Raw genomic sequence first — 72089 nt, forward strand, 5'->3', positions numbered from 1 at the left:
ACAGAGAACATGAAGCTAAGCCTTGAAGAAAGGTTGTATGGGACTAAAGAAATCACACCCCTCCTCCTGCGATTCATGCAAGTAATACTAGGTTCAATGGGGACCCCTCCGGAGGGGAATCAATCCCACCCACAATAACTAAAGCACTGCCATTTGCATGTTAAAAAAAAAAAAGCCTCACAAGCTGATTGAACTAATAACCCATAAAACCCAAATCACACAGGCACAGGGCTTTACCAGCTCTGTGATTTATACCTCTGTAGATTGGTAAATAATGGGGACTCTTGCTGTTTTTTCTTTCCTATGTGAAAGCTCCCATTATCTGAGCTAGAATTGAAAATGCAAAATGAAACAGATGTTTGAATGCCCTGGTACTGTACCTTTCTGCTCCTGAAAGAAAAAGGTATTATTTCACGTTGAAGAAGTTGTCTAAGCAATGACTGCTACTAAAAGGGAATGTGTTAAAAGGTCACCATCCTTCAGTGGTACCAAGGTATAGAAGAAGCACCCCGTGCTCATCTCAGTGCCAGAAATGAATTAACAACCTCATCGTATTTTGGCCAAAATGACATTTTCCCAACTGGAACCCAAGGGACAGTACCATCCCCTGCCCAGCTCAGCCAGGCAAGCCCATGGACTAAGGAAGTACCAAGGCCACCCCTAGCAGACACAATGGAGGCAGCAAGGAGCAAAGATTGATGCAACACAACCACAGCCCTGCTCAAAGAAGGAGGCCAAGGGCCTGACTTTTAACACAGCCTCGGGGCCCAGACAAGGCCTGGGCTTGGAGTCTGTTTCTTGAATGGCACTACTTGACTCATCCCAATTTGTTACAGCTCCGTCAGATCCAAGTGAACAGAATGACTGAAACGCCCATAAAGCACAGCTGGGATCTGCAGCTGTGGCCTTTGTGGAGAAAAAATAAATATCACAACAGTGTTTTGTTGTGTTTTTTTATCTGAAGACTTTTTCATAAGTAACCAACCAAGAAGCACATAGAATGATAAAACTGAAGCAACAAAATATCCAGGAGACACGTTCATGTTTACGTTGTGTGCATTACAATATATAATAAGGCTTTATGAAACAGGCTGCATTTCTCCTCCAGACATTCCTGATGTGTAATAGGGCTCATTTGAATTGGAAAGCAGAGAAGTCTTGGAATTGCTCTAGACATAATCTTGGGGATTTTCCAGTAAATTCAGTTTATTTTGGACTTTGCATGTGGGCTTCACTGAGCCATGGAAGGTGCAGGAGAAATTCTGGAGCCCCCATGTTAGATTTTTAGCTCTGTTGCACAAATGGGAGCCTGAAACTGTTGTATTTATAGCGTGAGATTCACTTCAGCATGACATCTGGATGCATTAATCGAGATCACGCTCTGCTTCTGTCCCTAAATGTTTGATTTTGGATTGGTTTTTGTTTGTTTGTTTGTGGAGATGAGAGGGAATGATAGCATTGTGGTTCTTCATTTCCATTGAACCCCAGTGGCATTTATCTAAGGGAAGGGAAGGGAAAGAGGGAAGGGAAGGGAAGGGAAGGGAAGGGAAGGGAAGGGAAGGGAAGGGAAGGGAAGGGAAGGGAAGGGAAGGGAAAGGAAGGGAAGGGAAGGGAAGGGAAGGGAAGGGAAGGGAAGGGAAGGGAAGGGAAGGGAAGGGAAGGGAAGGGAAGGGAAGGGAAGGGAAGGGAAGGGAAGGGAAGGGAAGGGAAGGGAAGGGAAGGGAAGGGAAGGGAAGGGAAGGGAAGGGAAGGGAAGGGAAGGGAAGGGAAGGGAAGGGAATCAGTGAAATATTTTCCCCTCCTTTAACTTCCTGAAGCTTCTCATTTCAGTGACTTCAACTCCTGGACCACGTGAAGAAAGAAAGATGACTATCTTCCACTGTCCATTCAAACTCTGAACTGCAGGCAGATGCATTTTTCTACTTAATTTCTAGAAAAGGAGGATGCTTTCTCAGCTTCAAAACAGTGCCATTTCACTGTCATAGAACAGGGCTTTTTATTCAGTATTGTTAAATGTAAAGAGATAGATAGGCATGCGTGTGACTCCTGCGTAGAGGGAGCTCAGGGCCTGAAGGGCTTTATGAGATTGCCTTGTTTAGTTTCCTGCCCTGGAGCAGGACCAGTCCTCCCTGCATCAGCCCTGACAGGTCTCAGCCACATGCATCCTCAGCCGGTCTGCAGGGAACCACATGGAAATTCAATGAAGTACACCAGGATCCAACAACAAGCAGTTATTAGTTTGAAAGTGTAATTACTGTCAGGCAGGGCTACTACTTCAGAAATGGTCTTTCTTAAATGTGCTGCTGAGAGCAGGAGATCAAACTGTCCATTGCTCAGCCCAAGTGGGTAGAAGGGAGAAAGCTTGGAAGAATCATTGCATTCTGGTTTGCATGGGAAAGAAGTTGGGTATGAAAGTAGTAAGTGGCTGCTTCTGTTTTATATTATTTTATTTCTGATTTTTCTTTCACTCCTCCAAGTAGCTGCAGAGCTTCTTCTCCTCTTTGCTTAGACAAAGAACTTTGGCACTGAAAGCTCAACAAGCAGATCCATCACCACAAACTGAAAGACATGGCATCAACTCGCTCGTTAACGTTCATTTACTTTGCTGGACGTACTTTTCAATTATTCTTGACCACCCGAGGTTTACTTTGGCAACCAATTTGGGTGGATTCCCCCTTTGCCATGGTGAACCCAAAAATCTTTCTGCTGCCCCCACTCCTTGTTTGGAAGCATCTTTGAGCTCTTAACCAGTGCCTTGGCACAGATGTAGTTGCTTTTCCTGCAGGGCAGCAGTTAGAGAGCTGGATCTGACAGCCGGGTGTCTGAAGATCTGAATATATTGCCATGGTTAAAAACCAATGTAATTATGCAAAATGAGGCTCTGTGCAAGCCTGGCAGTGCAGGCGGGTGTGCAGATGCACTGAACGCAGCAGCTTCACCCAAAATGCAGCTGCTTTTTTTTTCTTTTAAAGATAGTGACAAATTTCTCCTGTCAAAGAAATGCTCACGGAGCACTACCGGAAGGTGGAATCTGAGCAGAAATCAAAGTTCAACCAGATTGCACAGATTGGATCCTCAGTTGGTTTAAATGGCTGCCTCCAGCAGGTCTGACAAACCATGGGGCTGGAGCACCTTCCCCATAGGCTGCTGTGGCTCAGAAGATGCTGGGACACCCCAGCCCCTCTTTTCCAGCTCAAAGTGATGCCAGACCAGACCCAGAAGACCATTCTGACTGCTTAATGCACACCTTTATTAGAAAACTTTCCAGGTTCAATAAGAATAAGACACTCAGAGGAAGGGATAAAGTCCCAGCCCCTCGAGGCTTTGTGGTATCTATGCATAGTGCTCAGGAGGACCAGGATTTTGAGCTGTATTTCATGAGGGTGAATTACTATCTCATTACGTCCACATCCAAACAACATAGCATAGAGTAACACACAGCAGCCAGAAAACGAATCTTAGGAGACAATGACCATAAACAAAAGTGAAATAAATACTTATTTTCCATTAGGTAGGCAGACAGTCCCTAAGCACGCAGTCAGTCGAGCCAGCACAAATGTCAATGAACTTACCATGGCCATTTATTGCCCCACTGCTCGCCCTCTATCTAAATGTCCCCAGCTCTCTGCCCACATGGGACTGTTCCTCCAGCCCCTTCTTGGACGTGAACATAGTAAATCTGAAATTCTCCTGCCACAGAATAACTGTACAGGAATTTCACTTTTTAATGTGAGCAGCTCCACAAAGCAAACCTGGCCCATCCTGATGCCTGCAAAAAGGGAACGAACCTGGGAGAGGCAGGGCTGCATCCTCATCATGCAAAAAATCCCTTTCTACCACTTGGGATCCAGGTCTGCACTGCTGTGCTCTACCTCTGCCAGCCCTTCTGCTGCTTTAGCATAGCACTTCGCTCTGCAAATGTGACTGCAGAGCTTCTAAAAGCACAAGCAAATATTTGTCCTCCTTTGTCTTTTTGTCCTCCTTTACTTGTTTAGTCTTTATTTGGAAAAGTGTTCAGCATTCAGAATGCCAAGGGTTATCAAACAACTCTATCCAGATTTAAATACAGGTGCTGCTGTGCATCATTTAGGGCAGGAAGCATCAACCCACCCTCTCACACTGAGGTCAGAGCAAGTTGGTGTCTAAAGCAAGACAGCACCAAATCCCAGTGCCAGACTCCAGAATGTATTTGATGGGTTGTGCATTAATGCAAAATTAATGGATATACATCACTGTGCGGCGACATTTAATTAAAAGTGCTATAGGAGCTAATAAATAACATGCAGCAATAAAAAGCACATGATTTTGATAGCCAAATGCTCCTCTAGGGTCAACAGTTTCTGCCAGTAGAGTATTTGGCTTTCCAACTCCAAATAAGCCCAATTAAGGAGACATATAATGAACTGACAGCTCATCTTCTGAGATTGGACTGTTCTCATCTAGATATGACCAAAACACAATCAATTTAGATATTAGGTACTTTCAGGACAAGCATAAGATAAGGAAAGGGAACACAAGTAGAAGAAGATAGGAGATATAACAGTAAATATAAGAACTAAGATCTTGATTTTCATGAATGCTTTATGTTAAATTTAAATATTCCCTTGTTTATGAAGTATTTTCAGCAATGAGCAGTGAAGGCCTGAGTTCTTACTCAAGAAAGCAGGTAAAGAGGTGTCCGCAGTCAGAAAATGACAGGCTCAGAATGAGAGAGCAGGATTCCCAGCCAGGAGGGGATACTGATGGAAAACCTGCACAGAACACCATCCCCAGCCACTGCCCTGCATGGAGCCACAGGTCATGGGATGCATAGAAAAGGAAGCTGGTAACTTATCATTTCATGCTGCCTGAGCATCAGCAAAGGCCCATAAGGGCAGGGGAGAGCTCTTTGCCCCGTGCCTGCATTTGCTTTCTGCAGGTCTGTGCTGTGGTCCTATGCTCCAACTCCAGCAGCACCTGAGCACGCCTGCTGCAAACAAAACCAGGAGGCAGCATTTACAGCAACACATCTCCATTACTCTGAATGCGTGGAGGGGACACATCTGGAGTAGATTCAAAACAGGAAAATCCTCAAAAGAAATTTCAGATCCCAGCCTTAAAGCAAGGTGGAGTCATTGAATCATAGAAAGGCCTGGGTTGAAAAGGACCACAGTACTCATCCAGTTTCAACCCCCTGCTATGTGCAGGGTCACCAACCAGCAGCCCAGGCTGCCCAGAGCCACATCCAGCCTGGCCTTGAATGCCTCTATGGATGGGGCATCCACAGCCTCCTTGGGCAACCTGTTCCAGTGCGTCACCACCCTCTGGATGAGAAACTTCCTCCTAATATCCAACCTAAACTTCCCCTGTCTCAGTTTAAATCCATTCCCTGACGTCCTATCATTATCCATCCTCATGGACCTTCTCAATAGACAGATTGTTTGGTTGTTTTCTGCTAGGATGAATAAAACAATTTCCCTTTGTGTTCTTCCTCTGAAGTTTTTTTCCTGACCAAAGCAGCTGCAGAGATTTTGTGCAGACATCCTCAAATCCTTACAGACTGGCAGCACTCTGAGCAGCTGATGGTGAGATGCAGCATGGAGCTCACTGACCTGCATGGGTCTGAAGGATGGCAGGAGAATGAAGGATGGGAGTACGTGTAAAGACTGCTGTTATTATTAATTGTAAGGGTTCCATAAAAGTGCCCTCAAAGGAGGGAGGTGACTAAGGCTAGCCTGGTAAACAAATTAATTCAGTATCAAGCTATTACATTAAACACACACACACTCACACACATACATACAAAACAATAATAGAAACAAATAGATTAAGTAACCTTCAGCTGAACCAGCGCTTTGTCAGTTTGTATTCCACTTACCAATAAATAACAAAATCCATCAGTAAAGCTTGTTCACACATTTCTACTCCAGATACCAATTTCAGCCCAAAGATCAACTCCTGACAGTTAATTAGGTGAATTGAGGTGAGAGATGTTTCTGCTGATTGAAAAGTTGCAGGGAGGGAAAATAACGCCATGATTTGCCAGTGCAGATGGAGGCTGTGCAACGTGTGGGAGGTGTAGGCAGCCCCAGAGTGCAGCACAGGGTGAAGGCACACATCTGGCAGCAGCTGGGAGCATCAGTGCTGCTGGGCATAGAGCCCAGTGGGGCTGCAGTGGGAAATGTAAAGGTTCTTGCTTTCAGGCAACAGAAATGGTGATTGTTGAACCTCAGCTCCACCTCAGTGCTGGAGTAGGATATTCTTCTTCCACACCAAGCTCTGCCCTGCTTTAAATACTGATGGCTAAATTAGGTAATTCAGGCTGTGTGTGTACAGCTCAAACTCTGGGGCACCGATGTTCAAAAAGCATTTAAACCATTAACTCCATTTGAAATCAGTAGGAGCATCAAAATATTCAGGATAGTTTCAGCACTGACCTCCAGCATTTAGCCAAATCATGCCAAACCAGAGTAAGCCAGCACAGCAGTAGAAAGGGAGAGGGAAGAAAGTCCCATGTGCTACCAGCACCAGTGTGCCCTGCTAGGACCTGAGTGCAAGTGGTTAAGCTGCACCCAGGCACTGTGTTAGGAGCTGGAGAGCCAACAACATCAACACAGCAGTTGCCACTGGTCACACCTCCCTGCACACAGCCTGGGGAGGAAGGGGGAGTACCATGTAATGGCACAGAGTCATCACCCCCAGGGCACAGGTGGGGAAATTAAAAGACATCATTCTACACCCAAGATGGCACAGAGGCAAACAGCAGCAGGAATAGAAACCGGCTGTTTGACAAAGCTCAGAAAGCAAACACTGCTTCTGAATATCCCGATGCTTGGGGATTTCATGCCAGCAAATGTCTATGAATATCTTTTTATTTTAATGAATAACGTCTCCTGTCTCATTTTGGTGAACAGTTCCAGCAGTGATTATCATGCATTTGTATTATCTATAGAAAACTAGTGAATATGGAGAAAACAGCAAGATTGCCATAAACCAAATTCCATTTTCCTACAAATACGGAAACTACCCAATGTCTGATTCAGAACACATAAGAATGATTGGGCCTCAGCTAGAAATACAGAAAATGGCCTTCTTTAGCTTGAGTCCACATCCTTACTCCTGGTTTCATACCTGCATGAGTGATAACTGTGACCTTCCTGAAGGAGGGATTTGGTCAGCACTTGGTTAAGAGGAACCTGGGAAAATCTGTGTTGAATCAAGAAGAAACACAGCTGTGTGGCAGATGGGGCTTCTCCATGTGGTTGGGATTCCACCTCAGCTCCAGTGTTCCCCCCTTAGCTCAAAGAAAGTCCTCAAGGACCGTCAGCAGTCAGCAGAGCCCCTTGAAAAACATTAAAGAGAAGGTCCAGTTTGCTGACATGACCTCAGTCAGAGAATATTTTGCATCCTGGTGTTATTGGCACCTCCTTTCTGGAGCTGATATCCCATGTTTCAGTCAATATCCGCCTGATCACAAAGGCAATCAGAGTCCAACTCCATCCCCGATTATTCAGTGGACTTCTCTGATGGCACAGCCATTTGTAAGCACAAATTATCTTGGCTCTGTACATGCTTTTCAGGTATAATTACAGGACTACCTTGCCAGAAAATCAGGCCCAGCAGTTCGGTCTGCAAAGTAGTTGCTGGTGGCTTGATGTGTGGGGAAAAAGATAAGCTAAAAGGTAGCTTAAATCACAGAAAAACAAACAAACAAGTGCCCATAAAATCCTGTAGACAAGAGTCCATTAAGTCCTAAAATCCCAAACTGACTTAAAGTGGAGGATCACATCCTAATCTCATATAATTAATGTCTGTCATCTTGCTGGAAACTGCCAGATTATCAGTAGTTCATCTTTTGTGTTTCCAGGAGAAACTCATTACTCGGTGAGTGAAACATTAGGAAATTATTTACAATTACGCTGCCGAGAGCAGTTGGCTAATTCCATCTACTAATTAGCACCACTTGCATAAGTATAGGTAGAGCACTATAAATAATAGCAGCAATGTGTGCCATGCTGGCACCAGCTCTCTGGGTCTTCGCTGCAGCAGAGGAAGCTGCCCCCTCTGGTGGCCTTTTAATGGGATTTTACTCAATCCATGGGAAAAGCTCCTATAAGTTGTTCCTTGCCTAGGGAGGAGGGAGCTACGGTGATGTGCAGAGTAGCTTCCTCTGGATCCATTCTGCAGAGGGAAACCTTGGCTTTAACACTTTGCTTTCCAGTTTGCTTTGACACTGCTGGAAGTACATCTGTATAAGGCCTTAGGGGAAGCAGAGCAAATAGGAGGGAGGAAAAAATTAGGTATGACCTGGAAGTTGTGTGGGTTCCAGGCAGGAGCTACAGATGTGCTGCTGGTTTGTTCCTCTGCTTGGCTGAAGTCTCCTTAACTCAGCCAACCTCTGAACCAGGACGGAGTGCACAGCTGCACTGCACATCCCCTTCGTGCTGTAGTCTCCAGCAGAGTCTGCATTGCACATTCAATAGTGAATTGGAAAAAAGCCACATCAAAAGAAGAAAACAAAAACCTAAACAAATCCCATACCTTAGGGAAGGAATCTGTTTCCCAACCAGCTGGATCAATTAACCAAGGGCAGGGGAATTTGTCTGGTTTGCACAACACCTGTGCACAGGTAGCCCTCATTTGGGTGAGACCTGAGCAAATCCATACCAGGATTTGCCCAGGCAGGGCCTCACCACCCTCTTAGCAAAGCATTTCCTCCTCACATCTAAACTAAATCTCCTCTCTTTTAGTCTAAAGCCGTTCCTCTTTTTCCTATTACCATCAGGCCAAAGAAGCCTGCAATGCCAAGATGTGCACTGACGAAATAAGTCTGGAGAGTAATTCTTCTTAAGGCTTTGTAATGTGCAGAAATGAACAGCCATCATCTTAATGCACTCTAAATATCAGTGGCATAATAAAACACTAATTTCTGTTGTTTCATATGCCTTTCAGTTTGTACACTTAGCCACAGCCAGAATTTCCTGACAAAGTACATGGAATTGGCCAACAAATTCGGCTAAACAGTCTCAGATGCTGGAGTCCTTATTACACTGTTCCCAGCATCAACTGCCTGGAACTGTTTAATAAGATGGAATTGCAGTTTGAATGATACATATAATCAAAATTCTCATTTGTTTTCAGAAGGAAAAAATCCATCTGATCTCCAGCAGAAGAGAATGGAAGCGCTTTTGAGGCAGGCGGACCATGCTGAAGTATCAATTTAGATGCAATTTGAAATATAGGATTTGCCTTAATGGATCATCGGGTCTTAATACAGAGGGAAAATGAAAGTATAAGAAGGGCTATTGAATGTGAAGGAAAGGCTATTATTAAAAAGCAACAAAAAATCAGGGAGGGAAAATAAAACACATTTCTGTGGCTGTAAGTAGAAACAATTACTGCATACAGAAGGATATTTCAGAACCCTTTGGTCACTTGCTATATCCAGAGCATTTTCCTGTTGCAGCAGGAATGTTCCCTGTAGCTCACGATCCAATTTCCCAAGCAGTTTTTCAATGACCCATGGAAGACATCAAAATACTCCCTACATGAATACTGCACTGCTCCAATCTGCAAGAGGAAATCATATAATTTGCATTACAGGGGAAAGCATCCATCCAAGGTACCTTGCTTGAAGAAGCAGCCAAAAGGAATCGTTTCTTTCTTCTGCAGCAATTTTAATACATATAACAATAATTGTTTCCCACTCAGTAACTTCTCTTTTCTTCCACCATATCATTCTCCATAGAAAGTTGGGTTTCTTCTTCCAGCACTGCAATCCCAGTGTTTGGGGTTATATTTATTTGCTGCCTGCTCATTCTCTCTCATGGTTTTCATCAAATAAGTTCTTTAGGCAAAACATGCACTGACAAAGCATTCGCCTCTCCCTCCCCACCTACTTATTTAGTTTACTTGCCTGTTAAACCGATGAGTTGTTCAACACAGACATGGATTTTCTTTCCCTCACACCCACAGAAGCTACAAGAAGAGCACAGCCAAGCACTCAGCGCCCTTCATTCCTCACTGCAACACTTGACCCAGAGTTCTTGAGCACCCAGTGGCTGACACTGCATCGACATTGCAGGGCCATGCATATGTTCTTGTGCTCACTGGCTTTGCTCATCTTATCTCCCTTTCTTGTGTTATCCAGCTCCCAGAAAGACTCCCCCATTCCATTCATTTTCTACAATTCATTTCTGACCATTCCTTACTGGGAAGGTGCCCAGAACCCCCAGACTCTTCAGGACTCATTTTGTGGAGCATTATCGTGATTTGGTATTAGAGCATGTTACCTGACAGCTCCCACTTCTTCAACCATCTCCAGCCCATATGTCCCACAGTCTAGCAGCTCACACAGCCATCAGGTCCTAGTATAGCTGTTGCAGGAATTGCCTTTTAGAGATAGCACTGACCAATTGTCTATACCCTGAACATTACGCATGTAGCAAACCACCCAAAGCCCTCAGGTCCCAGCACTGTCTGTGTGGCAGCCCAGAAGTTTCCAATGGAGGCAGCAAAGTTTTTGCTGAGAGCCCCCAGGCCCGATGCCCAACCAGTGGGAAGCAACTCCATGTGCATGCAGCCGTGCTCATGTTCTGCGTTGGTAAGTCAAAGGCAGAAACAACTGCAGTTTGATCCTACTCACAGCATTCCCTCTGTGTCAACAGATACCAAGATTTGCTTTGTTGAGCATCTGCGAAGAAAGCCTGGGCTCTGAAAGTTACCTTGATATACACGGCTACAGACACATGTACACTCAGTTGTTTGCTTTGCAAATTTTGAAGTCATCACAACACTTTTGCTATGTCAAATTCAAAGGGCAAAAGTTTTCTGCTGCTTTATTTTTATTCCCTCTTATTTGATTTCGTATTTCCAGCATGGCGCAAATGACAGGCTTACACCAGGATGTAAGGCACAAAAGCACTGCCTCATTACACACACAAATGTTTGGGATTAAAATTATAGGCTAGCAGCATACATAAGAGGCGGATTATAATTAGTATCTAGATGCATGAGTGATGAATCACAACAGAGCATTACATACCATTAGCCTTACACTACACAGAGGGTCAAACGCCAATGATCCCAGCAATGCCACTTAGCATAAGGGTTGCAGGACTGGATGCATGACCCAGAGCAAGCAGGTGTCCCTGCTGCTGGGCTTTCCCAGAGTGCTAAGGCAGTGTTTATGAGGGCTGCTCCAGAGCACAGAGGATACAAAGGTTTATCTCTGGCTGCTGAGTATCAGTATGGGTAAAGCAGAGAGAAAGCAAGGGGGGGAAGCGGAAAAGCAACAAGGAATGGATAGCTATTAGTATAGGGAAAATTTCAGATTCTTTCTAGGCAAATCACCATTTCTTGAGCTGAAATTTGAAGTTTGAAATTTGATCTGCATTGAAGGTTTCTACATGGAAATGTAAATTTCAGAGAAGATTTTTCTGGGAAAGAAAGAGCAAGAGATGGGAAGGTGGGCAGGGACACTTCCCAGCCTCCATGGGCCATGGGTGGCCTCCCCAAGGCCCCTCTCTTCACAAGCCCATTTCCAGAGCAAGTTGCTGAATTGAAGAAGTGGAATGTAAGTGGCTTGCACCATGTGATGACAGTGAGGAGATCAAGCTCCAAAAAACCTCCCTGCACAGGGTCTCCACATGATATTAGTGATTCTGTGACTCATGCCCATGTTGAGCCCGCTCTGCTGAGCACACGAGTGCAGCCCAGTGTCACCACAAGCCTTGCACACCACTGCTGCTTCTCAGTGTATTTCTCAGCTGACTGAATAGTTAAGAAGATGCAAATTCAGTTTCAATGCATAATTTCCTTTCTGAATGCATGCTGCCCCCAACACTTAGTCTGCATTTCAAAGCACAGCACACATGCCCATTTAGATACACATAGCCACGCATCCTCGTGAGACACACACACACATATGAGCGAACATTTCAATTACAAAACCACCCTGCATCTCATCTACAGTAATTCTGCCCTGCAGGAAGGCACATGGGCTGACAGTGAGACCATTGTGAAGATGATTGAGCTTTGAGACTTATTGTTGCTCTGCTCAATAGTGCTGATTGGCAGCGGTGATTAAATGACTCAAGCAAGGGGAAGTGGCATTCAGAGGCTGACCAAACGGATCAGGGATGCAATCAGTATCTGAGGATACGTGTGGGTTTCTTCATGCTGCTGTGGAAGCCAGGTGCCTGTACATAAGCCAGGTGCCTGTACATGGCTGGTGAGGTGAGAGTAGGAGGATCAGGTTGGCTATTTTCCCATGTTTTAAAGTTAATCCATCTGGTGACATCATGGGAAAACCCAGGTGCTCTGTCACTACCTCCTAAGCATCAAACTCAACCAACCTTGGAAGGCCAACAACTGACTTTGTTGTAATTCCCTTTACCGCTGCAGTGTGCAGGAGATGGACCTCAGGGCTCCTGCTGCTTTTTACCAGCTCACATTCTGGATTTTCATAGGTGTTCTCTGATGCACAGCAGTGCTGGAAGCACCCAATTGCTGGGGATAAAAGAAGGATATTGAAATGCCTTCTTCCTTGCAGCCTGGTTTTGTATTCACTCTGTTGAAGATCTCAGTACTCCATGTCTGGTGGCCATTTGCAACATTCCCCTACACCAGTAGCGTAGACAGATCCCTGTGGATCCTACCTTCTGCATCTCTACCCTCCAGATTCCAAAGCAACCCCACAAGGTCTCAAACAAGGCTTTTTCAAGCTCAGCTGGGTCTGGAGAGCACTTCAAGGGCTTCCACGGGCACAGATAAATCTGCTGGTTAGCTTGAAGCCTACAGACAGGCACAGATGGAACTCCCATTGGCAAGGGAGGCGAATGAGATGAAAAACTGAAGGAGGAATTATTTTTAAAAGTCTCATTATATGCAAAGATATACATGTTTGTATGCACCTGTGTGCATTCTTGATCACCCCTTCTAAAGTTATCAGTTCAAATATCTGTCCTTTTTGCTGTTACTGAGAGGAGGGTGAGATTGCCATCGTCAGTTAGAACAGGGAACAGTCAGTGCTTGAATGCATTTTCTTTTCTTTTTTTACCCCAATATTTCTTGAAAACAATAAAGATCTACTGATGGGGTCTCCACTAATTGCAAGCTATTGGAAAAAACACTGCACCGACATGAGACAGCACAAAGGAATCAAAACTAGAAGGGCATTTGGATGCCCATATCAACACGCTGTTGTAAAAGCCAATGGCGTGATCTCACCTGAGCACTGCATTGTTTTGATGATGTTATCTCAAAAGCTGTAGAGACAGAAATAGCAGGATCTGTGAGGAAAGAACAAATACAGAAATAATGGTTTTAGAAGAACCCTCACGTGTACAGAAAGCACAGGAACCAGGAGCTAACAACATCTAACAGATGGAATGTTGGAGAGGGACATAGGGGATCTGAGCTCCCTTCCCCATTGCCTTTCACAGACAATAGAGTTATTTTGCCTCTTCTCCTCAGTTTCCCCTTCAGTAAAACAAGGAATAAACGACACATTTAAAAGATATGCTCTGAAAGAACTGTGTAAGAAATCCTCTATGATGACAGTTCCTACATGTTATTTAACATCTGCATATTGGCATTGCCTTTCCCTCTGCCAGATCTCCCCCTGCCTTTCTCATGCCCCATCTCAAGGCTGCTGCAGTGGCAGAGATGGGATTCTGACCTGAGGAAACTCCTACCTACCAAGCTATAGAAATATCAGAACTAGAAGGGTGAAAACAGAGACAGTATTTATGCAGAATACAATACTCCAAGGAACAGCCTTCAAAACACACTTCTAATTTAGAGAAGACTGTCAAATGCCCAGTAGGGTTACTGTGTCATGCATCAGATTTCCTTTTTGCAGGTTTTAATTTGCGACTTCTCTCATAAAGCAGAAAACAGATGAATTATTTTAACAGTTGCTGACTGTAATTATATCATTGCAGCCTCAGCTCTTCCCTTGGGTATGACACAGCCACCAGAGCAAACTGCCCAGAGCAAAGGTGACACAGTCCTGGTCCCCAGAGGATGTGCTGCTTGTATCATCTCATAGCACAGTCAAGTCTTAACCCTCCTCATCCCATCATATGGTTGAGTACCGTCATTCAGAGTAGTGGCAGAGAAAGATGTTCCTCCCCTGAACCATGGGTACAGTGATCATCTGTGGCAGAGGTCTTCCTCAGGAGCTCACAGACTAACCTGGCTCTACACTTCTTAGCTTTGCTTCACTTCAGGGAGGTTTCAGTGCAATAAAGAAGGGCTTTTCTGGAGGGCAGCCAACCTGGTTTAAGTTAGGGAAGGATATGGAATTTCTGATGTGCAGCTGTCATTGATTTAGCATGGAGATTTCATCCTATGAAGGGCAGCAGTAGCACAGTGCTGCTCGCATGCCTGCCGTGCCTGTCATCCACATCCCACTGCTCAGGCACAGGCAGCACAGGCTGCCCAGGGAACTGGTGGAGTCACCATCCCCAGAGGTGTTCAAGGATAGATGTCATATTGAGTGACACGGTCTAGAGCTGATACATGGGCAACAGGCATGGGTTGATGGCTGGCCTAGATGATCTTAGGGGTGTTTCCAACCTCAATGATTTTATGATTCTGTGATTCTATACTGCTTGTCAGTACAAGCTGGGAGCAAGCAGAAGAGAAAGGACAAGGGGAGAAGTGGACGTCCACAGAGAACCACAGCCTTCCCTGCTCCCCAGGCACACTCATAGGGCTCTCAGGATTCATTACCACTGAATTCCTCTTCCTTTCTTTTCCCCGATTCACATTTCATAAACTGCAGAAGCCACGTCTTTCAGTATTAAAATGTAATTAATGATTTCACTGTAATGAAATTAATAATTAACTGGAAAGACATTTGAACCCTTTGTTGAACAAAACTCACTAATATTATGATGTATTAGGACCATCTGGGCTAGTCTGTCTCCGCAGCAGCGATCGTGCAGCTGGCAGGAAGCCAGGGGCTGCAGAAAACATATTTTCTTCCTGTCAGAACCTTTCTGATGGGCTTTTGCAGCACAGTAGCGGCCCCACTCACAGGCACAGTACGATCCTGCTTTCTGGATCCTATAAAATGCAGGAAAACAAAAGAAAAGGTGATACAAAGATGGGTGGTGAAAGGGTTCCAGCTGGCCAGCTGCCCGCCAACCTACTGCCATGCAAGCAAGAGCATTTTTAAAAGAATTTAGGAGGCATCAATATTTTGCCATCTCCTTCAGAGGATGATGTCTATTTGGTAGAGAAAAGGACCATCAGTCCCAGTGCAGGAACAAGGCCTCAGGACATGAACACCCTTTACAACAATGTCCTGTGACCTGAGCTTTGAAGTATCTTGAGAGCATGGTCTCCAGGGCACATCTCCTTCACATCCATCTGGTGTCATTGCCTTGGTGATAGCCAGTAACTGTTGGCTAATGAGTTCCTTGAGCTGATCCCACCAGCACTGATCACAGGGTTAAGGCTGGATATTAGGAAAAATTTCTTCTCTGAAAGAGTGTCGATGCAGTGACTCAGCTGCCCAGGAAGGTGGGGGAGTCACCATCCTTGGAGGTGTGGGATGGACTGGGGTTGGACTTGATGATCTCAGTGGTCTTTTCTGATCTTAATGATTCTGTAATTTTAACAGGTCTTTAGGTCTTTTAAAAATCTTCATCTGTTGGAAACACAAGAGCCACTGAGGCTTGAAGTCAGAAACTCTACATAAAGCCTTTAAGACCTAAGACTCAAAACAACCGATTAGTGACCTCTGCAATACCACCTTAGCTTCCAGCTGAGCAAGCTCTCTTCTTTGGCACTGAAGCATCTCAAACTAAGGTTTTAGCTTTCCCCTGAAGAAAACTGAATTAATCAATTCCTCCTCGGCATTGAAATAAAGCTCTCTTTCTGCTAGGTGGGTCAAAAATGCACAATCTATTTCAACTGTTCTGTTCCCATGAATTCTATTACAATACATTGCAAAAGGGAAGATTACAGAGAAGGCAGAGCCAGCGGCATGCCTTGCTTTATGAGGGGGAAAAAACACACACACAATTTATTTTTCATTGCTTTATGATGAATATGAATTCAATTACATGCAGAGGGGAACTGCGGTAGTCAGGCAGAATTATACTCAGCTAGTAACAAATATAATAGCTTTTAACAAGGAGAGCTTATCATCAAGGTTCAGACAAGCTTGAGCCCATGTTGCACTTCACGAACCTGCAGGAGGAGACAATGGCTATCAGAGCTGAGAATCAATCGCTCATCTCCTTGCCTTGAGGAGAGAGGGAAGGGAAGTGTTAGAGCAAGCCTCAGTCATGGCCAGTCCTCTAAGCACAATATCGGGCACCAGGGAGCAGCTGGACCATCCCTTGGGACATGAACACACAGAACAAAAGCAACTCAGAAACATGCTCATCTCCTTCCCTGTTGCTGTTGTTTAGGGCCCAGTTCTGCAGCAGCAGTGGTGCTGGTCTCAGATCCTAAAGGATGCTGATGGACTCAGCTTCCCACGAAAAGCTGGTTCTGCCGTATATAGGCAGTGCACACAAGGCTTTCTATGTTTCAAAAACAAAGTGTTATTTCTGGAGCAGCTGCCTGGGAAGGGATGCTAAAATCTTGCCTAATAGCAAAAACAAACATTTTCTTGCTATTTTCATCAAAACACTCTGTGGATATTTGTGGGTTAAGCCTCACGTCTTCAGTAGGGTCAGTGTTGCTACTCAGAGACAGGAGAAATGTGGTCATTGCATATGCTGGCCAAACTTATGAATCAAGACAGAACAAATCTCATACAAAATCCCAACATCTGTTCTCCTTCATTCCTATTTATCTGTTCTCAACATCTGTTCTCCTTCATCCCTATCTTTCTCATCAGCTGAGACACAGCATGGCAATACTGCGGCTGTGAAACAGCAACTGCTCACACACTGCTCGTAGAACACTGCCAACCTTTTTGCTTCCATCCTTTAAGGAGGAAGGTGCTTATCTCCATTCCTATCCAGGTGGAGCTGTACAGCCCCGGGCCCCCATCCCACCCAGAGCAGCAGGGTGAGCAGAGCTGGGCTCTGCCGTGAGTGCTGGAACCAGGCTGCGGCAGCAGACAAAACCCAGGGGTTGAATCCTGACATCTGCTCACCAGGCTTGATTGAAAGTAGAGGAATTATATTAAATTACCTGATTACGTGAAGGCTGAGAAATGATAGTAGGTATTACAGCCAAGGCTGAACAAGAGCTTGGCAGTTCCCATCTCTACAGGAGGAGTGGGAGTTTTGCCCTGGTAATAACAAGCTTTGCAAGTTCCTTCTCTTTAGAGAATTTTCTTTTTCTTTTTCTTTTTTTTTAACTGAAGATGGAGAAGAAAACATACAAATTGCTCATAATAAGTGGAACACAGAAAAAGAACCAGCTGTACTCGCAGATGTTACAATACAACCAAAGGTGCTTCTCTATTTTCTCTCTTCCTAGAATAGGCCATATATGTCTGATGAATAATGCAAGAGATTTCCTCTATAGAATTATTAGCAGGCAGCCCTTCCTGACCTGTCTTTAATCACACTCAGCAGGACTGGAAGGGAAGGGAAGGGAAGGGAAAGCAACACCATTCTTACCAAGCAATCCCAGTGGGTACCAGACACCCCAGTCCTTCTCAACTTTAACACTTCAATGTGAGGAAAATCCATGAGCAGCTCTATGAGCTTTGCTCCTCACCTGGGCCAAAGCTTGGATTAAAGTCAATGGATGTTTCGCATCTCAGTTGAATGTAATCAGCATTTACAAATCATGTTTATAAGGAGAAGCTTTTGCTTGATTACATAGACTTGTTCAACTGAACTCATAAAATCACAGAATCATGGAAAATCCAAAGTTGGAAGGGACCCATAAGGATCATTGAGTCCGTACTCCTGTTCAGGGATGGTGATGCTTCAGATTCATATTTGTGCACATTCATGGAGATCCAGAGGCCCTCACTCACTTGCAGAAGCCTAACAGTGGTAGATCTGAATTTATCAGCCTAACAGATACAGAGAATTTATTCTGACCGTCAGATATCAATCACTAGCAGTGCAGATGGTTGTGTTGCAAGCACCATGAACACTGCACAAACCTAATGATCAAGGATGGAACTCAAGAAACTAATGCAGATGAAGAGATTAAAAAAGAAGAGTTTGACTATGCTCAAAGGGATTCAATTTTTGCAAGTAAAAAAGGCAGATGGCCACTCCTAGTCCATCCAGTGCAGCTCAGTCCAGGAGGTGCAGCACCTCAGGAGCATTGTGCAAAGCAAAGGGAAATTAAATGTGAGTCATAGGCAAGTGTCAGAGAACATTGCAAACCCAAGATCCCATTCATCAGAAGATCTGATTACCTTAATGTGCCTTGTTTAGAAACATTTCTACACACATAAATCAAAAAGGTTCTGCTGTGCCTTGTTGAGCTGTTGCAGCAGCCCAGCAGCTCACCTCTCTTGCACAGGCATTCAGCCTGAACACCACCAGCCCACAGTCCGCTGCCATCCCTCTGCCCTCCCAGCCAGCCTCCAGGGCTGTCTGTGCCTCAAGGGTACAATAGCTCACACAGCACCCAGGCATTGAACGTCAGCTCCTGAGGCACTAGGCCAGCTCTGGCCAGTAGAGAAAAACCTTGAATTAACTGAAAATGACATGTTTTGATTTGGCTTAACATGCCGAGATAGTTTGATCTGAATCCGCCAGGCAGGAATGATGTGTTTCGTTTAAATCTTCTTGACAAAACAGAAACGTCTATGTGTTTCCTTTAAAATCAATTTTTTTCCATGGAAAAATTGATCTTTTTACAGAAAATGCATTTTCTGCATCCAGAAACAGTTGATTACCCCTAATTACCACAATGGTGAGTTTGATAACAAACTTCTTGTGAGCTCTAGTCTGAACTATAGTAAAGTCATTTTCAATCCCCTTACTCACAGCAACCCAGAGCCATAAAATGGTGTAAAATAAAGCTATGGAGAAGCATTCAGAGCCCCCACTCACTGCTGCCTACAAACTGGGATGGACAGACACAAGAACAGCCATACACAAATGATGCTCACAACTGACCCCAACCCCCCAACAAGAACCACGTGCAGCTCTGCTGCCAGCACCCCATTTGTTCTTCCTGTTCCCTTATTTCCCTCCCAGGCATCAGCAGAAAGTTCAGAAGAAAAAGACGTGCCCAGGTTGGAGGAAGGGGGGGAACTGATCTTAAGTATGTCTTGAAAAATATAAATAAACTTTCCTATTCCCATGATGGTTCATATATTTGTCAACTGGTCTTTATGGGAAAGCGGTAAAGAAGATTTCCAGTGCCTCGTAGTGACATATATTCCCAGTGAGGAACAAAGTTTGAACCAATTTTTGAGTTTTAAAATTATTGAGAGGAGGGATTATCATGGCCAAGAATAACTGTGTGCGGAAGGAAATTGATTTCTGGCCTGCTAATAATTTATTTTACATTCTTCATCATCATATTCCAAAAAGCACATATTCCACAGCAATAAATAGTTCCAAGGACTCTCCTCATTTACTCTCCCCACTGCATTCTTCGGACTTGCTTAATTTCATAGCCCAAGGTTGCTGTGGGATTTGGGTGAATATCACATTGTGCCTATTAGAGACAAGAAGCCATCTGAATGGCGCCAGCATGGGGCATCCTACCATGACAGCTCCCAGCTCACCCTATAGGAAACTTTCTCCTTAACAAGCATTTTAATTTGGTCTGTCTGTGTAGCATTCAGGTGTTTCTACATCCAGCCTGTACTTCCCTTCCATGCCAGCTTCTCCTTTCTGTTCCACTGCCATCCTTATCCCTCTGGGTAGAAAATCTCAGGACTGAAATCCTTGATGAACTCTAAGTGTTGTAAATTCACGTTCAATTTATTGTTAAATACATGCCTGATATGAAAATGAAATGGTATTTAAAGATGTTACTCAATTCTGAGCTTTCAAAGCAGCCCAGAGAAGAAATGTGGGACAAACACAAAACTTTCTGACTTCTAAGTGAGGTCACCAACCTGAGTGTTCCATCTTTGCTACGTTGTTTTCAGGTTTTCATTTAAACTATCTAACATTTCATCTAATAGATACAACAACAACAACAAAAAAAAGCACTGTATTTAGATAATTTACTTACCAGGTACCTCTGAGCCATGACTTTTAAACATCTCCATTGGTCATGACTTGAAAAGGCAAAGGATGCAGCAAATTAGGGGTTTCTTCCTCCGTATCAATTCATATGCAGCCACCTGCATTATCAAAAGCAAGAAGGCAATCATCAACAGGGTGAAAACTGCCCCCAAACAGCTCACTTCAGGGATGAGCTCAGATTTTCATGAAAGGAGGATGGATAGCTATAGGGAATAGGAAAAAACTCCCTTGAGTCATCTAGACCAGCACGCTGTGTCCTGAGCGTTGCCTCTACTGGCAGTCCATGCCAGAGAGCCCTCATTGTGCAGAAGGACCCAAGGACCTCCATCATAACCCTTTACCTGAGTTTTTGGGGACCTGAAACCAGATTGAGCACAGGGTGGGAGGCTGCATTCCCATGTACTTGAAGGCTGAAGTTGGTGGAGGTGACACGGACCCAGGATCTTAAACCCCATTGCCTTCTACCACAGCAGATGGGACCTGCAGTACAGCCTACCCAGGAGGGCAATGATGGATGTGCAGATTTGAGGCTGAGGATGCTGCAGTCTGTTGCTCCCAGGACAGCTGAGCCACAGAATGTGTTAACACAGCTCCTGCACTTCACTTTATGCTGTGAAATGAATGTTATTCTCAGGGGCTGCAATAAGGTTGTAACAAGCTTAAATACTTCATTAATGAGGGTTCTGTAAGTACCTCAGAGACAAACAAGATTTGAGAGGGGCAGAAGCCTTTGTGCTTTCCTCTTCTCCACTGGGGAGAATTTCAACTTGCTGTCCAATTTGCAATTGCTAACAGAAAATTTTGCACATGGAAATGGATTTGCTTGCGCAATTTGTGCCTCCATCTAATTGTTTTTAAGCTTTGCATCCTGGGAAGAATTAGCAATCGTGTTTTAGCAGAACTCTGTTCTTAATGTCTTTGAGTTTTGGGGGGGATTGTCTTCATATGATATCCCATATGGTCTGATTGTTTTCAGGGGAACACAGTCAAGGCATCTCCAACAAATACCTGTTAAATCACGGAGTGTATGGGAAATGGGTGATCACAGCCTGAACCTCTGATTAATCAGCTGAAGCAAGTGTCGGGTCAGCTGTGGGAGCACAGGTAAGGGTAATTCAGCTGTCCTCCAGGAAGGGATGAAGCTTGACTCCACCTCCTCTAGACCTCATTTAAGGGCTGACCACCACTCAAGCAGCATCTCTTTGAGATCACTCCTTGGTAGAGATTGCCTCAGTGTTTTTCGGCAGACTGAAGGCCTCTATTGAGTGAGTCCTTTAAATAACCTTTGAAATATCTATCACTGGCTCTCTTGTATCATCTTTGCATTGTTGTCACTATACATCACTGTACACAGAGAAAAATCAATCAATTGGACAAAGCATTTTCAGTCTGTTATAGAAGTTATGACATACCTTTTCCTAATGGGGAAAATGATGCCAGGAATTAATATGAGTCTTGCTAATGTAGTTGTTTTATTCTTCTAAACTATATGAGCAAACACATTATTTTCTTAAGGGGTTGTTTTCTTTCTTTTTTAATTTTAAAGTAAAGAGGAATGAGAAAGTGAGAACAGAAGGATGTATGAATATGACTGCCGAAGCTTAATGGTTCTATGGAGCCACTCCTTGCTAGCATGGGTTCAGTGCTGCTAGGAAAATAGAGCAACTTCTACCACTTTCCTCATTCCTCTCCTGCTATAACCTCATACTGCTTCCAGGCTGGACTGCTAGTGATAGCTAACCACAGCCAAATGGCACACTGCCATCCAGAATGTGTCCTTGTCCCCACCTGTGACACACCAATCCCATTGGCTTCTGCTTTGATGTCTCCCTGGGGACTGTAAGGGAAACTGTTGATCACAGCCTGAACCTCTGATTAACCACTTGAGGCAAGCGATTAGTCAGCTGCAGGAGCACAGATGAAGGTAATTCGGGTGTGATCTTCAGAGGGGTGGAGCTTGACTTCACCTCTCCTAGATCCCATTTAAGGGCTGACCACCACTAAGGCAGCATCTCTTTCTGGAAATTACTCCTTTGTGGAGTTTTTTGTGGTGAGACTCAATATTGGTGAGCATTCACCTTGATTGAAAACCTCAGCACTGGTGAGTCTTTTCTTAGGTAGCTTCTGGCTATCCATTTACTCTGTAATTACAACTATACAGGGACATTAAGAGTGAGATAAAGGGGATAGGTCTTTGAAACGTTTGGTATATGATGGCAATTAAAAAATCCTGAACTATTTAAACTGTTGTACTTAAAAATAATGTTAGCTCTGTTTTCTGAAGTTCTCTTAAATCCTCCTGTTTGGGAGAGAATAAAAATATCCCACCACACCTGGTTACCTCAACCATTTCCAACAGCCTCCTGAGAAGAGGCATTGTCTCCTTAACTGCTTTGTCCCAATGCTGCCCAGGCTGGATATTTTAGGATTTAGGTAATGTGCACCAAAACAAAGAGAAGGCTGAGAACTGGAGACACTTGTGTATAGTGGAAGTGCAGCTTGCCCCTCACTGCAGCACTGCAACATTCATCCCCTTGGTTTTGCTTCCACAAAAGCCGCCTAACTCATCTCCTTCAAGAGAAACAGTTTTCCTTTCCATGGCTCTATTGTAGGCTTGTAATCAAAAGCAGGCTCCTTAAAACTGAAGCCTGACCCTAACATCTGTGCCTTTCTCATATCAGCAAAAGAAGGGCATGAAGTGCTTTAAATCAGAGCTTCATTCCCTGGAATAAGGAGGATCGTCCCTCTCAGGTCAAAAGTCACAGATGGCAGATGTTCAGTTTTATCCCCTTTGGCCATTGGCAATGGCAGATTCAGAGCTGCAACAAAGCGCTAAGGCTCCGCACCAGCTCTTAGCTCTGGGAAATACTGGCTGTCTGCTCTCATTCATTCTCTTGAAGCAATCTTTAATCTTCTTAAAGTCTCCTTCAGGCTCTCTGTTCCAAGGCTGCCGCTAGAAGAATGGCTTTACACAAAATCCAGAGCACGGTGCAACCTCAAGGCACTGAGTGAAAAGTGAACACAACAAGTTTAATAACAGTAATCAAATAAAAAAGAGAACTACCACGAAATTGAAGTGGTTACCAAAATCCCCACCCATTGGAGCCATTTGTTCTACTCATTCCTCTGAACGCCAAAGCCCAAGTCCTGTAAGTCCTGTGCTTCCTCTCTTCATCTTTTTTCCTTCCTCAGTGAACTCTTCTTATTGCAAGAGAAGCACCAGCCTTGGACTCATCGAGCTGCTGGGTCTGCAGCAGGTCATGCACTGTATGGCAGCTGGAACTTCCCATCCATTCTGCCTACCTCCATCCTGCTGATAGCCAATCTGTGATGGAGTTTATGACCACAGTGCTCCAACCACCTTTGTCTGAAGCTTGGATTGCCACGAGTCAGGACTTTCTACCTACAGCAAAACGGAGCAGACCTGTGAGGTCCAGGAGCATGAATTACAGAAGGCTCTTGTACACACCTTGCACACTCTTCACACACTTGCATGAATAAGACCCTGTTGTGAATATTGCTACTGTCCTTAGATTTAAAAGCTAACTTGCTTTTCTTCCTTTTCTGGCAGACGCAATCAAGAGCTAAACAAAAGCAGAGAGCAAAGGTTTGAAGAAATCTGCAGATCTTGTCGAAGGACCAAAACAGACCCAAACTGCAACCAGACTCCTGGAGTCATCTGAGGTGAGACAGAATGAGCAGAGATGTCATTACTCACAGATCCCTCCTGATGCCTTGAATAATTCATACTAAACACAGGGACATGAGGACTAGAAGTCCCATTAGGAAACACGTGGCGTTGTTTTTGTTCATTAGGGTGAGTCACACAACACACGTTATTACATAAAGCAGGGTGTCTCATTAATTACATCTGTCTGGGGGCTATAGTGTACCAGTGCCTGGAAGAGCTCTGGAAGACTCAGTCCTTGTCCTCATTGTTTCATAAAGTCCTGCAGTGCCTCTCTACAAGTAGCCACCATCACTTCCACCCAGCTGGGTTCTGGCTCCCAGCACCCTCACCATGGCTCTGCCTGTGGGTGCCAGTGTGTATTCCCCAGTGAGGTCCCTTTTCTGCCTAACAAGATGTGGATCTCCTCTTGCTCACCCACAGCAAGGCACAAAGAAGGAAGACTCACCCTGAGCCAAACTCGTGTCACTGCCATCCACGCTGAGAAAACAACAGGCTGAAGGAGGAGCTGTGATAAAATGGTGTTTGGAATAGGAGGCAGTGCTCCACTGTGGCTTCCAGGGAGAGGGGAAGTGGAGCATTGCAATAGCAACTGCCAGCATCTGCCCATGCAGACAGGTGGTGGCTGTGCCTGCCAGCTGCAGCAGGGACCTCAGGATCCACTCTTCCTAACACATACATGAGCATCCAGGAGGGCCAGCCCTATCGGCACGGACAGCAGTGCAAAGGGGTGCAGTGTCATCCACTTCACTTCTGTCACCTGCAGGCCCCCAGATGGGCCGGAATCTTTGGTAAGTAAGAGAGGGTTGTCTCACAGCTCCCTCCCACCTGTTCAGCAAGGAAAGCTGTTATAGGAGGCATACGGCTGTTTGCCCCCTCCAGAAACTCAGATTTTGAACCCCCTGTGGTTCAGTTCTACAGGCTGGACTGAAACACCCCCAAATCCCTTACAGCCCCCTTTGTGTCTTCCTACAGCACTGCAGGTGGGGCTGTGCCTGGTGGAGGATACTTGTACCCTACAGTGATGTAAGACAGATCAGAGACAGGAAGGGGAATTCAATTTTGCTGTTTGGTACAAAAGAGGATCACAGAGATCCAACACTAATGTGATCTGCCTGAGAAGTACTCAGCCCTGTGCTTGATTGCATCCAGATCACCAGAACACTGCTGCCAGCAGACAGTACTTGTTGCCTCCACAGAGAAAAAAACAGGATTTATTGGTGGGGAGAAGGGAAAGGTCAGGGAACATCCTCGCATGTTTTGCTCTTTAACAGTTAGTCCTTGTGACTATATCAATATGCAGTAGCAATGACAGGAACAGATGATCTGGAACTCCCTGCATTATTCATTCATGGAGAAAGAGGAGGCAGCTATTGTGAGAAGTATCTGCTGGCATGTTTAATATACAAGGCTCTAAACCTCAATGCACTGCTGCAGATCATGCTGTAAGATGATGCTGTATTGAGATGCAGCTAACCTATTGAGAAGTCCCACACTGAATAGAACAGGGTATGCTTCTTAAGTTCAAACACTCCAACGTACTCTGGGATTGGAAATAGGACATTAAAAACAAGCTGGGGAAAAGGTGGTTTTGGGGAGAGGAAGAGGTGAATTTGAGAACTCTACCAGCTCCCAGTTGTCCCAGTTAGGGCTTCAGCCCTCATGAGACATCCTTGCCACCACACACACAAAGCACTGCAGCACATCTCACAAGTGGGAAGTGCTTCCTTACTCCCCCTTGAGCTCACAAGACACCACCCACTGGTGCCTGCTTTGCCCAAGATGAGCAGCTCACCCCAGCACTCCAAATGCCAGATTCTCATCCTGTCATTGCGTGAAACAAAGTCTATACATAGCTCCTATTTGCCTTCTGGAAGGGGCTTTCGTCCTCCACCTCGCACTCAGTCTCATGACTAGGAAAACAAACAGACTCCTCTACAGCAGCAGAACAGACTCCTCTACAGCAGCAGAAGAAAGAACAGTGAGATCTTCCTCCTCCATGTACGCCATGTACGAATAACCACAGTGCTCTGGATCACTGCATGGTCCAATGAAAGTATAAGTAATGTGGAGGCAGTACCCCAAGTTTTGTAGTAACCAAATCATAAGAAGACTTCATCCTGAACTCTTCAGCATCCAGTGACTAAGCAACATGTGTAAAAGCATGTCGTAATGCTCAGACACAAGGAGGCCAGAAAACACGAGTTTTGTCCTTCTGCTATAATAGTATTATATGGTCTTTAGTTTACCTTGCCATGCAGGCACATTAAGCATGGATTTCTCTAACGCTGGAACATCACAAGGTACCCGAACAACCTTGTCATTGTGATTTTGCACATTTTTATTCTTTTGTATATCCGTGAGCTCTGACTGCAGTAAAATTTCATCTCAGCCCACTGCCATCTGGAGCAAGGTTCAGTCTCAGACACAAACGTATTGGGAAAGGATATTTCTGGGGAGTGGTGGGAAGGTTAATCATGAGATTACTTAGAGCTGGTGAACTCTTTCAGTATCTCACTGTGATGCTTTGTATGATCTGGATCCATCAAGACAGATTAAATGGAAGGACAGAAAGAGCTTTGGGATCTGTCTGGTACTGGGGTCTACAAATCCTTGGTTGTCACAGCATAAGCATTGTCACTGCACAGGGCAGAGAACAGAGAGGAGAAGAGGAAGAGCGATGCTAATGATTTCTCAGACCCATGTCATGCAGCCTGTTTACTTCTGCTGGGCTTAGCCAGAGATGTTTGGATGCGTTTATACGACTTGACATCCACCCCTCAAATAACAGATCCTGCGTCCCCAAAAAGGCCAGACAGACATTATCTTCTGATGCTATTTCCAGCATTGTCCGGCAGACACCACTGGGGAAGAAGAGCAGCTGCAGCTGGGGTGGGTTTACAAGCTGTTACTGGCCTGCCCGTTCCAGGCGATGCCTGTCAGGTCTGCGTGAGCTGGGCTCCTGTAATCGGCCAAAGCTGTTGTTTGTTAGCCCCTCGCGGTCTCTTGACTTTTCATCTTGATTAAAGAGCACGCCAAACGGCAGGATTAGCAAGGCAGAAGTCCCAATCCTTTTGCTGCTCCTGAAATCCAGTCGCCTGCCTACCACACACGTGCTCATCCTCGGGGCTACCAATTAGTGGCACCAGCTGCTAGCCTGGATGCCAGGGCCAGGAGCTATTAGTGCACAGACCATTAGCTTTAAAAGGCATTTGGAACTTCTGAATGTATTAGGGTTCTTATGACTGACGGACAGTACAGCCATATGTGGCTCACTGTATTTTCTGTCAATATATTTCTCCAAAAACAGTGTTGTGTTATCGGAATGATTTGGGTGGAGTACTTGGGAAGACGTCTTACCAAGAGGACTTAGTATTGCATGCAGTTGAATAGTTATTACCTGCTTTAACTAAGTTCATTGGCACCCTTCCTCTGAGTTAGGAATGGCGATGGCTTGCTTGAATGGCTGGATACTGGGACTCTATTTTTAGCCCTGCCATTTGCCCACCTAATGATTCCAGGGAAGTCATTTCAATTCTTTATGCTTCAGCAATCCCATCTGTAAGATGGCAATGATGAGCCCATACCACAGGACTTGGAGATCTATGCCTGTAAAACAATACATTAAAACTTCAGATTACCATTATTGTCTGTAGCCAAGGTAGGGAGGAAGCCCCATGGGTCTCTGCATAGTTTGAAGCAGATAACTTCATGGAATCTTTATCTTTCCTTCCAACTTGCACGTCACTTGAAGCCAGTGACAAGAGACAGCTCCAGGCTGATTGCCCTGCACCTTGTGGCAGTGGTGTAGACACAAGGAGACCACTCAGCCCCCTGGCCATTACCCTCAACCCACAGAGATAAGCCAGGTTGCAGAGCAGAGCATTAACTCTAAACCAAGTTAAAAGCCAGACCACCTTACCAGCCTCAGCTCACTGCAATCCAACCACAGAGAGATGTTCCCATGACTTTCCCAGCTTTTTGTTTAAAACAGAGCTGTCATGGAATTTGGAATTCAAACACAAGATCTCTTCAAAAATCTTTAAACCAGATTTTATAATGTGATGTTCTGATGAAATTTCCAGGCCTTCCTGCTTCATACAGCTGGCAAATACCAGCAAAGTTCATTTTATCTTTTTTTTTTTTTTTTTTAAATGTTTGAATCTTATTTCCCATAGCTGGATTCTTGCAATGCACACATCATTAAATCAGCAACATGCAAACTGATCTTTTTTATCTCAGGTCTGCCAGATTTTCAGGCTCAAGACAGTTCTTCTGTCATGTGAAAGGGCTCTTCCCTTAGTTAGATACATGTGTCCCTCTATTTACCCAGATGGTTTCCTCCTCCAAGCTAGAATAATGTATTTAAATTTATCCAATGGCTTCCATGACTCAGATTTCCCATAGCTGGAAGGTTTCTAGCCATCCTCTGCTCCACCTGCTCAGATGTTGAATCAGCCCTCTCACTGGCTCACAACCTGCAGTGCTGAGCTTCATTGATGGAGTGTGACTGGTGTTGGGGCAGAGAGAGGCTTTTAGCTATTTTAGTCTACAATGAAACAGTTCTAGAGCAGCTTCATTTCCACATAACCCATAGTCTATAGCTGTCAACTATAGCTGACAGCTGTGCTGTCCACATAAACAGATAATTTTCTGGTTTGGACAACAGGACAGAAATGCAAACCTTTGCATACTGGTGTTTCATCATTTGCCTCCATTTAAGACAGCAGGCAACGACTTCAAATAGCACATCAATGACCAAGACACCCTTCTTTACTGATGTTCACTGGGACCTGAGATCCTATGCTACACAGACCATTTTGAAAATGCCACCTAGTGCCTTCCAACTCACAGGAGCCCTTCTGTAGACAATACACCTTTGGATAAAAGCATTCCAAATGATACTGATGTTCAAGAAATCCTTTGAAATTGGTGGCAGGCATGAGTGGTGGCTCATCATAGCCTGGAGCAGCTGAAAGCCAGACACAGGAGAAGCAGCTGAGGAAGGAAGTAGTGATATGATCAGGCTCAGAGAGGAGAGAAGCTAGAGAGGAACAAGGGCAAGAGGCTGGATAGGCTTCAAAGAGATTGGTTTTAAAAAACATATGTTGGAGTTTGAGAAGGGAGAAGAGTACTGAGCTACAGTGTTCTGTCCTGCCATCATCTTCCATTGGCTACCCCCGGCTATCACGGAAGTCCCAGGGCATTTGAAATCCCTGTTCTGGTTCAACCCAGACTCCACAGGGCACTGAATGCACAAAATTCAAGCAAGAACCTGGCTTGAGAGAAGAAAAAAAAAAACAATGACCAGCAAAGTCTATGCCTCAGTGGCCCAACAACATTAACAACATGGCACAGATCACTGCAACCAGGTAGACTGTATCAGCCACCTTCTGAAACATCAACAAGCGATGTGGTGTCTTGGAGCAGCAACACAAATGAAAGAGAAATGCACATGGAAAAACTAAGCCTCTTGTCATAAAAGACAACATAGGGAAGGAAGATTGGCAAGGGCAAACAGTCAAGCAGTTAATTACAGAGTAAATTATCTCTCCAACCATATACATAATCAGACAGGAAACATTATAAGCTTAAGCCAGCAGTTTCAGTAACAAGATTTTGACAAAATTCCCATTTATCATCCCTGGGTTTAGGCAGTGAAGTTCTGTTTGAATGTCTCAAAATGGAACTGTAGTCCCATACAACACTCACCAAAGCCCCCGTGCTTAACTGGGCTTTGAGGAATAGACACTGAGCCAAATACAGGAGGGCAACAACACCTTCCAAATCACTGCTAATTGTCAGAAGCATTTCACAGCAGGGCTCTGGGTCCTTCCTTCAGCACAGCAGGGGGTTGTTCTGGCCATGGATCAGGACTCTAATGGGAAGATGACCCTGATGCCATTTATAACAAAATCTTGAGATAAACAAGGACTTACCTTTTCCATGGTAAATTGTTTCACAATTTGAGATATCCAGAGCCAGATTTGTAGATGTGAACGTACCAAAGGCCGTGAAAATCAGCTCGAGAGATGAATGCTGTAAACAAATAAATAATCAGTCTCATCAATTTTCAAGTTCAGAAACAAGAAACCTCAGTGGAACTTTTTCACAGCTCTTCTGTGCCTCAGTTCTCTGACTGGAAAACAAGAGGATGGATGATGCTTCTGGGTCACTCTTAAATAAAATCAAATCCCGACTACAAAGCTCAGGCACCACAGAGAAGCACAGTTAGGAGCAGTGAATCTGAATCCCACACAGTGTCTGTGAAGGACCATACAGACATGGAATGAAGTGGAGGATGTGTAACACAGGTTGGGAGCAAAACCCAGAGCACCTGATCCCTGCTGGGTGTGTGGAGCTGGTACTGATGTGGGTCAGCATTATTCCTCTCTGGGGCTGGAGCTTCCATCTCCACCTGCAGCACACTGCGTGCCAGGTAACAAAGAGCTGCTTGATGGAGAAATGACAGTCAGCACATGGCACCAGGCTCAGAACCATAGCAAGGGGGTAGGGTGCACCCAGAAAAGCCCCAGAGGACAGGAGACACGTCTACAGCCCTCTGGTGCACTGTGAGTATGGGTTGTTTTTCCACAGCAGCAGCAGCAGCAGTGAAAGAACCAAATAAAATCATTTTTCATTAGTTGAGAGGAGCCCTGAGCAGCCTGAGGACAAGTGTGCAGTTTTTGTCAGCCTGCCTGAGGAACATTTAAGGCTTTCAATATCAATGTGTCATTTCCGAAAACAGCCCATCACAGAGGTGAGTCCTCCAAACAAGCCTTCATGGCTGTTATCAGTGTTTCGGTGCATTCCTCTGTCCCTTAAGCAGCTCCCCTAGCTACTGGCTCTGGCTGCAAGTGCTGGGACCACCTTAGCAATGGCAAACCCATGGCTGCTGCTAATACAGTAAATCTGCACACGCTGCCTCAAAAGCTGCCGGCCCACATAAACTTTCCTCACAGACATCAAAGCACAAAGCACAGCAGGCTGGGGATACCAGAACACAAAGCCCTGTGTCCCAAAAAGCTACAGTGGGTCAATGCCAAGAGACTGCTCTTAGGAATATGAAGCAGCAGCTTTGGGGCCTAGAATGGTATAGCTTGACACTACTAGCTGTTCCTTTTTTCAGCTGTTGTTGAAGCTTTTTATGTCTTATAAAGGAATTTTACCTGGATTCACTCTTAAGCTGCGGTCATGCACCTTCCTGAGAAATTGTAATTGGACTTTAACCAATTTGCCAAGGCCAAAATAGCATCCTGTATCTCAGATACAGACATTTCACCAAGTAATCCAAAGACAGCTCTATTTCTCTGTTGAGAGAAAAGGTTTTTATAACGCTATGGATTTTGCTGGCTTTTAATGATAACAGTGTAAGATCAGATTTGGCTCAGTCTCCCACACTTGTGCTCGGTGTTTTTCAAGAATCAGCAGGGATCAGCACACAAGGGCTGAGGATGTGGCCATGGGACATGCAGGGTTCAGGGCAGAACAGCCAGGGTGCCTTGTGCTCCCATCTAACCCCTGCTAGAGGCTGTTCTGTCCATCAAGCCACCACATAAGAGAACACAGTCCCTGGTGTCAGCTGTGCCAAGCAAACTAACCCCATCAAAAGCTCCACTTTCTCCTACCTGAACATGGCCTGGAATTATTCACAAATGAACTGACAGCTTTGTCTCAGAGGCCAGGGGCAGCATACTGGAACTTTGCAACTCCTCTGTAATGAGTTTGGCAAACAAGGTAATGGCATGCTTGTCCTGCAGGCTCCATTTGTCTGCGCCTTTCCCCAGCAGGCTGATCCGGCTCTGTCCTCCAAAGTGGCCGCACGCCAGCACCATCCATCTCTCACTGTCTTCTGGGCTGCACAGGCCAGGTTTCTAATAGATGTGGCCTGAACAGATCCCACAGGCAACTAGCAGAGAGAGAGATGCTGCTGAAGGATGAGTGAGCACTGCTTGTCCTTTAAATGCCAGTCTTTCTGAGGTCAAGGGATGGATGGGCATGAGATCACCATGGCAGGCACAGACACAGAGAGAGGAAAGAGATTTTCCATCTTTTAAAACAAGAACAGGAAAGGAAGTCCACACTGCACAGTAGACAAAACTTGGCAGGGTTCAGACTTGTCCATTGGCAGGATGCAGGAAGGCACGAGAGACAGAATGACAGAGGTGGCCAGGACACACAATTCTTCATTAAAACCCAGTGAATTAATGAGTTACCAGGGCCTTTCATATCGATCAGCCCGGAAATGCCATTTGGGTACGCTTTCAAAATGCTTGCATTTAAATTTCCTTTTTTACATTTGGGAGTTGTGATCAGAGTTTTGTTGTCATCATTAGATTCTACAGCTTTAAAATGGTTTGTTTGTTTTTTAATCTGCTCTTCTTTGCTTCTTCTACCAGGAAAACAGCATCCACACTAACCAAAGCCTTTCTGAAAATTGACACTTCGGGACCTTTTGCAAGGAGAGCAGAAAAAAATCAACAAGAAATCAACTTTAAAAGCAAAAATATAAATCAAATCAATAAAGCGGAAGATGAAAGAAACAATCCAAATGGCTGGAATTAAGTTTGATTTCACCTGAACTATCCCCAAGTAGAAAAATCTCCCTCAGAAGTCGAGCACGAAAAGCCTTATTTCACAATTTCCACAGTAACCTTCAGAGTTCAAAACACTCATCTGCTCACCCCCTCCACGTCCCCTCACAGCAGCGTTTGCAAATGACACAAACATTTGACTATGATCTGTGCTCTCCCTAACACAGCCCAGCCCGTGCCCGTGCCTGCTAACAATTTTCTCTGGAGCAAGTTCAAGCACAATTTGCTCATGCTGGTATCTATCTGTCATCGGATGTGTCAGCTGAATCGCTTTCTGCTCGGGTGGGGAGGAAAGAGACAAAAGGTCACCTTCTACATACGGTGTGTTCTCCAGGAGGCAAGGAAGAAAAGGAGAAAAAACAAGTTTCCATCTACCTGACAGGAATCAAATGCCTTTTTCCTTCTCCCCTTGTATTTCATTCCACGCTTGCAGCGTGGCTCACTGTCTTTGATAGCAGATGGAAACGTTCAGGAGAGATGAAAATCATTCCTGAGCCACTGAAGAGCCAGGAAGGTTAAAACATACAGCAGCCTGAAAGGTTGCAATGTGTTCTATCCATCTTTGAACCCTGACAGAACCTCAGCTCCCATGGCCAGTATTAGTACCACAGTTATGTTTGGTTCATGCAGCCACAATGCTTTCAGGAGCTGTTGGATCATCTGCCCCAGCTGAAGTCATGCCGTGCTGCCTGGACCTCATCCTCCTGTGGGAGATGCAAGTAAGACAACCTCAAGTGCAGCTCTGCACTGACAAGGGTTTAATGTGGAACAACACCTTCCTACTCCTTACAGGTGCACCCAACTGTGTCCCATCTTCCTGCTGCCTGCAAGCAAGAACACATGGATCTGTGAACCTGTCCCGTCATGCTGCAATCTGGCACTGCTTCCACCAAGTGTGCCAAGAGGGGATGTGCTCACTGGGGAGAGGGGATATCATGGCCAGACAATTCACTCAGGTATTGGCAGTAACCTGCAGCAACTCAACAGTGATGAACATATGCTCTCAAAAAGGGCTGTCTGGATTGTAAGGACAAGAGATGCCAAGGCATCTATAGCCTCTGTTGAAGAAAATATCCTATCTTTACTGTAGTTAGGAATGGAAGGATTTTTGCTTCCTTAAACCCCTGATTGCTATTTTTTTAATTAGCATTTCTGTATCTCACACAGTCAAAAGGGATTCTGGGGGAAAAAAATACATACATGGCACATTTATTTTTTTATGAAAGAAGCTGTTTGATCTCCAGCAGCAAGTCAGCAAGAGCAGGAAGGTAAGGAACAGAAGAGCCTAGAGATTTATTTCCCATTAGAGAGTGGCAGATGGAGAGGAAGGGGGCACAGCAAATAATCTGAGTTGGAGCCAAACTGAGGAAAGGCAAAAATCAAATCAAGACTGGATGGATGTTTTGCAGTGAAATATTCCCCTCCGCCCCCCACAAACAACCACCACTAAAATAAAGGAGTTTCCTATAAAATAGCTTGCTCAGGGACAGCCCCACTTTGCACAAAGTTGTTATTCTTTTTCAGTTAACACTGAGTAACCAACCCAAAAAGGATTAGCGCCACCAGAAAAAGGAGTCAGGTTGCGGCAGACTTATTTCCATAGAAGACGTGGGTGAAAGCAAAGCCTCATGTGCAATTCTTCCATCAATAAAATCTAATTTTCCAACCATTTTTAAGGCTGAAGTGGAAAAGAGATTGAAGGAAAAACATTCTCAGGAAAAGCAGGCTGGATGCTATTGATGGCAAACCAGTCTGGCTGCTGTTGTTACCTGCCCATCTCCCAGAGTCCCACTAGCAGGATAACCTTGTCCTAAGAGGCAGCCTGCTGTGTATAACAGGGACAGGCTTCTCTGTCAAAAATGCTTTCATTTTTTTTTCTGTCCCCAGTCATATATCCTCAATTAATGAAAGGTTTTGCCTCTCCCTACAAGCCTTGCTTTGCTCTGCCCTCAATAGCTACCGACATCCAAAATAGCCTTGCCAATTTGGGAGCACAGCAAAGGTTTGGAGCACAAAAGCAATGCACCCAGGCTTGCAGAGGAACGTCTCTCAGAGGGACTGTGCACAAAACTGATTTTCATTAGTATGAGGACAGGCTGACAGGACAGACCCCTCACTCAGCCCCATTCCAACCCCACATTTATTCTGCTGGGCATCAAACTACGCTGCCCAAGCATCTTGTCCTTCCTTATCACATTCTTGATACTCCTTGTTGCAATATTAGATCTTCTTTGAGTCACTAAAATATATGGGCAAATACCCACACAAGTGAAATCTAGTAAGACTGGTTGGGGGGGTAGGGGGGGGGAAAGCTCTTCTTCACAAGATGTTTGTTACCAGCACAGCAGCAGTTGGTACAGACATTTTGCAGCACATCAGAGTGCAAAGACCTGGGCTTGGACTTCTAGCAGCAGCAAGAGCTGTGATGGAGCTGCCTTGTAAGAACCACCTTAAGGCAATGAAGCAATGGTAACGCCAAGCTGCCATTTGCCATACAGCCAAACTAAGTGCCTTTCAGTCCTTCATAAATGCATCTTCTGAGCATAAGCCTCTCACGCTTAAAGAGAGGAAATCATCCTTGCACTTTAGCAAGAGGAATGACTCAGATAGCCCCAGGCAACAAAGATCCGAGCCAATAAGGAGCAACACTGTCTGACTGCCTTTGGAAAGGCATTTGCTGATATTTTTTCACATGTAACATTGCTTTAAGCTCCAAGAGACACATAGGTTTATGGCAGCTCACTAGGAGGATGCTACTGCTATTTCTTTCCAGCACATCTTCCTTGTATATTTTAGAGATGTGAGGCCAGCTGGGGGACGGGCTGCCCATGGCAGCCTCCACTGCAGTTCTCTAAGCAAAAAGGAACCAAAAAATTGAAACACCATGGGGCGAAATCTGGGCCTAAGTCCATAGGAACAAACTCCTGCTGGTTTCCACAGGCTCACACAGATTCTGTTATCACTACTCAAACATACAGGCTCAGAAAACCTTATCAGGATGGATTATGCTCATGCTGTCCATCATTCTGTCTGCAGTTCCATCACCATGGTAAGAGGTCAGGTAAGGGCAGAGGTCCTGCCAGCAGCTCTGCTCTGACAGGGAAGAGGCTGTGGCCTTTTCACCTTCTCTACTGACTACAAGATCAGGTGAAGGGCTTTCTCATCTCATCTCCTGCTTACGTGGGATTTCTGACATTTCTTTCGGTATGAAGAAGCACTGTAAGAAAGCCCTGTCTCATGAACATCACATTTTTAAGTGAATGCATCCAAACTGATGAGATGGGATGGACAGAATGATTCTCTCTAACCCATACACGAGAGCTCACCTTCCCTGCTCTCTGAAACATCTGCATGAGCTGCTGTGGTGTCTGGGGAGCAGGTCTCATCCGTGCACCTCACCCATCACCCCTCATCCATGCCCTTCACCCATCAGCCCCATGCTAGAGTGAGACAGCCTGACCTGCTGCTCCTTCCAGCCTAGTGCATCGCTCACCCCCAGCAGCAGCCAGCCAAAGGATTGTGCGGAGGGGGCAAAGGGAGAACCAAGCAAAGCTGTGAGTCATGCCTGGATGATTCCAGGAGCAGACAAACCATCTCCCAAGGAAACAGCCTCCTGCTTCCCTGACCTGACCTGTGACAGTTACTCATGCTGGTAAAAACAAGTACTTTCTTCATCAGAAATCTGTGTGACATCCACAGAGCCAGCAGTGCAAGCACAGTTTGTCAGGGCCCTGGGTGCACTGCAGACCTGTGGCAGAGCACTACAGGGACTAAACTAAGCACAGTCCAAAGGAAAATTTACTGTGCCTCGTGTCCTAACCTTTGCTGGTGTTAAATGCTGAAGTCATTGGTTGGTTTTCATCATCATGACCAGGCAAAACTTACCTCAACTTTTCCTCAGTGGTCATCTACTACTATGGTCACAAAAATGTGTGGCACTTACCACGATGGTTGTCCAGTTTACAGGTGTGGAATAGCCCTCTGATTCCACATACATCTTCAGTAGAAGCCATTCTGTGTTTCAGCCCAGCCAGCATGTTCTGAAAGTAGCAAACAAGTACAAAGAGATGACGGAAACCAGTACCAGTGATATATTCGCAACTCAAAACAAGAAGACTCTACAAAGTCAAGGAAATATCTTCTAAAATGATGAATACTTCAATTTCTTTTCCACAAATGTATGTTTTAATTATGCATTTTTAGAGCTTTATGCTTTCAACATCACCAGCTACTTTGTATGTTCCAGTATCTTTACATGCTGTTAAAGTCACATCTGTTCTTTTACTGACAACTAATACCTTATTCCATTAATATTCTTATATTCACCAAATAGACATAAAATCTCTCATCTCTGCAAAAAATGTTCTTTTAATGGTCTCTGAAGTTCTGCTGCAGGCAATGTTTTGCAGGTGTACAAGGGAGCTGGGAAACAATTACAGAGAGCTGGGACTGCCCATGCTCTTTCTCTGGAAGAAAGGAAGATTCCAGCACTCCATCTGCAGTAACTTGTCTTCCTTAGAAGGAAGAAAATTGCAGGAAAATAACTGAGCGAGTTCTAATGTATCATGAGTTTTGTCCCAAGGAATTTTGTTAGGAACTTGTAAACAAAACCAAAATCCCATGTTCCACCAGTTCACTCTGGCCTTAAATTTTGCCCATAGGTTTCACCCATCTGTAAGGCTGATTTCACAGAGCTGTACACCTTTGGAGCAGTGTCTTTGTGGCATCATTTTCCAAAGCAGGGCTGCAAAATCCAGCTGAGCCTGAATTGCATAAGGAATTCAGGCTTGAGCAGACCAGCAAGGGGCAGAGGCACCTCAGAGCATTACCCACATAAGAAATTACTCTGAACTTTCTGTGCAAAGGAAAAATGGGGATAAACTCGTCGGGTAAAATGTCACAAGCAAAGATACGACTTAAATCACTGCAATTACAAAAACAGTCTATGTAACCTGCTTCTAGTTTAGCAGCTTGTGAGCTAGGAATACTCAGGGATACAGAGAGAACCAAGTATGCAAGCTTATTTCTAAGATGCCGTGCTAACAGAGACCATTTTGCAAGAAAGGACTTTCAAATTCTATTTAAGAAAAGAGGTGATACCGAAATCAGCTTCTTTGTGAAGTGCAGCTTAGTATGAGTTAGACTAAATACCCCGCTCTCTGCCAGTCAGCAGCTTCAGAGGGGTTTCTGCAATGTTTCCTTTGCGTAAGGTTCTCCTAGTTAAGGAAGGAAAGCAAAGCAATGAGATCAAGGGGTCTTCATAAAGGAAAAAAGAGGGGGTCTTGCCAAGGAACAGTTAGAATTAGCAAGTCGAGACGTCCATGCTAGACATTGTCTCTGATAGCTTTTCTGCTGGACGGCATTTGGACTTTTCACATCAAAAGTTCATTGCAAGCACAAGGTAGGACTGACTGGAGGGAGGTGTAGTAGCAAAATCCTTACATGTCCTAATTTCATGGCTAGATCTGTGTAAGAATGAGAACCATTCTGAGAAGCATCAGCACAAATAGGCTTATTTTGTTGTGTTTGTTTTTTTTTTTCTTGGGGCTTAAAACTTGACATATTCAATCAATTCTACCGCTTCTGTTGCATTGTGGATTAGTTAATTGCAGAAGCGAAAATGTGTGCCTGATTTATTATGTATAGAGCTTTGGAAAATTACAAAAAGCAGGAACCTAGACAAGTCATCCAACTCCTCTCTAATGGCCTTTAGCAACATGGAAATGAGACTAACTATAGCAAAAATGCAAATAAAAACTACAACACATGAATTCAGGCCTCTGCCTCCATCACAGAATCAATAAGAAATACTTCAGTTCAGACAGTTTGAAAGTGTAAAACCAAAAGAGGAGAACAAACTCCATTTTTTCACATCTATATTCCTGGCAGCAAGGAAATGTTGCTAAATTTCTTATCACTCCCATGGCCATTTATACCTCCCATCACTCCATACAGGTTCAAGCAGCCTCGGACAACAGTTTAGAGAACAAGTCTCCAGAAATTAGAGGTCAGGCTTGTTTGGGAAACAGGAGGATCCTAAAGCCTTTTCCACAATGACAGCATATAATTGTCAGGAATCATTTGAGTTGGAAGGGACCCTCAAAGAACATCTGGTCCAAGTCCCCTGCAATGAACAGGGACACCCGCAGCTCCATCAGTGCTCAGAGCCCTGTCCATCCCAAACTTGGGTATCTGCAGGGATGGGGCAGCACCACCCCTGGGCAGAGCCAGTGTCTCACCATCCTCACTGTCAAAAACTTTTTCCTTATATCTAACCTAAATCTACCCACTTTTAGTCTGAAATCACTTCCCCTTGTCCTATGATAGCAGACCCTGCTAAAGAGTCTTTCTTACAGCTCCTCTTTAGATATTGGAAGGCCACAATTGAAAAATCTGTTGAACTGAACTCAACCAAAATGTAAGCTGGAATTTATGATCAGCGCAAAGTGTTCAATGCTTCCTCCCAAACATTTCTCTTCCAGGTTCAGCACCTGTCCTGCTGAAAGAGGGTTCAAACACAGCAACAAGCCCTGCTCCACGGGCACCTCCATCACACTACAGAGCGGGGCTGAGCAGCAGCTGCATGAGCAATTCTCTTTGGGAATGTTTCAGACACCAGATCTATTCAGGATAAAACATCAGAACTTGACGGGTTTGACTGTGATACAAGCTGATTTTGAGGAATCCATTACACAGCCATCAGCTTGTGACAACTCTTGGCTTTTAAAGACTGAAGCAGTGGCACAGATCTACATGTAGTTACCTAAACTCAAATCCCCTTTGTGGCGAAGCATCTGATAGCACAGTAAGCATAAGTTTAGTGCTAGGAGAATGGAGCTCAGACAAAAACAAAGCTTTCAATCACTGCATTTGCCTGTATGCATCAATTTTCTACACTGCTCTTTGCCAATTAATACTTCCAGAAAAAGCACACTGAGGAGCAGCTTTAAATCTCATAGATTTTGTTTGCTCTCCTGCCCTGATAGACTTCTTAGCATTTTAACACAGGTTTACGTGTCCAAATATTTGCCTGGATAAATAGATTTAGAAAAGTTTGAATAAGCTGCACTTTCTCTCAGGAAGCTGGGTGAGTCAAATCAGAAAAGAAATATGTATCTTGGGAAAGATCAACAGCACAACTAGACAGGAAAATGAATGCAGAAGTTGGCACTTAATTGATCAGCGAGGATAGAAATGCCCAACCTATGCAAAACATGACTAATCTCTGGAGTCAAATAAAACTTGCCAAAGGATGCATTTTCCCAAGCTTTGTCATTGCTAAAACAATTTGTTCCATAAAAATATGAAATATGTGCTTTTTTTATATATATATTTATATAGTGAAACATATATATATTAATGTGAAACACACATTTACACACAGTTAGAAACCTGCCATGCAGCTGGAAACACCTCTGGAATCATTACGTATATGTAAGATGCAACAAAACCAGTATTACTTACTCATTTGTTACTGTGCTTTCAACAAAAGGAAGAAAAGGAATAAAACAACATAAGCAAGAGAGGGCCTGAGTTAATTTTGCATATCCCAGGGCGCAGGGTGTCCTCACATGCTTCAGAAATCCCAGCATAGATACAGCAGGTTACATAGATCAATTGCACGCATACAATTAGGGAAGCAAAAAGTGATATTCCCACCATTAAATATAGGTTGGAGGCTTAATAAGGCACAAAAGTGAGGGAAATTAGAAGCTTTTAAATTGAAGTTATTATGTGCTGAAACAACTGCCAGAAATTATATGCTAATGTCATTCTCCTGCTTTTATTCCTCTCCGGTTCAGCATCAATCCACTCCCCTAAGTCTCTTCCTACATCTGCAACTGCTCCCGTCTCACAGATTTGTCACCTCTCCCTCTTTTGACAAGGGATTGTCCCCCAGCAAAACACACCATCCTCCCCTCAAACACCCCAAGCCCAACAACTTCACCACGGATCCAGCAACCTCTTCCTGCAATATCACAGCATTGAGCCCCCCAGGACTTCTCCATGTCTGTGCCACAGCCTGGCCCATTATCTGAGACTTTCCTCCTATAGTAAACATCGTGCTAGAAGCACTCTCAGCCTTGCCTTTTGTTTCTGTGTAAAGGAAGTAGTAAAATTCAATTAAGGTTATTGCTTTCTTCTTCCTGATTTGCTTCGGTTAAAAGTAAACAACAATCCAATGCTGGTCAAGTGGAAACTCATGGCAACTTCCATTGGATTCCTGCCTCTAGGAACACAAACAATGAGAGAAACAAACTTCCAAAGTGAACTAGAGTGTAGGACTGCCTGGGAATAGGGCTGTTAGCACCTGGAAACTACTGAGAAGAAATACAATGAAGATGTTCTGTAGCCCACTTACAAGCATACTGCACTCTCCTTAGCCAGACTGTCCCAGATCCCCTCTGCAGCCACAGGTAATTCTGGCTCTGCTGTCTCTGAGAATGGCTGATGTTCACCAGTCTGCAGCCTCAGACAGGGGCGGAGGTTTAATCACACTGATAACAATAAGCACAAAAAATGGTTCTATTTGAGGTGAAGCTCCTGTGGAGAGAGAAAAAAATCATACAAAGATTTACAGGGAACACAGGACTGAGGCAAAAAGCGGAAAGCCAGAAGTTCTCAGGCAATAACGGGTGACTTTCCTGGCAATCAAGACTTGCAAATCAAGTCCACCTCCTGCCCTGGTGGCTGATTGCCAGGAACAAGTTAATTAACCATCACTAACAAACGCACGTCTAGTCTAGACTTTAACAACTCCACTGACACTGGCCCCACCGCCTCTTGGCAGCCTCCCCTGCCCAACCTCCTGCAACTGCCCAAAGCCAAATTCATCCTTGGGGAAAGTCTATTTCTTTAGCTTGTACCAGGAATGTTCGCAGCCCAGAAAGTATGCCTTGGCAACCTCCCCATACCCTAAATCATCACATCTTTCTTCTTCTCCTTCCTCTCCTTCACGTGAATGATCTTCTCATCTTCCTCTAATCACCTTCATGCCAAAGACTTACAGCCAGCATCTCTTCTCTTGCAGCTGATACTTGCAAGCACTTATTTCATACGTTGCTCGCTGAACTTTTTCTAGTTCACGGGCCTTACTTTAAAACTATAATTCGTAAAATAGTCGAATTCTCCAAACGGCGCTGAGCTGAGTGGAATAATTACCTTACTTGTTTTAGGCCTCTGCTGGAGTCCAAAATTATACACTTGGAAAATTACAATTGTTTTATCTTCTTCCTTTTTTTTTTCAGTTTCACAAGATGTGTGAAAGACAGGTTTTTATAAAGGACACAAAACCAGCCAAAACTATAATTACCACAGGCAGGAAAAAAAAATGCAGAGAAAAGATGATTTTATGATTAAGGCACTGGATTAGAAATTCAGAAATTTAGCTTCTCTTTGTACCTCTGCCAAAATCTCTCTCTCTAACCTCTGCCAAGTGAGTTAGCTCCCTTGTGCCTCACAGAACACACTTTGCCACTTCCTTGTTTGATGATAGCTGCTGTGAAAACACGTTCATTCACCTTTGTGAGATGCTCAAACGCACCAACCATCAGAAAGCCGCAAGAATTGGGATGGTTTCAATCATCCAACTACGTTTAATCACCTCCTGTCAAAAGCATATTGCACCTTTAATCATGAGCACATGGGATGTATCGGCATCACTCTCGAGAAACAAACACCACGCTAAGGGACAAAAAAAAGACAAAACACATCCATTCCTAACAGAAAAGATTTTGCAAAGCAGTCAAAAATTTAAACGTAGACGTGAAGTTTAGCATCTGCCCATCACCTTCCCCTCAGCACAGGGATCAGCTCAGGTCTCTTCTAATTGACCAAAAATGTCAATTTATAATTCACTGGAGTTCTACCAACTCAGGAGCAATTACAGAAGCTTCCAGACTTGCATCTTGATAATGAGAAAAAGAACAACTCAATAAAAAGAAAAAAGAAGAAGAAGGAAAAAAATAGCTACTAAAGATACACAGCTAGTTTTCAAAATAACCTTAAAAACAGGTTGCCAGACGTTCTGAGGTGTTCACTGTGCATAGTTCTGGTGTAGACATTCAACTTTCAGAGTGAATTCCATTAAAAAAAACTTAGATTGGGGAGCGAATGAAATGATGACACAGGACCAGACTGCATCCCATGTGTGAGAAGGGACCCCCAGCTTGGGCATGACAAGCGCAAGGGGGTCTCATCTCTTCTCCTCCTCCCAGAGCACAGAGGCCTAGGAATGGTGCTACATCAGCCATCCTCCCTGTCTTTTTCATTGCTTTAATAAATTAAGCCAAGCAACAATAGAGATGAGAGAAAGCAGGACAATGTGGTAAATGTAGCAGAAAGAAATTTGAATTGTAATGAGGAGAGCTAATCAGAAAAAGAATGGACTATAGAAAAAGCACTAATGAGTTTCTAAATAAATTCAAAAGGTTAATATTGTTCTATCTAACAAATACTAGAAGAATCCTAATGTGAAATGAAAGGCCTCACTCCAGTGCCCCCATGGCCATGTGTTACAGCCACATCCAACCCCACTGCCAACACCTGGCTGGCTGCTGCCACTCTGCTACCTAACATGGATTGCCTGGGCTTCCAACTAGACTCTCATCTTGGCCTCTTTGTTTCTGTACTTTAAATATCCCAGTTCAGTAAGTCCACGGACAGACCCTGTTCAACACGGAGGGATTGCATCAGGTTTTTGTGGCAAATTTATGTCAGCATTAACCAACCAGCCATCAGAATATGGTTTGCAAACTATGATGGGAGAGCGTGACTGAATGCTGGGTGATGTGGTTTTTCAAATACAGCTACATACACTCCTATTACCATCTGGATTGTCAGGGTGAGGAGAATGCCCTGCAGGTGCACTAAAGAAAGGGCAAGTAAATAGAAACGTTTATAGAAATAAAAAGCTTGCAGGGCTTTTTTATTTGCTTGGGTGGTTGGTTGTGAGGTTTTCTTGTTTGTTTGTTTGCTTTTAATTTAAGTGACAGCAGTAATTCAAAATGCAATCTAAGACCTTCTATATATAAAATCAAAAGTGAAAGCATTCAGAGTTCCTTATGCATTCTATTACAAAACATGGTAAAAATGGTGTGCCAGTCAAAATATGATTTTTCTTAAAGTGAGAAAAGCAGCCCATTTCAAGAAAATAAAAAATATCCAATTCCCAGGAAAGTAATAGACACACAGGCTTTTCATAAGAACAGAAGATCTGCTCAACCATTTTCTTGCTTGAAGGAAGGAAATCGTGCCATTATCATATTTTACTCTGCATTCAAAAAACTCTGCCGTGACATCATTCTTCAGGGAGAGATCTGTGTGTATTTGTGTACATGGCTGCCCATATGTCTTCTGAACAGCAAACAAAACATGGAGGGAAGAGGCAAGGGAACAGCACATCCATCTTCTCCCACTTTCACAGTGCCGGGAGATGAGTAAGGTGCAGTCCCAGTGCCACATCACCTCATTACGATCACACTGTACCCACAGCAATAGATCTAACTGCACACACCGCTGCTGGCGGGGTCACAGGGATCCTCCACTCCTGAAACTTGCAGAAAAGAAAGGAAATTAAGATACATACCTTTTATTTTTCAGATATGTGAATCATCCTTCAGCCAGTACGGCGCTGCTGTGCCAAAGCTGACCATTCTGTGTACTTTCAGGGTAGCTTGCATATCGCTACTCAGCCATTCACATCCGCCACAAGCTGTTTTTGTTCACAGGCAGATTAAAGACTTCAGCTTTCCTCTTCACCTCCTCCTAGAAGGGTAAGTGAGAATTTATCCATCACACTGAGCACCACCAAAGCACAAACACTGACTAGAGGTTTTGGCAGAGTGCAAGGCGAAGATTGAAAGCCAAAACCCTTGGATCCAAGAGACTACAGAGACAGGACAGCCAGGACTGTTTGCACATAACCCTTTGAAAGCCAGTGGAAATGCCACTTAACCTCATATCAGTTACATGAAGCTCATCAGAGCTCCTCACCATTTCCAATCCAAACCATGAGGGAAATAAGATGGAAATCAGTAGAGCAACTCACCTTGAATTCAAGGTGGAAGAGTCACCCGGATGGATGTTCCTGGCACTGCTCTGTAAATGGTTAAATTCTTTTTGTGACAAGGGGCACTGCAATGAAACAGCGAACTGTGGATAAACAAGACAGTTGCACAGCTCATCATAACCTTAATGATCCTCTCTAAATCATGCAGTCCCATCACCTAGATCTATTGGCCACATTAGCAGACTGCTGAGTGCAGGAAATGTGGAGAGGATCATTTTTAAGTGATTTTACGTGCCGTGCTCATTGGGAACCCTTTGAGATAGAATCTAAAACAGATGGTAAAATGGGAAAATTATTCACATTAATTCTTCAGCAGCCTAAAATAAATAAAAAATAAATGAAGTAATGAAAGCCTCATTCAGTCACGCTTTTGCAACGGTCATAAAAGCTCCGACAGGAAGAAACCAGCACTGTTCTGTTCTTTGCCACAAACCTGCTGCCAGTTAATTGGCTTCAAAGACACGGGGACATTAATATCCTGTACAAAAATAAATGATCTGCTCCATTCTTTGGCTATTGTTCAATGGCCTGATGAAAGAACAAGCCGAAACAGCAAATAAACCTCACTGTATACAGTGTGCTTTGTAGCCATCTCGATTTTCTTTCACAGACATTTCCTACAGAACAACATCATTTGCTTTGAGCTTCTCATATACACTCTGGAAATTGATACAGTGAGATTAGTAGTACCCCATTTTACAGACAGGGAAACTGAGGCACTGCTTTCATCCAAAGGGGGAACAGCAAAGTCGTAACAAGAGCTTATATCTGATCCAATCCCATGACCAAGCTGTCTTGCCAGTCCCACAAGATGAGCACTTCCACCAAGCCCTAGTTTATCAGAGCACTGAATGCCCCTGAGCTGAACACACTGTGACCCCTGCCAAATAATTCAGCAGCTCCAGGACCAGTTCTCCCTCACCCACATGAGCCTGAGGACCTGAGGAGAAGCAGCCTGCCACAGTAGCAGCGAGTTAGACAAAACTTTACCTTACAGCTTTAAAGACCATTAGCAGACAAAGAACGCTGCAGCATTAGTAAAATATTTCTACACAACAACAGCACAAAACTCTGTGAAACTACTGAAAGCAAATGATACTAAAATACTAAAAATGCACTTTTAAAACCACTAGGACCAAATTTACCAAGTATTAAGAGACAAAGGTCCTAACTTCTTCATAGCTGTTAGAGAAACATGGCGCAAGCTGCTACATTATTACAGTCCTAATACAAAGTTATTTAAACCTGTATCTGAAAGGTGATTCAAATCTCCTGACTGTTGTGGCCAAGGGCACTTAGCAATATTTACTGCATGGAAATCTCAGACTTGATTCTTGTTCCTGAAGCAACACAGCCCTGTTGCTTTCCAGCTATTTTATTTCCTATTCATTTTTGGCACCAGGAGTAAAACCTACAAGGCTTACAACAGCTTGCAGCTCTCATCTGCATTCCTCTATGCTCTGTCCATGCTGCCTGGCACACTATTTTAATTGTACCTTCTTCTCTCTCGCACGCTAAGGTGTGCAAAATGAGTTCAGCTCTCACAGCAAGAGCTGCCATCAGCAGTGAGCTGCTGCTGTAGTGTTTTCCCGTCAGGTTAGTGCCAGGGTAAGCAACCAGCTGTTTTGGAGAATGAACATATGTGGACCTACATCAGCTGGATACACCGCCCTGCCTCATTTCCCAGAGTCCAGCAACTGAGAGACAAAATGTAACCGCTCTAGAACTATCCATCATTTGCACAGTGGCTCCTCGGCAGCCCAGGCTTAGGGATAAGAGGCAACAGCAGTGCTGGGAGCAGCTGCCTCCCATCCAACTTTTCCCAGTGCTGAAAAAAAAAAAATATCTCTTTCCATTTCAGAACATTCCCTGGAGCATCCTCTGGGTCTGAGGCTTTCCTGCCTTGCTCCTAAAATGAGACTGTTCCCGGAGCAAGGGAGATTATGAAACATGTCTCTGTGCTCCTCTTGTCTCTACTCAGCATCAGCTGAAAGCTTGGAGCCCTGGAAAATGCACAGCTTGGTAAAGGTCGTGATCTGAATGCAGATTATTCATGGACATGAATTTATCTGATTAATTACTCTAAATATATAATTCAACTGGCTCCACTGAGCACGTATAGGATGTGTCTCTGCAGCTACCCTAAATAAAAAGCAGGACGTTAAATAAGGACAGTCACTTGCGTGAAAGCATAATGTTTTATTTGCCACAAATATGCTAATTCTTTAATTTTCACACCGTGTGCTAACTAGAAATACAACCTGAGCAAGATGCATTTACTTGTACCTGATTACTAACTAGCATATTGCAACTGATGTCCTACCTTTTACACCCTGATTTGGTGCTAGACTAAATTTCTACCTCATTCTGATCATGTGGTAACTGTGAATTGTTTACCAACATTTAGGACTGTCACATATTGCCCTGTGCTGCTCAGCTTGTGCCTACTGGGTATATTTTCTGGCAGGCTTGTCAGAAAATGCATCATTCCTTCCCATTTCTTCTAAATAAATAGCAAGAGGCAACAAAGAGCCAACCATCTCAGTATCTACCCCAACATCCCAATGAACATCCCGTTTTCTGGACTTTAGTTCAGTGGATTTAGACAATGAAAGCAAAATGGAAAAAATCTGAATTCCAAAGACTCACTGCAAAATGAGAAGAGCTGGAGCAAAGCACCCTCTGAATCCCAGCAGCTTCTCTCCATGCAAAGCATACCAGTTTGAGCCCCAGGCAATACAGGTAATTCACAGGGACCCATTTCATTTAATGCATCTTCTTCTCTTAAGCTTCACTGGTCCTGCTGTTACCACTATACAACTCCTCATTTTAAAAAGGCTGTTTTCTGTCGCTGTGATCTCTCTGAGTACAAGCTTCCATGCGGAGGGACCACAGGTATCATTTTCAGTGGGGTCTGGGGAGGTTAGAAACAATTTATTCTGCCCGTTGTAGGTAGGCCTAGGCAGAGCTAATCTAATTATACAGGAACTATGGGAATTGTCTCCAAGGAGGAAGGCACAAGGCCTCAGTCCAAGAGGAATAAATTGCAATTCATCCAAGCAAGGAGGCTCAAAGATACAGATCTAGGACTGAAGCATGTAATTCCTCTTCAGGCGTACACTTGCACATGGTTAATTATACTGACTTTGCTCATTCAAGTAAATGGAAGCATGTTCTTAAAGCTGAGCGCACATTTCAGTGCCTTTAGAAGCCGGGACAGTATGAACATTTCAGCTTGAGTCCTTCTTGGAAATTAGCAGCCTTGGGGGGTCAGGCCTTGCTTCACAAATTATAGCAGTATCTCCAAAGGCTTTCAGCCACATGTGGTGCTCACACCTCCTGCGGTGTTTTGCCGTGACAAAACAGAGACAGGGAAGTTTGCCACGATGGAGTCTTACTGAGGCAAATTTACTGTCACCCCGTGCTGTTTGGAGCTGTTGATTGCTTTAGTGTTCGTGTCCAACGTCAGCACAGACAATTTCAGGAGATGAAGAAAACTAAAAGAAAAACTGTTTTAAAAACAAGCCCAACTTTTTGCATCTCCTGAACAGTTCAAGAGCATTGTTGTTTCAGGACAAATTTTCAATTTAATTCTTATCTTATCCAAACACCCAATCTCTTTTGTCATCAGTTATTTTCCAAGGCACTGAACAAGAGAGCTCTGCACTTACATTTAAAAGGCATGGCAATGGTACGGAGCACTTCAGCTCACCTCCTGCAGAGATAAGCCCACACCAGGCAGCAGGCGGCCTCCAGACTTGGGGACGTTCAAATCCAGAACATGTCAGGGTGAAGTCCCAGAACTCTGAAAATAACAGCAGCATGTAACAGTATGAGGAACATTTCTCACTTTACCATCTCATCCTATTTCTCTACTCAGTTCACAGGTGGGACAAGCAACACAAGCAGGACTTAAGCCAGGCAAATTTCTTGGCCACGTCCCATCTATGAAGCTCATCAGTAAAAATTTAATGTAATTCTCCCATTGAAAAATGTACATCTATTAAATGGAAGCTGAAAAGAGGTTGCTTTCATATTTGTTGGTTTGTATTTATAAAAGGGCAGATAGATGTATTTAAAGCTCAAACTAAAAATGCTTAAAGCTTGATGAACTATTAAAAAGAAGTCGGGACAACAATGACTTTGTTCAAGTAAAGCAAATAAATTAAAGTTGATCAAGGACACTGACACAATCCAGGGGGCACCTGGGTCTTGGTGGGAACAACCATGCATGACCTGCTTTCCAGAGGGACCTCAGAATGACAAGCCAGCCTGATTTTGGATAACATGGGTCTTGGAACAAAACATCCACTGTGGCAGTGGAGGTAGGTCTATGGCAGTCTTAACACTCAGCAAGACATGTCATGCCAAAGAGCGTACATGCAGGAAACAAATGACAAACAGAAAAGAAGAAACTGCTTCAGACAGCATCTTCAGTCAACCAGCAGAAAATCAGCTGCTCAGCAATGGGCTCTGGTTTATTTGTTAGAACAGGCAGCCCAAACCTGGGGGATTTAATAACAACTCCATGAGCAAAGCAATAGGTCCCTCCAGCACAGGTGCTTTCAGCTTTGCTTTAATATAGGGAAAGGTAAGGAGGAAGGAAACAAATGCAATAGGAAGGAGTGGAGCAGTAGAACAAGATGACAGCACCGTGACAGGAAACAATTTATAACTTACTCAAGAGCCTTTTCCAAGTCATCTGTTCTGCAGCACAAACAGCAGTGGAGGTTTGTTCGGCTATATTGCAAACAGACACACAAGCATACACATATTCAAAGCTGTCTGTAACCACCTCACTCATCCTGAGCTGTGGGGTGGCTTCATTGAGCCACATCTGCTCTGATTTGTTGCTGTGCTTAATGCCGAACAGAAAAAATCGGAGTATTGTGATGAACTAAGAGGGAATCTCATTGAATTCCATGGAAACTTCTCTAACAATACATCAGCGTGACTTGGGATGATTTTTTGTGCAATATGCTAACGCCAGAAATAATAATCCCAAAGATACCTTTCCATCATAACTTATTCTCTCCCAGCTTATGAGAAAGAGACCAGTGCTCCAGGTCAATAAACTCTGGCTACTAGAGCCCTGGAGAAGCAAACCGCGGTGCTGCCATCCCTCAGGTCCTCATATGAACCCCAGCACTTAAATACAGGATTTGATTGTTAGTGTCCCTTTGGATCTCATTAGCCACAATGGTTTGGGCAGGGACAAGAAGGTTCTCAGAAGCCTTGCAAGACCTACTTGGCATCCCTGAGCTTGTGCTTTGAGCTGGGTCACAGCCTGCATCTGTGAAAACATTTGCTGTTGCTCTCACATCCTTACAGCAAACAGAGTTTGCCTGGCAGCAGTGCCAGCCCCTGCTAGTCATCTCTATTCAGAGCTGTTTCTTACTCAGGTTGTTAACTATCGATACTTCACCCATACAGAAACTGAGAGCACTCAGTTAAGGAGAAAAACTTAAAGGAAAAAGCCTTCCCTCCCAGTGAAGTCGTATGGGAATGACTTGTTAAATTTACACCCACAAAATCACAGAAAAATTACTCAGGCCTTCTGTTTGCACAGTAATTACAATGCAACAGTTTAAGGAGGAGGAGAAGAGTCTCACTGATCAGCGTGGTTGGTTTCTAGGCACCTCTCTCTAACACTCCCTATGTGTTCATAAAGCAGAGGGGATCCATGAGCCCCCCCATGGCTCCCCTTGGCCTTGGTGCTGCTCCAGTTCCATGTGCTGCCCAAATGGGCTGTGGTGGCCCTGGGCCCCCTCCTGACACATGCTGGAGAGCATCAGCAGCTGCCACAAAGCAGGCAGCACAGGTGCCTTCATGTAGCCAAGTGGTGCCAAGGGCAGAGCCACCACGAGCATGAGGCTCCCAAAACACAACACAAGCAGAGCCCAAGCAACTACCACCTCTCTAAAGTCTAATTAAATCCATCATCAAAACACAATGTGAGGAAGAACCGTTTGACTCAAAGTGGCAGAAAGCCTATTTATAGCTCACGCTGCACTCACGGAGCTTGCTGCAAGAGCTGCTTGCATGTGAGAGCTCTGCTCAGAGGCTGTGCTGGGAGAGAGGGCATCTCCTCTTCATCCTCCCAAACAGCCCCATATATCAAGGGCAGAGATTCACTGCTTCACGACCATCTCAAGAAAACTTACTGCATTCCTCAGCCTCACATTTTTCACCAGAATAAACCCTCGTTAGTTTTCTAGCCCCTCCTGCCTGCACAAGAGGAATCCCCTTACTTCTCCTTTTAGAGCTAGAGAACCCTCACAACGGCTCAGCTGGGACCAAGGAGATGAGACCTTCCCCTTGTCAGCAGATGAGAGCTTCAAAGCCTGCAGGTGACCACAGCAGACTGCTCACAGCCTCTTTTAAAACACCAATGCAAACTCCCAGCTTGAGGCATTAAAATTTAATTACCAGGGACAGCTGGATCTGGGCAAGGGTCTGACTCTGAGGACCTGAGTCAAAAAAAACTTCATTCAGCAGCAAGCTGTCCAGCACTGAGGAAATGGACTCAAGCCAAATGTTATTCATACATCTTAAGGTCTTAGAGATTTTGCTCCAGCAGGCTTGGCCAAGCAGCCAAATGCAGGCTTGCTGCCTGAGGTGCAAAACGCACAGGGACCCACTTTTCCCCTCTCTACACTTCTGGGGAGGGAGCCAAGTGCTGCCACATGGGTGACCTTCATTTTAGGGGACACAGGTGGCAGTGTCTCACATTGGTTCGGGTACCCACCAGCATTGCTGCTGCAGCATCCTGCGTCCCACAACTACAGCCTACAGTGCATGTGCAGGTGACAGATTTTGTATTTTCAGTTGGAAATGAAATTCAATCTCACACAAATAATTATATTTGTTTTCCTTTCAGCTTCCAGTCATGCATAGCAAGCTACTGACAAAGCCAAATACTCATCAAATTTGCTTTTCCCCTACTTTTCAATGCCAAAAGCTGTGGTTTTTTCTCCTGGACAAGTAGTATTAACTTCAATACCTGGGCATCTGCTGCATTCCAGTTTTTAGTGAACCTGATCAGAACTGGAGAGAAAACTTATCCTCCTATACACAAACAGCAATTATTACACAGCATTTTGTTTGTAGAGAAAGAAAGAGAAGACTGATCAGCTTTGAAACTAAGTCTGCAACACAGACTCAGTCTTCTCCTTTACCAAGCAAACCTACAGTTCTCTCAGTTGTTTTAAAGGCAGGTGGTTGTTGCTTTCTAGTTCTTATTTCTTTAAACACAGGCATCTTGTCCTGGATGAAGTGATGGAGGTGCTATAAGGGACACAGACAGGAGGAGTGGATCCCCTTGGGGCACCCAGGCGTGGATTTGGCACTCGATGTTCCCCAGCACCTCTCCTGGAAGGAGCTTTGGAGGGTTGTCATTCCTCGGTGTCAGTGTGCAAGGCTCTGTCCCCCCCTGCTGCTCGGCTCACGGAAGGACACGACAGGAAGAGGCTCAGAAAAGCACAGCCCGGCTCACAAGCTGAGGTCGGTGAGCAACAAACAGCACAGGGGTGACAGACACACGGTAAAGATCAATTAAAAAAGCCTCGGTTAAAGCAAAATGCTCGATGCATTCGAATCTCATCGAGGCAGGGACTGCGCCAAGGCTCGCTTTGCACTTTCCCAGTGGAAATCTGAGCACCTAAACGTCCACCTAAATATTTTCATCCTAATAAGGAAAAACATGTTTCCAATGTGTAGCTTTTCAGCAAGTTAATTAAAAGCACAGTGGATATGTTCGTATTTTAACCATCTTGGTGGAAAAAAAAAATCAGAAACATTCATTGGTGGACTGGGTTAAAATTATTTGTAGAAATATCCTCAGCCTCATCACAGACCTATCAGTGATGGGAAAAGCCTCTAGCACTAAAAACAGCCCATAGCAGGCAGGTACTTCCGTATGTGTACTATTAGGTTTTCAAAAGCAAACTCAGCACCACTTAAAAATTCATTTTGGAGATAAGTGGAACATTCTCCTATATGCTTTTCCATTCCCCGAAATACCTTGCATTTTCAGCATTTAGCTATATCAATGCGGAGAATAACATGGGGAAGTAGAAAGCCAAACAAAGAAAAATCCTGTTACAACTTCAGCAATCAATGCAGTTTTTGCCCTGATCTCTACACAGAATCACTGAACAACCCAAGCCAGAGGGGATCTATATAGGATAACCGAGCCCAGCACCCATACCCTGAGCTCTGGTAGCTCGGGGTTGTGCCCACTGCCCTCTGGGGCAGACCCTTTCCCTGACCCCCACTTGACACAGCTCTGTGCTGTACCCCCAAGCAATGTTGCCATCCCCAGACAGCAGAGCTCAGCGCTGCCCTCCACTCCCTGCAGTCACCATGAGGCCTCCCCTCATCCTGCTCTGCTCTGAGCCCAGCAAACACAATGACCTCAGCTGCCCCTAACACACTGAAGCCCTCAGACCGTCCCTCACCTCTGCAGCCCTCCTCTGGATGCTCTCTCACAGCTTTATACCCTTCTTACATTGTGACACTCAAACCCACACGCAGTGCTGGAGGTGAGTCCCTTCCCACCTTTCATGTTGTCCCTTATGAAGGAGGACCCATCCACCTCCACCAAAGAAGCCGCGGCTTCAGGGGAGCAGCAGCAAACCTGAGCCGATGGATGTCGATCCACCACAGAGCAGCGTCGAGCCCATGGAGGTGGACATCCCGCTGCAGGACGAACCCATGGAGGTGGATCCACCTCCATCAAGGCAGAATACTGATTCCTATCCATAGCAGTAAAGTACCTTTCTTAAGAGAGTCCCAGTGCTCGCTTCTCGTCGGGCAACCCCAACCCTGTGCAGAGAGTGGTTTGCCGTTTTTCACAATGGGAAGAAATGCCTATATAGATGGTGCTTTGGGTACCATCATCATATGGGGTAAATGCTCACATTGGTGCTATCTTGCAGCCATAATTGCTCTGCTGACATCGTAACTCTCCCTTTAAATCTGTCATTTCATAGTTTATAAAGCTTGTCTGGCTCTTGAAATGACTTCTTTAAGGAGAACCTGCAGGGAAGATCTGCTGTATACCTCCCAGAGCTTCTCCAGGTCTGTAACAGAAGCTCTGCACATCCCCATGAAGCCTGTCCCATGGCTCCACAGCTCAATGAAGGAGAGATGTTTTTGTTTTTTACATTGTCCCTGGGTTAGCCCGTGTTCTGCTTCCACATGTTCCAGCATGCTCTCACATAACGCTTGCAGCTTGATCCCAGGCTAATGCAGTCTCAGCCTATGACCAAGTCAGATATCACCACCCAGACCCTCTTCTGAATCACTTCATTCAAGCCTGCTAATGCTTTGGGAACCCTCAGAAGAAAGTCAGGTCAATCTCCAACAGCTGCAGGTTCTGAGCTAGGTGAAACTGCTGTGGCCAGAAAAGTCTCAGAGACCTTCTCCATCCTTCAGCAGCAAATTGCTCCTCCAGGCAGATCCATTCTGGCGTTACAAGATGTAAGGATGACGATGTGTTGCAAACAGCTGTGCATTTCTAGCCCATATCTGCTGGCTGGCAATAAGATGCTGGATTAGCTCCATCCATCCCCAGAGGATGGTAAGAAACAGCACTTCCCCCATTCCCACCCCTTTTTCAGCTGCTTATAGCAGTGTCTGTTTGCTTCATGAGTCGTCTGGTGGTGTCCCCTAGTGGTTCCTACCAAGGAAACACCAGTTTCCTTGGCTAATTTATGTCAGCCGCATCATAAAAAGCATTTGGGGGAAGGAAAACCACAAACTTATGACATGACTCAAAGGAACAAAAGAAATATGGCATTTTCTTCCTTTGGTTGTATGCTTAAAAGTTAGAGCAAAATGAAGTCCTCCCTAATACTGAGTTTGACAAAAGGTAACAAACAGCAGCACAATTAAATACTTTTGAAGCAATGTCTTTCTATAAATATAGGAGAAAATCATAAATGGCCAGTAGAACTATTAATTAACATGTGAAAGGAGATAAATAATGAATATCGGTGCCGTGTATTCATTAAGATTCTACAAATGACAAATCTCTCTCCCGGTTATTCCTTTGATGAATGTAGCCCAAATATACTTGAACTGCAACATAAAAAATTCACAGTGCTCGTATTTCATTCTCTATCAGCCATTCTCTGATCCCCAAATCTCAAAGCCAAGAACTGCAAATGTCTAATCGCATCATTGATACCTACCTCATTCTGCAGCCTTAGACAAGCCATTTACTCTGCTGTGACCTTAATACAAGAATCTCTCTAATAAGAAGTTTAAAGTTGAGACACCTGCAAGGTAAGCAGTTAGCTAGTGGGAGGTCCAGGGTTTTGGATGGAAGCTTCAGTGTTTGGTCCAAGGACTCCTGACAGCTGAAACTATGGTTAATTAAGGAGATCGTCTTAGGAAGACAAGGTCTACATCTCCTATTTGGGTCTATTTGCTGCATCATAAAAACATGTTTCAAATAAAGCTAAACATAGGCATAAATAACACAGTATTGTTGCTTCTTTGCTAAAACATTTTCCAGAAGAAACCAGGTCTTTTTTGAAGAACCAGAACCAATCATGCCACCAAAATCCAAAGGCGGCCTCAGGCCTTAGGTCACTTCTGCGCTTAAGAACATAAAGAAAATTGGACTGGTTGGACTGGATGATCTTTTAGGTCTTTTCCAACCATGGTGATTCTATGATTCTATGAAAATATTCCTCTGAACATCTATCACGTCACCAGCCTACAACACAAGGAGCTGCATCATACCACGACTTCTTTATTGCAACTCAACAGCTACAATCACAGGCTGGTCCTCCTCCCTCTCCAAGCCCTGATGAAGAAAGAAGCATGTGGGCAAGTTGTCACCAGACCCTGCTGCCCCTTCCAATGGATTTCTCAGCCTGGCGATTCATTTTTTTCTCTCACAGAAAACGTTTTCACTAACCATTAAAATAAGGTTCCTGAAGTGTACCAGCAGTTGTTAATAAAAGACATGCTTTCCCTTGGGGTTTGTCAGCTCTGCACTTCAAAGCTCATTTTACACACAGGCCATTGCTGTGTTTTAAAAAGTGAATGTTAACATGAGCTCTTTAGTCATCTGAATAGAGGTATCAGGAGCCTCCTCCCCTTCCCCTTCCCATCAAACTTACTAACTAACTAACTAAATAAAAATCCCAACAGCTTTGGATGGATATGAAAACACCATTGTTTTTCTGATATATCTTTACTGCTTTGCTTTGTGTTTTGGACTCATGCTGTCCCACCGTTAACCCTCCACTCTCCCAGATCCAGAATCCCCCCAGCTCCTACTTTGTTCCTTTTCACAGGCATCCCAGAGTGTTTGGGCACTGGCAATGAACCAGAGCATGAACAGTTTTGAGCTGAGATATTCCTCATGCACCACAAAGCTCCTGGGGCATTTTGCTCAAGCAGAGGCCAGCTGACCTTTGCTGATGGCAAGAACAGAGTGACTAATCTTGCCCCCATTCACGTACTGTCCCCTCTAGTTTAAAGGCATTTAAATTGATTTAAATCTCAGATGTGCTGGAGTTGGATGCTGCATCCCAGACTGGTGAAGGGATGGAGAAGCCCCTTTCCTTGTGTTTTGTTGTCTCATTGCCCTTGTTGGGGTTCCCTGGCAGAGGTCTTCATCTTACTCTTTTCTTTGCCATCAGGTCTCCAGCTTTTCCCATTCACAGTAGGTCCAAAACGCAACACATACCTACCATCCCGGCATGGATCTGGTGGCCCAGAGCCACCTCAAACCCTCTGCTCTGAGATTTCACACCTACAGGGGCTCCTGAGTGGCCTGTATCCAGGCCAGAAATTGACCGCTTTCTCCTCCTACTCTCTCTTTTTAACAGTGCCTATCTTTGGACAAAGCTCAAGAACCCAGCGCTGGTGGGGAAGAAATGCATCATACCCAGTGAGTCTTGGCTAGATTGAAGACACCTGGATTTAAGGGCTGCAGATCTGCCAGCAGCAGCCCAATTCAAGCAGAACTGGCTGACTGTGCATGTGAAGGAGCCAAGCTCCTACCACAACCAAAGAGGAAACTCCACACAGTGTTAATTAAGAGTGTATAAATTAGATACTGCCTACTGATAGGGATAAGCTATGGAATGGATGTAAGGTCTAAAGGAAAGAGCACCTCTTAAAGCCATGAAAGTGAGAGTATGACATGAGAGTAAGAAGATTAAAAGTCAAAAGACAGCGTAAAAATTCTTCAGCACATTTTGTTTGTTTGATTTAAAGATTATGATTCAGTGGTGGTAGGTTGTTTTTTTACATTTAGGTCCCCCCCCTCAATTCCTGACCTGCAGCACTGTCGCTTTGGAGCACCAACCAAAGTCTCTTTGAAAAAGATGGGTTTAGACAAAGGTAAGGTCAGATTCCCTCATTCAAGCCGCAAGAATCTGCCTTGGCTCAGCTCTGGTCTTGCAAGAATTGTGCTGATCTTTGCTGGACCAGCCAGCCTGAGGTGACTGGAACAACAGAAGCAGAGGTATCATGCATTGGCACCAAGGTCCAAGGAAAGCAGTTCTCCAAGTCACTTAGAAGCTGGAGTTACTTCCAAGAGCTGTCAGGTTGCACCAGTCCTGCTCTCCTCTCTTTTTTTCTTCTGCTTTTCTGTTTGAACCAGACTACCAGCAAATCTGGCAGATCAGAATGTCCACCCTGTCCGAATGCCAGTCATCTCTGAAAAGGATCTTTCAGTTGATTATGAAAAGCTGGACTTTGAATCGTTAACATCTGTCAGTGGATTAGAAAATAACAGATGAAAAATCGAAGACCGCACAATCACTCACCAATAATAAATGTTTCTCTCTAGCAAATGAAAATCTTATGCAAAGAAGCATTCATTATCATCCATCATGGGTTCTTCTGCTGAATCAGTCTTTACTGTACCCTGGAATGGCATGATCCTAGAGATGCTGCAGTCTGTCATTTGCACTGAAATGAGCAACTTCTCCTTAAATCTTTATCCCACGCTGACTTCCTTCACTCATTTACAGCATCTCCACTGAATTCTCTAACATTATTGTTGTTGATTCCCATCAACAGGAGAATGTGAAGGCTGAAAACCAGCACCTGGCCCCTCTCCAGAACTGCATTTAGGCACATGGATCTTGTGGGCATCAGGACACTGCAAACACAGGTAGCACTCCCCTCAGCATTCAGCAGCTGAGGGCTGTGGAGCCTCTGCAGCACATCTGGCACTTTGGGAGGACATCAGACCAGAGCCACATTATGCAGAGCCCACACATTGGCCTGCACACCCCATCAGAGCATCCCTTGTTCCAAATTGTTAAATAAAAGCGTTGTTAATGTTTTGGCAGATGTTGTACTGGGCAGGTCTTGCATCTGCTAATGTAAGTATTCCTGTTCTGCAATTCATGTGGATGCAGTAGCAGTGACTACCAATTTTGGTCACAATATAATTCATGGGTTTAAATACTTTACTGATGGGTTATTCTAGCTCTAGAATTGTAGTGCTCAAGGAAAAGAAATACCATTTTGCTTCACCCACACAAAAATAGCATTTTAAAACCTAGCTATTAAACAATATATCCAGACTTTCAGGTCATAATTTACTCAACTTTAGAATGAAGGAGATGTTGTTGCCATGTCCACTGATCAACACAGAGACTGGTAATGGTGGGTATAAGAGGAGTAACTAAACAGACTGAACTCTGTGCTGTGGAGCAGTCATTTGCTTCCCCTCTATGCTTTGGGAAGAGATGTGACCAGCTAAGAAAAGGAAGAAGAAATTCACACAGTGAGCTTGCAGATCAGCTGGGTAACTCAATGTACTGTGATGCAGAGGGCAAGCCGCAAGCAGTCAGCAACCAGGTCAGCCTCCTTGGTGGAGCCACCAACCAGAAAATCTGTGAGGTTCAGCCTGGGGTCCTGGGACTGATCACAGCATCACTGAATGGCTTGGGTTGGAAGGGACCTTGAAGATCAATCAGTTCCAAATATGTGCCGTGGGCTGGGTGCCCCCCAACCAGCTCAGGATGCCCAGGGCCCCATCCAACCTGGCCTTGGGCACCACCAGGAATGGGGCCTCTAAAATTCTCTGGGCATCAATGCCAGTGCCACAGCAGTGGATTATTTACAGATGAAAAATCAAATTCACAAGCAAGACTTTGAGCAAGACGCATTTGTGCAGCAGCATTTAGGGTTAGCTGGCATTTTTCTACCTTCAGAATGTTACTGAGAAGCAGTCAGTTTTCTTTTGTGAGCTTATCTTATGTGCTTTTTGTTAGCAAATCCAATCAAATACTCTGATTTTTCAAACAGGACAAAACCCCAGAGGCTGCACAGAGAAGGAGACGTCCCAGTGAAGTTTAAAACTAAGTATGAGAGCAACCCGAGCAGCAGCTGGCAACAGCAAAACATTTCCAGGCAAAGAAGTGATGAGTCAGGTGGTTCAAATGACTCCAACCTTATCTGAATGAAGGTCTGAAGAAGTGTTAGGAGAATTTATTTTAACCAATTGAAGCAGATTGCCAAGGGATGCAGTAGGTTTCCCATCATTTCTTTCAATGATGACTGAATTTTATATACATGTGCTTGTATTTTTGTTCTTGGCCAACTAGAGATTATTGGGACAGATACATCACTATGTGAAACACTGACTTGTACTATACAAGATGTTACTTCAGCCTATAACAGCAATGTCGACTTCTCCAAAAAAGCTGTGGCTGGAATATTAACTTCATTTTCAATAGAACATAAATTGCCTTAAATTCAATCATCACAGCAATTCACCCCATGAGCCTACTGAGACACAAGACAAAAGTAATATTTATATATATATATTATATAAGAATTTACAACTACTGAAGTTTTAATAACATTTGATCGTGACCATACATAAATTAGGGTATGGTAACCTCATTCTAAAAGAACCAGGATATCATTTGCTTTGCCAGCACTGCTACCAAATACCAGCGCGATCACAGCTACAGCACTGAGCAACGACAGCAACAAATCTGTTACAGTGTCAGCTTCAACTCTAATTGTAACCAGTCAAAATTAGAAGTAGCCACAAGCGGTACAAGAAGGCAACCACAGGAAGTCCTACAGCTGGGACGAGCACATCTGCAGCTTGGGGCCTGTGTGAGCCCTGAATGCAGAGCCCTACATCTTTGCAAAGCCTCTGCCAGGAGCTGAGGGCTCCTGTCCTGCCCGGCAGCAGCCACCCACGGGGCTGAGCCTCAGGGCTGCTGCTGGGGCAGCTCTCCTTCAGGGCTGCTCCATGGAAGCCCTCTAGGGCTCTCCTTCCTTTCCAGCCCAGCTCTGGCCTCCTCCTTTTGGAGTAGCTGGGGGCAATTTGTCTTAAAGAGGGCAGGGTTGTAAAAGAGCTGCTAAAATCGCAAAGCAGACGAGTTGCCACTGCTTTGAGGTAGGACAACCGCGGTGATTTTGCTGGCTGGGAATAGAACAGCCTAAGACTGTCAAAAAGAAAACGATTCAGTCACCCAGGTGCCACAACTTTTCAGCACTTTACTCCCAGAACCCTGAGACTGTGTGCAGCAGCACACGGACAATCGCCCCTTGGAAGCAAGACAGTTGTGTCAGCCAGGAGAGTGCTGACATGGCTTATGTTCCTCCCAGAAAGCAGTCGGAGGTGCGACTGTGAGCCATAACTTAAACGTACAGGGTAAGCATTTAACTCAGTGCACTGAGCACAAGGACTGGCATCCGAATTCCTTGGACAAGTAGGAAAATCTTGGACATTCTGTTACTGCAACCTCTTTTGTAATCATTGATGAGTAACAGCATTTCCAAACATCTGCCTTCAGGTTTTGCCCCCAGAAAGTAAGAAAAATCTCCTTCTCTCATGTAAATCTCATCACTGCTGTTGCTGTAATGGCAAGGTGTATAATGTGAGTGCCACTCTACACATGCCTTAGACTCAGCAAATCTCTCTGCTTTTTACAGCCAACAGGAAACCCTACAGCTCTACCTACTACTCATACTGTGTTCATTGACAGTAATTCCCACCATTGCTGTAAGCAGCTTCCCTTTTGCATTCCAACCCACAGCCACACAGCCCAGCCCATCCTGCAGCCATCCCCTGCCATCATGGCAGTGACTCTGCCCCACCAAGCGGCTCATTACTGCCTGTAAGGCTCACCTGCCCATGCAGGCATTCAGCCTGCACCCAGATATGCATACAAGCAAATCTCACACCTCTTGGTTCTGGATTCCAAGTCTACCAGTATTTAAAGGGAGCTTAACAGGAGGGAGAGCAACTGTTCCCACTGCCAGATAGAGACAGGACAAGTGGAAACAGTTTTAAGCAAAACAAGGGACATTCAGGTTCCACACAAAGGGAAATTTCTTTACTCAGAGGGCGGTGAGGCCCTGGCACTGCTGCCCAGAGAAGTGTGGGCGCCCCAACCCCAAAGGCTTTCAAGGCCAAGATGGATGAAGCCCGTGATGCCTGAGCGGCTGCATGGAGACCCTGGCCATGGCAAAGGGCTGGATGTGAGTGGGCTTTAAGGTCCTTTCCAACCTAAGCCATGAGGTGAACCCAAGAACAGAGAGAAATGCAGTGGTGCTTAGAATTGTTACCAGGGAAGTCTGTTGGGATTGGAAATATTAAAGCCTCAAGCTGTTAATACGTAGCAATTCACAAGATCAGGCTATGGGAGTGAAACTCAGTTTGTGGGCCCTGAGGAAGGGAAACGAAGCTCAGAGACAGGGCTGCAAGCTGAGTGACCACACTCAGACGGCAGCATGAGATGTTTACACACTAGCAGGGCCATCAGCAAGTGCAGGCGTTAGGGGGACAATTGTAACTGTGCCAAGAAGCAACTTCACCTGCACCTGGAAAATGACTCAGGGCAACATGTAGACAATGCAAAGCTGAGGCACCTGTGCCCCTTCGTGCCTCTGTACATCTGCTGCTCTGCCTGAATGTGGGAGAACTGCAGCCACCCTGCAGGCTCATTGCAGGAGACAAAAGTGGGTCCAGTCCCATAGAAGAGCCCCAAGGATGCTCTGGGTGACGGAACACAGCGTACCCTCACAGGACAATGCAGGATCCCAAACTGGGAGGAGCAGCGGATGCAGCAGAAGGCCGTGCAGCCATCCGGAGGGATCCGGGCGGGCTGCAGAAACGGCTTGAGGGGAATCTCAAGATTGTACCAAGGGGAAGGGACAAGTCCTGCCCTCGGGGAGGTACAACTTGTGGCAACAGGGCACGTGAGGAGTGACCAGCTGGAAAGCAGCCCTGAAGAAAAGCCCCTTGGCCACCAGCCCTCTCCAAAGCACACTTGGAAGTGGCTCTGGCAAGGGACATGAAGACAAACAGAGGCTTCCAAAGTACACTGGCCAGAAAAGGGGGAGGAAAGAAAATATTCACCCCATAACCCACCATCAAACAAGACAGGAGAACTGATGGCTAACAACTGACATGGAGGAGGATGAGGTTAACATTGAAGTGCAGAGCCCCAAGTAGGATTACATGCCCTTATGAGAATATGCTATAAACATGAGACTGACATTGATGACTGTCCAATCAAGTCATGTTAAAAGCCATCTAAAAAGGGAAGATTGAAGTCCTGTAGGACGCAGAGAAGGTGCGGGATGGGAGATTAAGGGGATGAGAAAAACAGAGAAGATGGGCTGCTCTTTCCCCACCAAGACAGGGATCCCTTCTTGGTAAGCACTGCCCCTTCACTTCCTCCTGAAAAACACCCAGGACAGCATTTGCTTTGCCAGCACTGCTACCAAATACCAGCATGATCACAGCTACAGCACTGAGCAACGACATCCACAAATCTGTTACATTAGTAGCTTCAATAGATCATTTATTCTCACTGTTTGTGAAAATGTCCCAGTGAAAGCCCTTGGATGGACTCTGGCACGAAAACACCACAAATATCAACGCCACAACCACGGAACAGCAAACCTCCACCTGTCTGTGCAGTCTGTGATGGCAGCGCAGGGTCACAGTCACCCCGTGACCTCACAATGGGCCGGGTGCCTACCCATAGCCAGCGGGCCCAGCCCGCATTGAGTCTTGCTGGCGACTCTCGAGGTGTGAACGTCTCCTGTGGGAGCACGAGACACTGAGACCTTGCCAGTGCGAGAGAGATCAGAGTCCTGCGAGAGGACTGCGAGTGACTGAGGATCCCATTGGAGGATCCCCAGAGCTCAGAGCTCCTGCCGGTGGCACACGAGCTGTCTGCCACAGGTAGGACGCCTGACAGGCGCTGAGGCCCGGAGGCTGCCGACTGCTCTGCAAGAGGCAGCTTCATCCAGATCCATCCTTGGAGCCACACAGCGCCAGGGCAGCCGCAGCCATGAGCCGGGAGGCGGCTGCCAACAGGAGGAGGAGGGAGACGTGGACGTGGCCGGTGGAGGCCCGTGAGGAGCCGTGCCCCATCTGCCTGGGCCCCATGGAGGACGCCGTCCGCGCTCTGCCCTGCAGGCACATCTTCTGCAGGGAGTGCATCCAGCACTGGACGGCCAACACGCCCAACTGCCCCCTGTGCCGGGGGTTAATCACCGGCATGCTGCGCCTCAGCTGGCGCCCCTCGGGTCGCCCCCCGACCCGCCGGCCCCGGGGAAGGCTGCAGCGCACCAGGGAGCGGCGGCAGACAAGATCAAGATCTGCCCATCGCTCCCGCAGCGTCCCAGCACGGCGCACGCAGCGCAGCCCCTCCAGGTCCCCCCGCCCGCTGGTGCGCAGCAGCTCCTGGCACGGGGACCCCAACCAGCGCAGCCGCTTCGAGGAGCCACCCCGCGAAGAAGAGGACGGGGAATGGCTGAGGCGGGTGGCCCAGGAGCGGCGGATGGCCGCCGGAGACCACGCGCGGCGCCACGACGGGCCCCAGGTGTGAGCGGGCGGCCCAACCTCAGCCGGGAACGGCAACGGGGACGGAAAGCGCGGCCGGGACAGAGGCTGAGGCGCTGCACAGCTCTTGGCCTCAGCTCTCGCTCAGCATCACTGCCCTGCACCGCGCTGGACAACACACCGGCAGCTCCAGCTCATCCTTCCGCTCCCCGCTCATCAGCCTTGCTCAGCACACAGTGCCCAGGACAGGGCTGCCGGTACCACAGAGCTGCACACTGAGAGCAGAAGATGTGTATAGCGAGTGCCACCCTACACAAGCTTTGGACTAAGCAAACCTACCTGGATTTTATTGGCAGAAGAAATCCTACAGCTCTGCCATCTTCTCATGCTGCATTCAGTGACGGAAATTCCCACCATCACTGTAAACAGCTTCCCTTTTCTATCCCAACCCGCAGACAAACAACCCACCCCATCCTGCAGCCATCCCCTGCCATCACGGCAGTGAATCTCAGTTTGGCCCCAGTGCACACCCGGCACTCACAACAACCAAACATGGCCTTACTGAGAATGGCAAACACTGTCACCAAACCAGACCAATGCATTTGGTTCAGAAAAACAAGGTCTAGTATCCCAACAGTTTTATGGCCTTGTATCTTTCCCAGTTTTCATTTAAAAAAGTACACTAAATAAATTGGATTGCTTATATAAACCAAATATAATGTTGTATATGTTGATGTGTTCCCCCTCTCTCTGCCCCCCTTAACATAAACTATCTGTAACTACCCTTTGCTTTGGTTTCTATGAGGCCCCCTTTTCCTTTCAGTAGCAAAGTGTTCCCTTTTCATTTATTATGGGGTCCTTTCTGCTCTTCAATGTGGCCCAAGACAATTCATCTTCACACAGTGCAGACCAGATAAGCCATAAGATTGAACAGCTTTGTTGCACTAGAAAGCAAAGCAGTGGCTTGCAACCACCATGTTCACCCATCTGCAGGGCTCACACCAAGACACCCATCATCTCTCCTTCCTACTTTGTTCCACTGGGCACAGACTGTTGGCTGCCCATCCTTCTGCTTTTCACTCCAAGTCCTTACAGTGTCAGCTTCAACTCTAATTGTAACCAGTCAAAATTAGAAGTAGCCACAAGCGGTACAAGAAGGCAACCACAGGAAGTCTGAGGGCTGGGACTGAACAGTGAAGCAGGAAACAGGTGCTCTGCTGGAATTTTGAATAAATGGTGTCTAAAGGCGGGGATAGTTAAAGGTAGTTTATAGAAACAAGTAAAGGAAACTTAAAGGTAGTTTATAGAAATACGTAAAAGAAACTTAAAGGTAACAAGTAAAAGAAACAAGGGGCCTGAGAGAGCAGGGAGGATGCAGATAAGGAGTGAGGTCTCACAGACGAGTTGCATTCCCCCTGATAAGAACAATGGGGGGTCTGCATGCTAAAGACAAGAGGGGGTCTGTATGCTAAAGAGCTATTGAATATGTATCAGAATTCCTAGAACTATTGACTATGTATTAGAAGTCTAAGAAATAATTGACTATGTATCAGAATTCTGAGAAATCATTGATTATATTAAATGTACCTATATCTGTGTCACGATTTTACAAGTCGGTGTGCAAGTTTGGAGGAGCTATCCCTCTTGCACCCAGTGCTGCGCAACGCTGGAATAAACATACCTGCTTTATAACCCATCTCTGGATTATAGAGTTTGATTCCGCAAGTCAGGACGAGCACATCTGCAGCTTGGGGCCTGTGTGAGCCCTGAATGCAGAGCCCTACATCTTTGCAAAGCCTCTGCCAGGAGCTGAGGGCAATAGCCCTGTCCTGCCCGGCAGCAGCCACCCACGGGGCTGAGCCTCAGGGCTGCTGCTGGGGCAGCTCTCCTTCAGGGCTGCTCCACGGAAGGTGCCGCTCGGGCTCTCCTTCCTTTCCAGTCCAGCTCTGGCCTCGTCCTTTTGGAGTAGCTGGGGACAATTGCCACACACAGGGTGCACGGGGAGCTGGGCACTGTCAATAAATTATAGTACACTCTGAAATCAGTCATAAAGCAGTTGTTGCGTCTATTTCTTTCTGAATGATAAGCTATAAATTCAGGCTGAGATATACATCAGACATAGTAGCGATGACCTGCTATGCCATGAGACCCTCCCTGTTCCCCAGCATCCACCCACTGGATTACCCAGCTCTGCAAATACACTGTTGTACACTCCTGGCAGGCCTTGCTTTTCTAGTGCACCAGGTGCTTTTGCCACACATGAGCACAGAGCTGCTGTGCTCCACTTCAGCTTATGCCCATGATGAGGCACTGCCGGTAAAGTGTTACACCACTGCATGTTTAAAGGGCAGTCCCAGATGTGTGAACTGGTATCAGCACCAAGTGATCACAATACAAACCCACCGTGATGCAGCACTCACCAGTGCTGTAGATCTGTGGATAGAGTTTAACTCAAAGCACTCCAAAAAACCCAAGCATTAAAGAAAAAGAATCCTTTGGAGATGCTGAATTTGTGGTGTGTTTTACAACACTTGGGGAGAAAGAAGAGAGATGATAAATCTAGGAGCTAGTAGCCACAGCAACAAATTGCATTTCTTCTCTAGTTGGCTTCCTCCCCACAATCAACAGCAATTACCATGCACCTCAGGGTAAAATAGCAAAGTTGATGTTTTTTCTATGGAAAAGGTGTCTAATTTATTCATATTTGAGGTGCTGTTTCATTACAGAACATTACTGGGGGTCTGATGATACAGTAAGTCAAAGACCAAAGTCCTGCATAGAGCTCATGCTATCCTGTTGTTTTAAAGCAGAGGCTGCAAGCACACAGCTTGGATGGAGGATCTCTTCCCTGACTCTAAGGAGCAGGGAGAGAAAGCAGAGAGCTTGGAGAAAGCATCTAGGGATGAAAGGAAATGTACCTCAGCATCTGGCAACATCAGCCTCAATCAGGGCTGCAGCTGCATAGCTGCCATGTGAAAAAAAAATAAAGAATGGCTTTGCTTCCTTTTGCTCTTCAAAGACTGCTTTCAAATCACTTCACATTCTCTCTACAAAGGGAACATTGCTTCCCCAATTCATTGGCTCACAACCCCTCCAGCACACTCCTGGTGGGCTGGGTCAGCTTTGCAGCCTGCAAGGAGTGCTCTGCCTGCCCTAATGAGAAGGGGGAGTCACCTCCACACCACGATTTCTTATTAAATTTGATACAAGGGACTTGTATAGTTTTCTAAATGCTTGGCAGAGAAGCTGCGAAATATCAGTGTGGGACAATACAGTTCCATGCAGGATGAAGAGCACTGTGCTCACGTAGAACAGCAGCCACATCCTGCCTGTGCAGAGCGCACGAGGCATGCAGCAGCAGGAGAATATACCAAAAGGATATCTAGCACCATCCATAACAGCCTGGCATGCTGCTCTACTTTCCTTAAACATACTCTTAGCACTGCCCAGGAATGCAATATAGCAAATCTCTCTCTTACAATCTCAAAATACTTGCAGAGCTACAAGATGCCACGCACCCCATTGCAGATACACCACTTGCTCCCCTAAGTACATAGAGCAATGCAGGACAGACCAACTGGAGGTACCTGCTCTGTTTATTGGCAGTACATGAGCTGGATTCAAACAAACTTCCTCCAGTTTTCAAAAACTCTCCTTATTTAGTCAGGACTACCAGAATGGGTGTCTCATTTCTGCTGCACTGTCGTGGCTTATTTTCATGCTGTATTTGTGAAACACCATGGTCTCTGCAGAGAGAAAGGAAAGCTTAACAGTAGCCTAGATCAGGGTCCTGGAAACACGCCCAGCTTGCTAATACAAAGCATGAGGGCTAACACAGAAACCTCTTCCCTGTCTGAACAGTCTCTTCAAACTACAGGCACCCAAGCAATATTTTTCTGCCAAAGTAGTTCATTGCCTCTCTCTCTGCTGTTTTTCAGACTGCTTTAATCTAAAGCCAAAGCACCCTGCCCTGCTGCCACTGAAATTAATAGATGTTCTGCCATTACGTTCAGCGGGATGAAAATTAAGCCTTAAGAAAGCCAGACAATCACACCACCAAGTCCATATTCATGTAGGGAATACTGCAAGCGGGATTTAAAAGGACCTTGCATTTATCTTTGTACTGCCTGTGCTCCATCTGCATATAATTGCTTGTGTCTACAGATGCTGCAATGCTCTAAGGCTATATTCTTACCCACACTGGGTCTCTCTTTCAACTGGCAGAATATTCTCATTGCTTTGCGTTCTGCACACAGCCAGTTAGCATTTAATAATTCAAATTGTATCACAGTCTGTGATGGAAAATAGTCCTTATAGATTTATAACACAATGCAGGTAGCTGAAGTACACCAATTTCGGCGTTACAAGAAATGAGTACTATTTTCATACAAAGCTAATCCTATGACAACAACAGTATACAAAAACATCCATAATATTGTCCATAATCTGTTTGGGTTTGGTTTTTTTTTGCATGCATGCATTGAAGGGTTTGGGTTGATTTCCCACCCACCCCTTGTTTTTTTAAATGCTCAAGCAACTGAGTTATAGCAGAACATTTTTCTACACTGTGAATCTTATTTACATACTGTAAATAACTGTGAAAGCAATAAAATTGTGGTACAAATAATGTGGAATAATGCCTCAATTTGCAGTTGTTTTACATCAGCGTATTTTATAGCAGTGTTTACTGTAGGCTTAGAAACAAATAAATAAAAAGACAAAGAGAAAGACAAAAACTTCCCTATTACCCACTCTCCAGCGTGGCTTCTGATCCACTACCTTGCACTGTGCTTAATCACAGCTTAAATAACATTAAAAATCAGAGGCTGCAACTAGGATCCCAACCTAGGGAGTGCAGTACAGAAGGAAAAGGCAACAGGTTTGTGTCCCACATCACTCACAGCTCTGTGTCCCAAGATGAACACACATCACCAAGCGCGGTGAGACCAGGTCGTTACTTGGACCTGGCAATGACACAGAAACAGGATCTCATATTCCCTTCCAACAACCCACTGCAAATTCAAGTTACTGATGATACAAAGCAACTCATCACATTCCTACACAGAGGCTTAATGTTTGTTCCTAATTCAGATTTTTTCTGCAAGTCCTGGGTTTTTGATGAGTTTCCACAGTATTTACATGATGATTTGATCTGCCTTTTATAAAAAAACTTTCAGTGCATTAGTAGGGCTCACGGGGATAATTCTGGGCTACCAGAATGGCTTACAAGATAGGCCAGGTATAATGGTGTATCTCATAGTCCACTAACTATCATCCCCACCAGCCAAACAAACGCGTCAGTCTCTGCCACTGCTCATAACAGAGGGGTCAGGAGAAAGATTTCTTGAAATTCTTTTTACCTCCTGGCATACAAAAAAGCCAGAACAGAGCCTTGAAATGATGGTGCACAATTTCCTCTTTCCTTTAAGCACAAACCAAGATGCAAAAAGCCATTTCCAAGAGCTTAAAACCCCAGGGAAGTAGATAATAAGCAATTACTCTAACCAGATAGCACTGAAGTCTAAAAAATTAATTTCTGTGCTAACATTTCACCCCTAAAGTTTTAAATTTCCAAGCAGAGCATCTTCTGAAGAAAATACACAGGTGTACAATTAGGTTCCCCAGGCACCTGGCTCCATCTCCACATGATACATGAACCCTCCATGTCTTTGAGTGAGCAAGAGCTTGTACAGATGTTGCAGGCCTGCTGGCCCACAGGGTGTTTCACCTGCATGCAGTCTCAGGCACACCTAATCCATGGTCTATAGATCACACACAGCCCAGCCTTGCCAATGGTTGTTCCCTGCCCCACAGCTCATGGCCACAGCTCTGCCCCCACTGAGCAGCCCCAGCAGTAAGAATCAGCTACATGGGAATTTTCAAATGGCATAATGTAAAGAGTTGCAATCAGAGATTCAGCTCAAAAAGCTGGTGAAAACACACACCTAATAGTGGTGTCTATGATGAAAAATAGCCATTTGAAGCTGAGAATGTGCTCAATCAAACAGTGTTATTGCACTCTTCACATCAGTTGTCATTTCCAGGGAAGGAAAGGGAAGGCATTTCTTATGGAGTGACCTACATATGTAGTCCAAGAGAATTCCTCTTCACTCAATGCAGCCCAAGCAAGCCAAAATGTTGGACAGCCATGCACTATTCGAATATTCCCCCTCCTCTCTCTAAATTTAGAGATATCACTCTCAAGAATGTCCTCAAGCCTTAATGGGAAAAGCCTATCTTCTTCTATTAACATTTAATGGAAAAACAAGAGCTGTCACAAGGTTGCAGGTACTGGGAAACCACAGCACTCTATTTAGTCCTACAGAACCATTAGGAATAACCAAAATAAGTCAAACGAAGACGAATAACCCAGGTTTAACTGCAGCACTTTGGGTTTACAGTGCGGTTAGTTGAATGTGATTGATAATAAATAAGCCCATCATGGTCAGCCTATCTTGCATCTGAGGTCCTCAGCCACATCTAAAACTGCGCTTAAATAACTATTCCAAGCACCTGCAGACAACTTTTATCATTTATGTGCAGTCATGCTTCGAAGGTAAGATACTGAAAATAAATAGCAAGTATCTACATATGAATTTAGTGCCTTCCTTAATAAATTCTTACATTTGAAACCAACTCAACAACTGCCGTGTCATCCTCAGGACAGGGAAAGGCAGCTGCTTGGAAAGCATCCTATGAATATTCATGGACAAGTATCTATTAATTTGTCATATTTGGGTAGGGGTAATGAAGAACAGCACAACTCAGAGGCCCAGCCAGTCGCCCTGCTCACTCCCCCTTAGCATTCTGCATGGTCTCAGGATATTATCTCAGTAGTAGTAACTCAAAGCCCTGAGATCTCATTTTTTACTTTATGTCATTTGCCAAGCATTCCTTTATATTTTTTTCCTGCAGCTCTGAATGTTCTCTGCCCTTCATTTCAATTAACGGCGTCATAGATCAGTATATCTTCCAAACAAACTATTAAATTAACTGCCAACCTCTCCCTTCATTTTTTACCCACAGAAACGAAGAAAAAAAATAACCACAGCAAACTGATGCACTTAACTCTTTATGATTTCAAATAAAAGCCAGAAAAAATAATGGTAATGCTTTGCTAGCCCCGTGGTTTAGCCAAAAAGCACACTGTACATCTTAGTTATGTCGTGTTTTATTCCTCAGCCTATGAAGATGCTGGAGAGGAATGTGTCAGGGTCCAAAAAAAGAACTAAACTAAAATGAGAAGAAACTACCAGCAACTCCAAGTCAGAGATTTTTCTGTTGCTTAACTTAACACCTCCACAAATAATCTTGTTCTTCTCTCCCCCTTTAAAAACAAAGAGGCAGCGCGAGGAAATAAAAAATGCCACATGAAGCTTTTATTTCCGAGTCTGTGGAAGCAGCAGTTTTTCATCTTTAGCTCTTGCAGTTATAACCCCCATCACGTCCCCTCCCTGCTGGCTGAGGGAGCTGACTGACAGCGTGCTCTGCATTCGTGCCACATCAGGAGAGGGTCAAGCACTGCCCCCAGACAAACGGGCTGCAGAAAAATTCCCCTCAAGAACCTCTGTATGAAATATTTACAGATATGCTTCTTCATGACGGGACCACCAGGAACAGAAAAGTGCCCAGCACGGGATTCATAAACTTTTCACCGCGTCTTTTCCACCTTTCTCCCTTATTCTGAGCTGCAGTGCCCACCTTCTCCCTTCTGCACCCCTCCCTTGTCCTGCCTTCCCCTCTGCTCCCTACAGTTTCCCCTCTCTCCCTTCTCACCAACAACCTCCTCCACCAAACCTTCCATTTAGCAGCATCCTTTCCACCTCCAGCTCTACCTCTTCTTAATTGGTTCATTTGAAACTGCACTTACTGAAGTCTTTTAAAAAAAATAATACAGTAAAGTGTTTGCCAACAGCTCAGTGCACTGATGGGGATAAGCAATGCTGAAGGATTTATTGCCACTAATGGGCCTGTAACAGACCTGCTGTACCTTTGGGCTGGTGCTTTGCAGGGCACATTCCCGTCAGAGGGGAGCACATTCACTCAGCCCATGTCTGAACTGAGCCTAAGGGTTGTTCCAGTGATTTCATGTTCTTCCTGCACATTTTATTCAGTTATGTCAGGAAAGGATTTTAAGGCCGTTAAGGAGCCCTCTGCTTTGCCTCAGGCCACTACTGCCAATGAACAAGGAGATCAAGAGTAGTCAGGGTTTGGGACAACCCCTGTGTATTAACTGCTGATGCATCAGCAATGCCTTAGCAATTAGCACTGCGGCACAGGCAGACTCCAAAGCAGAGACAAGATTTGGTCGCTCATCCAGGGCTTGGGGTAGGGAATGGGATGCACAGGATTTACCCGCATGAAATCTTCCACTACCTCTAGGCAACTTCTTTAGCAACTGCAACATCACAGCAGTCCTGAAATGCATAGGGCTGAACTGAAACCAAACAGGGCTCCCAGACCCAGGGGTGAACATCCAAAAGTGACACGGGTGTCAACCTGAGGATTCTAATTCAAGTGTTAAAGAAACCTTCTTAATACCAATGGTTGCAGAAAGCTCTTTTAGTTGTCATGTCCAAGAAATCCGGAGATGCAGAAATATCCAATATGTGAATGTAGGAAACCTTACAGGATTTCAGTTACAACATCACTACAGGGCCTGGCCACAGCCACACTGCCCACTCAGCACTGACCTGTGCTTCACCATGTCCAGAGCAATTGCCCATTATAATCAGGCTGTCTGCAATTACAGTTGCCTTTTGACACGTGTTTATGGTTATTTAAGAAGAAACAGGACTGAAATCCA

The 72089-nt window shown here is 45.0% G+C and overlaps 1 long non-coding RNA gene across 2 annotated transcripts; it reads right to left on the reverse strand.

Moving 5' to 3' along the window:
• Positions 1–10801: 10801 nt before the first annotated feature.
• On the reverse strand, positions 10802–44594 carry LOC107322887 (uncharacterized). 2 transcript variants are annotated; one of them, XR_014935757.1, is made up of 7 exons: positions 44461–44594; positions 43999–44177; positions 40774–40955; positions 36355–36451; positions 31446–31726; positions 29757–29856; positions 10802–23532 (listed from the first exon to the last, which is right to left on the reverse strand). It is a non-coding gene; the product is annotated as an uncharacterized LOC107322887 (long non-coding RNA). The 2 variants fall into 2 exon arrangements; XR_014935756.1 differs by lacking the exon at positions 31446–31726.
• Positions 44595–72089: the final 27495 nt, after the last annotated feature.

This window comes from Coturnix japonica, chromosome 19 (assembly GCF_054131305.1).
Source record: "Coturnix japonica strain WE chromosome 19, WE-NBRP24, whole genome shotgun sequence".
NCBI lineage: Eukaryota > Metazoa > Chordata > Aves > Galliformes > Phasianidae > Coturnix > Coturnix japonica.